The sequence below is a fragment of the Nicotiana tomentosiformis genome, chromosome 3 (assembly GCF_000390325.3).
Source record: "Nicotiana tomentosiformis chromosome 3, ASM39032v3, whole genome shotgun sequence".
NCBI lineage: Eukaryota > Viridiplantae > Streptophyta > Magnoliopsida > Solanales > Solanaceae > Nicotiana > Nicotiana tomentosiformis.
In genome coordinates, this window is record NC_090814.1 from 61519976 (window position 1) to 61592064 (window position 72089).

Consider the following 72089-nt stretch of genomic DNA (forward strand, 5'->3'; position numbering starts at 1 on the left):
GTTCGATTCCATATGGGTGATAGTCGATAGGCTCACGAAATCAGCTCACTTCCTACCGGTCAGATCTACATATACAGCAGAAGATTATGCCAAGTTATATATTAAGGAGATAGTGCGGCTACACGGAGTACCCGTTTCTATTATATCTGACCGTGGGGCTCAGTTTACAGCACATTTTTGGAGGTCATTTCAGAGAGGTCTAGGGACTCAGGTGAATCTCAGCACAGCTTTTCATCCACAGACTGATGGACAAGCCGAGCGCACAATTCAGACGCTCAAGGATATGTTACGAGTATGTGTGTTGGATTTTAAAAGAAGTTGGGATGAACATCTACGTCTTGTCGAGTTTGCATATAATAACAGTTACCACTCCAGTATTCAGCTTTGTATGGGCGTAAGTGCAGATCTCCTATAGGGTGGTTTGATGTTGGGGAATCTGGGTTATATGGGCCAGACCTGGTTCAACAGGCCATAGAGAAAGTAAAGCTTATCCGGGAGCGACTGTTGACAGCTCAGAGTCGTCAGAAGTCATATTCTGACGTGCGGCGACGAGACTTAGAGTTCAGGATTAATGACTGGGTATTCTTAAAGGTATCACCTATGAAGGGCGTGATGAGGTTTGGCAAGAAAGGCAAGCTTAGCCCACGGTATATTGGGCCTTATAGGATCATTCGGAGAGTGGGCCAAGTAGCTTATGAGTTAGAGTTGCCCTCAGAATTGGAGTCTGTCCATCCGGTTTTTCACGTATCTATGCTACGGAAGTGCATTGGCGATCCTACCCGAGTGGTGCCCACGGATGATGTACAGATTACAGAGGACTTGTCATACGAGGAAATTCCAGTTGCCATCCTAGACCGACAAATCCGCAATCTACGAAATAAGGAGGTAGCTTCCGTAAATGTTTTATGGAGGAGCAAGAATGTAGAAGAGATGACGTGGGAATCGGAGGAAGAAATGAAGTCTAAATACCCCCACCTATTTCAAACTGAAGATATGGTTCGAGATGGGATGCTACAACATAGCTCTATGTAGGCTAGCAGGTCATCAGGTAAGCTTTTATTTTTCACTTTCAATATTTATGATTTACGGTCGGTGAGGCAAATTGCTGCTATTTATAAAGATTGGCCATATGTGGCATGCATAGTATGTTTCTGGCTACGTGCAGGTTGGTTTTAACCTAGTGTACGAAGGATACTTTGGCAAAATTTTCCAAAGTCTCTAAGAGTAAACATTCGAGGACGAATGTTCCCAAGGGGGAGTGATGTTACACCCTATATTTTCGTACGTAAAAATGCGTCGTAAGCAAACTAATGTAGGACCAAAAATGAGATAATATTTAAAAGTATATAAAGTAAGTTAATCATGTTACCTCTGAGGTTACAAATATTGAAGATCATGAACAACAAGTACAAAGAGGGTTGGACAGTTCAGAAGCTAAAGCAATTAAATAAAACAATGTTTCGTCGAAAGTCGACAAGTTGGGAATGTTATAACATATACCTTTGGGGTGAGACTAGGGTGATTAACATGATAAGGAGATTATGTTATGATTTATATTAGTCGTATGACATCTGTGTGTTATGTTTTAATGTCAAGCGAGTTGTGGAACAAAAGTCGATGAAAGTCATCACAAGTTACACTCATAAGTTTTACTGAAATTTTGGGTTAAATGTAACTGCGATTTTCTCCCAATATACTTAGAGTTATGGGGTGTTCCACCCATCAAATTAAATATCTATGAGTCTATTTTCCAATGCACTAAACCGTTTGTCAATATGACATTGGAGTAGAAAGATATGGGCATTTGTGCGATACTGCGCAAGCTGCTAGGTGACAAGTAGGTGTGTCACCTACTTGCTTAAATGAAAGCCCAAAAATGGGCCATTTCGGGTCGTCCAAAGAGGCCTTTTAAGGGCCTATTTTCTTCATATATTAGACTTAAAATAGAGCATAATAACCAGACATAAGCTCTGCAAAGAATCCTCCCAAAAATTTTCCACAAACCCTAATTGATTTTCTCTCCCTTTCAAGTTCCAATTGGAGGTAAAACTTAGAGTTTGAAGAACCAAGATAAGAGCTGAGTTATCCAACAAATAAGGTGAGTTTACTTCTCTCTTTCATCCAATTTTTCTTCTGTAAATTCATGGTAAGTCGTTCTATACTTGTAAGAACTCACGGGACGGTGATCGGAAGCCGTGAGTTCGAGTTATTCACTTGTAGCGGACTGTTTTGTGGACTGTTTTGTGTTGCTGTTGGGCTGCATGTTTTACTACTATTTTGTGGAGTTTTGGAGGAGGAAGGGGTTTTATAAACACCATATAAATGTAGGGTGGTTGGCTGGTCGTTCGTCATAACATTTTCGGGTCGTTTGACACTACTACGGTGGTCGTTTTGTGTACGAAGAGATTGGGGTGTGTTGGGCTGTTTTGTAGTATTTGATGGTGTATATAGGGCTGGAAAATGATGTATATATATTGTTATTGTTCTGTTCTTGTATTGTTGGTGTTATCTTGAATTTGGAGGAAGTAAGGATTATAGGGGAGATGCTGCCCGTTTTAATACAAAATAAGTTTGTCGTTCGTTGTGCGATAGTTGTACCTTTCGTAACTTAACGATAGTATTATTATCGTTCTTGTAGATTAAGGTGCAAAGAGGTGAGTTCAACTTGGTGATTGAAAAGATTGTGATAAGGTATGTTAAGGCTAAGCCTTCCTTCATTTTGGCATGATCTCGTAGCTACATGTGTTAGTAATGAGACAAAAAGAGAAGTTCATATTCATGAATTTATTCACACTATTCTAGTCTCATAAGTTACAATATTATTCCTTATCGAGATTCTATATTCAATTTAGTATTGTCTTCTTCCAGTCAAGAGAGCAACAAGCCTATATATACAGTATTACAGTATTTTCATTACCATCGAGCTATAATCGATGGGCAGGCCCCTATTGGGCAACCTCTGATCAGATGGAAAGTTATATACCGAGCCTACTGTGGCCGAGCGCCTATGAGCGAGCCCAGCATGGTCGAGATACATAGCCTAGTATGGCCGAGCGCCTATGAGCGAGCCTACTATGGCAGAGCAGTTATATATACCGAGCCTTATAAGGCCGTACAATTATTTTACTTACTATATTGAAGGAGTTGAGTCAGTATCAGCAGGTAAGTATATCTCCAGATCATCTTTGACTCCCAGTTACTTCCAGTTATTATATTATCAGTTCAGTTTCGATTTTCAGTTATGTTATTGCCTTACATACTCGGTACATTATTTCGTACTGACGTCCCTTTTCCGGGGACGCTGCATTTCATGCATGCAGGTTCAGATAGACAGACGAGTAGATCTCCTCAGTAGGTGTTTCCCGAGTTCAGCCTGATCGGTAAGCTCCACGCCTTTCGGAGTTGCCAGGTCTAGAGTGTTGTGTACATCTTATGTATATCTGTATATATGTTATGGGTAGGTCGGGGCCCTGTTCCGATCATAGTACATCTATCAGTAGAGGCTTGTAGACATATCCTGTTGGTTAGTGCAGTATGTTGGGTTTGTAGGCCTGGTATGTATAATTTGGTGGTTTGTCAGCTGTAGTAGCTATGACGGCCTTTTCAGCCTAGCTTTATATTGATGTTTAGTTAGTGCTAGTTTCCATTCAGTTTTATATTTTGCTTCGCAAATTGTCTTGCAAGGTGGCCCCATGGCCAAAGTATGACATTATGTGTTCAGAGTCCCTTAGTCGCAATTTGGTACGCCAGGTTAGGTGAGGCACCGGGTGCTTGTCTCGCTCCTAGGTTCGGGGCGTGACACCTGGTCCACAATGGATATCGGATATATTAACATAAGAACTATGATCTCCAATCGAAATACAATCATCCCCTGTCCATCACAAGGCCAAATTAAACAAGTCAAGCCAAACACAAGGGCGACAATAATTTTAAAGAGTGCGAGCAATATAGGTTAAGAACACGTACCGGAACTTATATTAGAATTGGTAATGGTCACAGATTGAGAAGATTGAATATGAATGCCATCGGTATTTGGAGAATATCCTGGAGACTGTATGAATACATGATCGACCTTGAAATCATTGCAACCCCTAACAAGTATATGAGTTTGTGAACTATTGACAAAGTTGATGTTGCTTATGGAACTTTTATTGCATGAAATGAACTTCATGGCCTGTGGAATATAATTTACGTATTAGTGAAATTAAATAGAGTTTATCAATTCTCTTAGGGGTCGTTTGGTTGAGATCGGAAACAAGTTATCCCAGTAGTAATTATTTCGGGATTAGTTATCTGGGACTGTTATCACACCCTCTTATAGGGATAAAAATAACACTACAATCTAGGGATAACTAATTTCAGGATTAGTTATACTGCGATTTTATCCAACTAAACCTGAGATAAACTCGTATCAAATTAATCCCGAAATTAATTATCCATTATCCCTCGTACCAAACGAGCCTTTAGAGTTAATTAAAAATTTAAAATTAGAGGGTGTCAAGAGAAAACTTACAGTAGGAGCTAATTTTGTGCATCCTTGCTGAAAAACAAAAGGAGTGTAAAATTGTGAATACATAACTAATAACATTAATCATGAGGGAAGATTAGTATTATGTCTTACTTGAATTAATTTTCATACATATATACTTTTGATTTTCTAAACACGACAAATTATTTGAAATATAATTTACTTTTCACTAAAGTAAAAGATAAAAAAAGAGTCGAGAAAATACCATACCAAATTAGGATGGTGTCTACAAGATTGATCCCACCATTCTTTTCCTTGGCCATCAATGGTTCCCAAGCCATCAACATATAAACCACTAACATATTTGAAAGCCAACCATTGACTAGCATCTTGTCCACTCCATATACTAGGTGAGTTTGGTGCAATAAGTCTCCCTGATATCTATATATACGAGGAGTAATAGGAATTAAGAAAATATTAATGATTTAATACTACTCTCTTCGTTCCACTTTATGTGACATAATTCGAAATGTGAGTTAAATAGACTAATTTTCAGTATAAATTTGAGCATAAAGTTTTTAACTTTTTCTTTTGAAATAAAATTTACATATTTAGAAATTATATAAAAAATATAATAAGCCACAATAGTTAGTTATTCAATATATTTAAAAAGCATTTAAGAAAAACATGCTCAAAGTTTTTTTTTTTTTTTTTTGACTTTTCAAAGAGTAAATTTGTCGCATTAAGTAGAACATATATAGTTAATGGTAATAAAAGGAAAGAACATATAAATTAAACAAGACTTACTTTAGAATTGTCAGTAATTCCATCAGCAGTAGCTCCATAATCAAGGACATTAAAACTGTTTGCGTTGCTAATTAATCTTGCACATGATATGCTAGCATTTGTTAAGCTAAGAATGAGCAAGAGGGCCAAAGTTTTCTACAAAAAAAGGAAAAGGAAAAGAAAAAAAAAAGAACAGAATATGCATGCAGAAAGTTAGAAATTTAATGAACGTGCATGGCAAAGAAATAAACACCTCAACAAAAAAAAATATATTTAAGGCATACTATCATGTAAAATTTCAGCGGTTATTTAGTAATAAAATAAAAGAGAGAGAAAAGTAAAAGCAATAAAGAGGAAGATAATGAGTTTCAAGAAAATATTTACCATGGTGTATGAAGAATTAGAGGAACACATTTGAAACTACTGATTGTCTGCACCATGACCAAAAAAGTTAGTTCAAGGTGTTATAAAAAACAAATTAAAAAAAATATTTCTCAAAATTATCAGAATAGAAATAATATTTAACTGTATAAGAAGAAATTTAAAAAATCTAGTGAGGACTAGAACAACTTTTAAACTTTACAGAAATTAGCTTCTCTAGGAATGAACTAACATGCCAAATTGTCAATAATATGATGAGTCCTGAGTGTGTCATTAGTAACAGTCTGCTTATAAATATAAGAAAGACGAATGTATATATAAAAGCTAAATAGTAGTAAATTAAGCATATATCTCGTGTAAGAGATAGATACAAGCATATAAGTGTCCTAATAGATTCGTCGTTGAGGATGGAAAGAAGAAATTTTCCTTCTTTTAATTTCTTGCTAACTTTTTCTATTAATAATAATGTTGAACAATATCGGATTTAGGTTACCAATCAATATTGTATTAAATAAACTTGCATTTGGTTTTTTAAAAATGAATTGATTATATAAATATTTTCACACAGTCAATCTATAACTATAAACTCAAAAATTTAACAGGATATGAGCACAAAAACCTTATTATTTAAGAAACACTTCATTAACGAGACATGAGCACAGAACCTTTATCATTGCCTCGTCCATCTCATCAAACATAACTGAAAAATGAATATCTAATTTTTTTTTACGATCCTTCCGCCTCAATGTATGTGACCATTTCGCTTCTTGAGATTTAAATTATATGATCTTTAATTGATATTTTAAACTATAAATTTTTTTATCATATTTACATAAGAAAAATTATAACTTATAGTTTTTATATATAGTTTTGAGTATCTAAATTTTAATTTTAAAATATTAAACTGATCTAATTTAATGTAACTTTTTTAAAGATTAGTTAAATTGACTTACGAGAAATGAAAAATATCACATAAATAAGGACCGATGGAGTAAGACATGCATGGAAAACGACTTAATCAACATAAATCGTTAAAAGACTATTGACATGAGAGTTACTTGTTGCATAGTACGTACTCCCTTTGTTACACTTTATGCGGCTTGATTCCGAATTGGAGATTCAAAGTTCTTAATTTTGAGCATAAATGATACATTAGGGAAAGAAATTAAGGCCAACTTTTAGCAGAAATGCGGATTCTTGTACCAGCCTTCTCTTAAAACAGATTATATTTTTGCGAAGACAAGTAATTCATTCGGTCATTTTACACTTTGACAACTGAACTCAAAGTTTAAGAATATTATAAAGATATTTTTAATTTTACGATCTTAAATAAAATGTGTATAGCATATCAAAAAGATCATTTGAATCGTGTGGTAAACACGTCGTGAAATTTGAAATATCATTAAGGATAAAATGAGAATGTTAGAAACAACGTCAGAACTAAGTAGTATGAAGTGAATTCAACCGAACACCTTCGCCCAAAAAATTCAGTTATATGTGAGCTTTTTACTCCCCTTGTACATGAAAAAAAGAGAGTCAAGTTTCGTAGTAAAGTTCAAATTCGCTTTAGGTCATAGGTTCAAATTCCAACTGTGACATCTTATAATACTTTTGAATCCCCTCATATAAATTTATAGTTCATCCGATGCCAATGTTTAGAAAACATACTACTAATTAAATATAGAAAAATGATTGTTATTTTTAAATAGATTAAGTAAGACACATAAATTGAAACACAAAAATTAATAAAATGCCAGACTTATAATAATAACAATAAACTAAAATTATATTTATATATGCATTCATCTTCTCATTGACATCACCTAAGTACCAAATTTACATGATGTTAAACCAAATACTAATTAAAAAAAAAAGGAAATCTATACTATATCTTTCTAAAGGAAATATATATATATATATATTCAGATGCTAGATGTGTAGGGAACTCCAGTGGCCGGAAGCCATGAGTCTCCGGCCAAGAAGTTCCCTACAGAGAATTTTTCAGCTTCAGTAACGTTCGTTATCACGTGGTACCCTGGCCAATTTACCCTACCACCAGTTCCTGCACCAGCTCCAGTATTATTGTACTCACCATAGTACAAAGTTTGTAGGAAATCTCCACTCCAGGGTAACCAACCAGTTGCATCAATTAGGCCATCAATATTACTCTTCATAAACACTGTTGTTGAGTAATTCTTCCACGGCCTACCAAGATAACTCTTAAACAAATCTTGCACAGGTCTTAGGTCTGATGCTGCTGTTATATGAGAATTATGTATTATAATTCCAGTATTTTCATAAGGATATATTTTTCCTTGCGCTGTGATAGTGTTTGACTGACCACTCTTTGGCTTTCTTACGTAAATATTGCAATTTTGGAACACTGCAGCTGCGTCTCCAAATATGAAATCTACTGTCCCATATATGTCACAATCGCGATAAAACTGTCGTTGTTTGTGTACATATAAGGTGTCTTGGTACCCTTTGAAACTGCAACGATAATATACTGATAAATCTGAATCAGAACGAAGAGCAACTGCTTGGCCATTTTCAGGTCCTGCTGTATTTTCAAAGGTTATATCCTTAGCAATGAAGCCACCTCCAGAAACACCTAAGGCATAAATAGAAAACACAAAATAAAGGTCAAAACAATTAGTACGGTTTAGAATCTAATTAAGAAACCCTTTTATTGACTTTATGTAAATAAAACACTGTTTATTATACTTAATTTCTTGTTGGTATTTGAAATATGTATGTATGAATGTATGTATATATGTGTGTGTGTGAGTGTGTGTGTGTGTGAGATTGATCATATTATATTATTGATGAAAATTTGACAAGATGCATGCAATTGGTATACTTTGGTACGTAATACGTTTCTTTTATTGATGTACTATATATTGACCAATTAAGTGGATTTGTTTTGTATTTGGAATAAGAAAATCAATCAGCCCTTGTCTTAAATTTCTTATACATAAAGTGTTGTATTAAAGTGTACGTGCATGGAAATATAATTGATGCATGCAGGCGAGAGGAACTAATGAATATATATAGTGCAATAATTAACTCTTGTTCTTCTTTTTTATCTCTTATTTAAATAAATTTAATTGTTTAATTATAAATTCAATAACCCATTGAGAATTTCTCTAAAAACATTACAATAAACTTACCGAAAGTTGCAGAACCAAAAGTTGAATAGCCAGTACCATTACTTCTATTGCCACTGATAATTGTAGCATCAATCCCATCTCCAATGAACATCAAATTATTCATAGTATTCTCGATCTCCACATATTCTGTATAATTACCTCTTTTCACATATATCACAAATCTCCCTGTGCCATTCCTCATGCTATTTACTGCAGCTAAAGCTTCAGAAATAGTGTGATAATTCCCAGAACCATCTTGAGCCACCACGATATCGGCCTTTATTGGAGTTCCTTGCTGTAAAAGCTTCCTGTCGGGTGAAGTCAGGAATCCTAATAAGGGAATTTATAAATTATGTTAGAACTAAGAATATAACACTTGGAATTCAAACTTTCGACTTAAAGGAAATTTAGAATCACATTATTTACCAATATACTAACAGTTTCCCCCATGTTTAAGGGGATTCACATTTTCTTACCAGTATGAGATTCAGTTGAACCCGCTTCAGACCATGCAACTCCGCCCCTAAGTAAACGTCGGCCCTTAAGTTGGGGATTTGTTGATAGTGAAGCTGAAGGTATAGCCGTGGCTTTGTTTATGGCAAGAGAGTTGCAAAGGTTTTCGGAGAAATCATTTAACACAGAGGGAAATTTCTCCAAATGTGATGATAATTGAAAATCATGGAATCCATTTAAGCATATTTGATGATTACCCATAGCTGCACTTAGCCATGTTTGAACATCATTTGTCTTACCAGAGTTGTTGATGGATTTGTTAAGTTGATAAAAAGTATCTTCATAAAGCTTTAAGCAATCAGCCCAAGCCAACTTCCCTAACTCATTGAATGAACTTATATTCATAGCTAAAATCTCCTTATGAGCATTTTCAGCTTGAGATAGGGTTACGCTAAGCAGGGTGGGAGCTGCAGTTCTGCCTACGAGTTCGGCAGAACACAGTAGCTTTAACCTAAATTCCAAAAGAAAGATAGGGAGCAAAAGAAAATACACACTTAAACTAATCAGTTTAGCCATGAGAGAATGAGTGTAACAACTGTTTTGCTCGGTAGCTTTGGTATTATATGTGAAATAATATGGTTTGAGTAATGATAATGTTGGTTAAAGACGGATGGTTTATATGCATAGGCAAATTATAATGCCTTAGCTCGATTCCGATAACTATCAATGTGTTGTTTTACATGTCATAGCACGGTATATTTCCATTTTAACATAGAAATAGTTAATGCATGTTTATCGTAAAGATTACCTATAGCATACCTTATAATTGTGTAAATCTTTTTTATAATTCCTTAGCTTGATTCCGATAATTATCGAGGTATAGTTTCCATTTTTAACATAGTAATAGTTCATATTTATTAAAGAAATTTATCTATAATTACTTTATAAGTGATCGGATTGTATAATTTTTTCTTTGCCCCGTCACTGTGTTAAACTTAAATTCTATCCTATCGAATTTATATACGGTAAGTGTAATTTTACGTGTCATGATATTTATAGTTGCCATAATTACGACAATTTACTATAATTTGATTGTGTACATAATATATTTTTTTGGCATTACCTTTATCCAATTTGACGCATCATTAATATGTCCGACCATCTTTATCCCAATTGAAATTCAATAATGTTTAGTACCTTGATCCCTACTTTAACAAAACCGTAGTGCTATTTGCAAGCTGCTCCACTTAATTACTGAATATTCCTCAATTTTTCTATGTAATCAACCTATTTAGCATGTTATTTATTTAAACTTTTCCATCATATTTTAGTTTAAACTATTAAACTTTTCTTGCCGTTTTGTACTGATATTTAGACATTGGTTGTAATAGTTTTAAATACTTATACGCTCATGACTTGGTGACACCACGATGATTGGGACTCGTTTTTCCGCACTTTGTTCCAAATTTGAGTTTAAATTTGATTTTATGAAAAATTTCTGATATGGAAAGCTTTACATTACTTTTATATTTAGTTTGAAAGTATTTTTGGGAAGGTCGGCTTGCCTAGTACCACCGATAGGCGCCATCATGACACGCTATGTTTTGGGGTCGTGACAGCATTTTAAGGCAAACTTAAGGAACCAAGTGTTCCGATTTCAACCCGAACACCTCCAAATCCCGAACAAACCATCCCCGCAAGTCATAAATTAATAAAAGCACATACAGGGAGTTTTATTTAGGAGAACGAGGTACTAAAAGTCAAAATGACCGGTTGGGTCATTACAGCGGACACACTACCTTCCCGAGACCCCACTAGTGAGATTTTTTACTGGGTCATCGTTGTTGTTGTAGTGGTAAATCCCCCATCAACCTGAGTGTTGGTTTGATTAAGAAAAAATAGTTAGTACGCAGTATAAGTTGTTGTACTATGATTTATTGCCTGTGGAGAAAATATAATTATCTACTTTGTGAAAAAATTATATCTTTTCTCTCTTTATATGTATACTGTTGCGAAAAATCGTGGGTTAACTCGTATACAATTATACATAAAGCAAATAGATAAGAAAAAAAATACACAAGCATTTAAACCTAATCCTCGGGCATAAGCAGAGAGTTTTCCACGATGAATTTTATGAATGATACCCCATACTTCAAATTAACCATAATTGCACCAAAGTTCATCACAAAACGGCATGCATGCTCACAGAACAAAAACATGCATTGGTTTAGTTCTCAAATCAGTAATTTATTCCGAGATTCAAAAAGAGCAATATACTCTATACTTCTTGGAGAAAAGAAATATTAAACAAACATCTTATATTAAATAGATGCGCATAAATAATATTTTCAATTAGGAACTCAAAACAAACATTTATTGAATTTGATTTTTGATATATATTTAAAGAAAATAAAATATGAGTTATCTCAAAAAGAATAGTATTTGGGCAACTAAAAATGCCATAAAGCTAAGGGGAATGTGGCAAAGAGAGTTTGCTTTTGAAAGGACAAAATGTTTTTGTAGCGCCCAGAGTCGCCACTAAAAGCCTTACTGTCGCCCCAAAAAGTTGGTCTGGCTTGTCGCGCCTTTTAGCGGCGACCTACTATGCCGATTTTAAGTAGCACGGTTAAGGCTGTTACTGGCGACTTTGTTTGTCACAAAAATATTTTATAATTTCATTGATTCCGCCTACTTAAAATTGAATTAAGATACATAAAATTGAAACAAAGAAATAGAGAGAGTAATTAAAATACCAGACTTATAATAATCACAATAAATGAAATTACTTTATATATGCATTCATCTTGTCATTGACTCCGCCTACGTACCAACTTTACATATTAAACCAAATACTATAAAAAAACGAAAACTATATATATATATATCTTTCTAATTTTAACTAGAACTCCTACTTCATATATTTAGAGGCTAAATGTGCAGAAACGGATCCATAATTTAAGGTTTGCAGGTTCCTACAAAGACCTACGATGTAATTAAACAAGGACCATCAGGTTCAATTCCATACTGTTGGCCATGAGCATTCTTACAATATGCTGTAACTTTCCCTTTAGGAGTTGCTGATGTTAGCTGTATATGTTGCAGTGTTATATCAGTGCATGGCACTGAATTACTACAGTTCAAGTTTATTGCTATATCTGTACTTGATGTTCCTTTCATGTTTTCATAAACAACATTGCTAATGTGTACTCCTGTTGGCTGTGATTGAAAAAAAAAAAAACACTCATGAGTTCAATATTAATTCGAACTATGTATACATATGCAAAAAAAAAAAAAAAAGTTAACTTGTATTACCATTTCCTTGCAGGCTCCTCGAACATCACAATAGTTTTGGTCAATAATAATAGGGTTGTCCACAGAGTCGAATTCAAGATTCTCAAATCGGACATCTCGTACATATCCTGTGCCAACCTATTCATATATTTAATAAGAAGTCAATTTTTTTATTCTTGTTCTGATTTTTCCCAGTTAAGTTATATATATAACTCATGTGAGAGGTAGGAGAAATGTGATGCAACCAACGGGATCTGTTGCAGCTTCTTAATCATCCGTACACCCTCATGATCAAGGCATGTAGCTATCGGTTGGTAGAGGTAGAGATAGAAGCGAAGCATCTAATTCGGATGGACCACAAAACAGTATCTATGCATTGTCAGGACAACAGAACTTAGAATTACCATCGGATATGGTTACATGTATACTATTCATATTTTTCATTAATGTGTATGCTTTTATAGATCCAGTACCACCAGGGATGATTGAAGAGAAGAAAAGAATTACGAGAGATTGATTGCAATTCAACATTCGAGGACGGATGTTCCAAAGGGGGAATGATGTTACACCCTGCACCTTTTTACTCATTTATGAAACTAAAAAAAATGGAAAAAGAATAAACATATTTAGTACAACCAATCAGCCAGAGGCACCTCATGGGGACAAGGTTATGATTATGCTTCATTAGATTTGTGCCAGCTGCCCCACCGGGTGCAGTAGCCGGGTCGGGGTAACCCGTTTGGCACTTGGGGTGGTGAAATTTCTAGACTTGGTATAAAAAGGGCATGTAGCTTTCTTCTCTTACATTCTAGGTGGTATCGCCAGTTTTATCTTACTCTAGAAACACTTTCAAGCTTTCTAAGAAATTCTCTGAATGATTTACGGCAAAAATTCAAAGTGAACCTAATAAAAATTTAAGAAAAAGGGATCGTGATCATCTCTGTACTACCATCTATATTCTAGTGATACTGATTTTGAAGATTTCTTTGGAAGTAAAGATAAATCACAATAGCGGTGAAGAACTCAGAAGCGTAGGTAATTCTTCAAAAGGTATGTAAGGCAGTCTTCTTTCTTGGTATGGTTTGATATAAGCGTATCTTTCTATTTGATACTTATGGTGTAAGTTTGGGTTGGTCTAAATCCTTGAAACACTATTCATGTTCATGTATGTTCTTCACCGGTGACATTTCTTGCCCAGTTTAAGACGTCTACAGATAATGTCATAAAGTTGTGAGATGTCGTTCATTCTAAGTCTAATTGTGGTGTCCCTCATAATTGACTGAGTATTATGCTTTCATTTGTATGTATTTATTATAGTTAACTGAGTCCTCAATGGGACCGGGTACAGAAAATATGTTAAATGTTATAACTGAGTCCCCGATGGGACTGGGTATATAATGATGAGTTGGCCAACGTCACTGATCCTGAGGAGACCGAGTACAAATACTATGATATGTGGTATCACCGAGCCCCGATGATGCCGGTTATGGAACGATATGTTAACGTGAGATTACCGTATGCTCTTGAAACTAAGGATAACTGAGACCTTTTGAGGCAGGGTATAATGTGACATGATATGATCCAAAGATGTTTCATTTTCTATAAAAATTGCATGCATGTATGATTTGGGTTTACCACACTATACATCCCAGGTGGTTTGTCTTAGATTCTAAGGTTAAAATTATGTCCTCGTACCTCTTATGTTATTGTTACATTTTCGGTTTACAAGTATATTATCAGCTTTACATACTCAGTACATCTTTCGTACTGACGCCTTTTTCTTTGGACGTTGTGTTCATGCCCACATGTACTTGTAGACTTGGTGGCATTCCTCCACAGAGGGGTGCTTATTTCAGCGATTGGTTGTCGCACTCCACTTCTTTAGCGTAGTTGTATGGGAATCGATAGGTACTAAATTGTGTATTTCCTATTATTTTGGGTATGGTGGGGCCCTGTCCCGATCACATTGTATATAAAGGTACTCTTAGAGGCTTGTAGGCTAGTGTCCGGGTTATATATATATATAGACACACACACATACATTTGCAATGTTGAGATTTCTTCTACAGTCACTTATAAACCCTTATTAATTTTTCATTATCATACATGGAGGCCTGATTGGCCCAAAATCATGGTGAGAAAGGTAAGTACAGACGTCAGTTCGCACGGGCCTTCGGGCGTCGTGTGCCCGTCGTATCTCCCAAGGTTGGGGTGTGACATGATAATACTGCTGAGTTTTTATTCCAAGCATTTAATGATTATTGTTTATTAATTGGGATAAAAGTGGAATATCCTGTAGCTCACGTTCACACTCAAAATGGCATTGTAAAGTATTTGATTAAACGTCTTCAATTGATAGCAAGACAATTACTCATGAAAAAAAGGTTGTCCACTTCTGTTTGGGGTCGTGTCATTTTGCATGTAGCAATGCTAGTTCGTCTCAGGCCGATAAATTATCATAAATATTTCCGTTGCAATTAGTTTCGGCTCATAAGCCTAATATATCATGTTTAAGAATTTTTGGGTGTGCAGTATATGTGCCTGTAGCACAGCCATATCGCACCAAGATGGGCAAGTAGCACATAACATGACATAATGGTCTCAACAAGGTACTTGTCCTAAAATAGAACTCGACCCTTGTGTCGAAAGCTGCTAAGTCAAATGCACATGATGCAAATAAAGCGTAACCTACTAGGGATATTCATTGCTTGTGGCTTGTTCTTCTAAGTTTGTAAATCCTAAAGGAGATGGTATCTAGACCTGGCTTACCCGGGCAGACAACCCGAGCCGAGGAGCGTCAAGCATTACCAGTAGTAGAACAGCACTGGCTAGCTAACGGCTTTCCCGCCTAAACATGTGTGACTAAATCCTTCACCAGAAGCTGGTAGGCTAATTGGCTTTATCTCAAGACAGAAATTTTGTGATGCTGGTAGGCAAACACAACATAACTAATTATCAGAAGACTCAGAGGGATGCGAGGAAAGATACAATTTATATGTACAGTTCAACAATATCAAAACGGTAAAAACTCGACAAGTAACACATTGGGCTCAAATAAATCACAATATATACAAAAATTAATAAAGCCAAATAAAGTCAATGAACAAGCTCGAATTCTTGAAAGTTCCCCAGCAGAGTCGCCAGAGCTGTCACACCCCTTTTCTACCCCCAAAACGATAATGGTGTGTCATATGGATTGGGTTAAAGAGTTTTTCCAATATAAGTGACAAACTTGAGCAGGGATTATTTTACTTACAGAGTCGCCACTTGGAATTGAGTTTTGGGGTGTTCCAAGTCACCTTTTATTTGAATCCCTAGTCAAAGGAAGGTTTGACTCTATTATTATTGGTCTGCGAAAACAAAGTCCGGGTAAGGAATTCTGTTGACCGGGGAGAAGGTGTAAGGCATTTCCCGAGTCCCGTGGTTCCAGCACGGTCGCTTTATTGACTACAATTTGGCTTGAATTAATTTGGAATAAACTGTGATTTATTGGTTTTCATATTTTTACCTAATCGCTTTTTATTTTTTATTTTTATTAATTTTTTTTTTTTAAAAAAAAAAAACGTGTTGACATAACCACGCTACGCAGGCGTATGCATGATCGAATAACAAAATTAATTAACCTATCATAATTGCGACTCGCAAGCGAATCCGAAATTATGACAATCAATTATTTGTAATAATTTAAAGAAATTACTACATTTGAGCAAATTAATTCTTGAAAATTATTTTTATCAACTATCGCGCTACGCAAGCGAATCCGTGATTTTAGCAAAGGATTAATTAAATTAAAAATTTTTTAACTAAAACTAATGGGTATTGTATGAGATTATTGAAACTAATTTAATGTAAGTTAAACATCACGCTACACAAGCGAGTTCGTGAATAAAAAAAGAGAGGTTAAAGCACGCCTACTAGTTGCCTAGTAGCTTGAATTAATTATTAAGGTGATTAAGTTAATGAGTTATTCTAATTACAGAACAAATTTATTTTTTCTATTGGAAAGTAATTATGTGAACAACCATGGTGTTAAACTTGGGCCAACCTTTATTACTAAAAGAAAATGGGTAGCTGCTGAAATTTACTTGGCCCAACTCTCTTCTTTAATTGATCACCACCAAAACAGACTATTTGAGTCTCATGTCCCTTTATATTTTTCCTAAATTCCAGCACTTATTCAAAGGCCAATTGCTATCCCTTACTGGCCATTGATGGTTGATTGAAGACAAAAATCATATTTTTATAACTAATAATAAGTATTTAAAAGAAGTAACCTATTAATATAAAATAAACTAGCCTAAACATGCATACAGGAAGATATGAACAAATTATTTCCATGACAAGAGTTTAGGCAGTAGATTCTTACAAAAAAAAAACACTTCACAATTATCTTTAAGCTAATTATGCCTGTAGACATGAAATGTATCAACTTCCACCAAACCTTGTATACATGAACATTACGAGGAAACAATAAACCATATACGAAAATATTCAAGTAAAGTTCAATCACGGGGGATTTTTACCAAGATTTTTAATGAAGTAAAATCAATTCTTTCCTTAATAGGGACTGCTGCACCTACACTAAAAAAAAACTTGACAAGTATGAACTCAAAACTATATACGTACTTCATTGCTTCAGCCATCCATATTTACTACCATAGCTCAAATTGTTCATATATGACAAACAAGGATGAATCAAGACTGTTGAATAATTTCAAATAAAGACTCCAAAACCATGCATTCTTTATTCATATGAAACAATTCAAAAGCTACAATAGAAGAAGAAATACCTAAATGTTGAAATGCTAGAGCAACAACGACGAGAAGCCAGCAGAACAATTCAAATCAAATACCCCAGCAGCAGCGAATATCAAAAACTCCAACAACCCAGATAATGCTTGAGCCAACAGACAAAAAAAGTAGAAGCTAAACACCAAAGGAGACTCGTTTCATTTTTGGAACGTACAAAGAGAGAACTGAAAGCTATTTTAGCTACTGTTTTGTTTCTCTCTGATGTTGTGTTTTTCTTTAGAGTGTAAAGGATGATGGCTAAGTGTGTTAGAGTGTGTTTTGGAGCTGGAATTCTGCTGAGTTTTGGAAGTTGTTTTTGGGGCGGTTCTCCGCTGGTTGAAGGTGGCAGTAGGGAGATGAAGGTGAGCGGACGCTAGTTTTCAAAACGGGAGGGTCCTGTGATTTTTCCCTCTTTTCAGAAGAAAGGAATTGGGCTGTTTTAAATGGGTAGGGAGAGTGGTATGGAGTTTGTGAGTGAGGGGACAAGCATGGGGGGCAAGGAAAAGTGAAGAGGGGACCAAGTGTGGGGGACAAAGCATGGGGGACAAAGCATGGGGGACAAAATATGGGGGACAAGTATGGGAGACAAGCATGGAGGACAAAGAAAAGTAGAGTGGGGACACGCCTGGGAAGATGGGAGCGGGAAATATTCAAGCACGGTAAAAAATTAGGTGCTCACAGCGCCCAAAGTTGCCACTAAAAGCCTTACTGTCGCCCCAAAAAGTTGGTCTGGCTTGTCGCGCCTTTTAGCGGTGACCTACTATGCTGATTTTAAGTAGCACGGTTAAGGCTGTTACCGGCGACTCTGTTCGTCACTAAAACATTTTATAATTTCATTCATTCCGCTTACTTAAAATTGAAATTAAGATACATAAAATTGAAACAAAGAAATAGAGAGAGTAATTAAAATATCAGACTTATAATAATCATAATAAATAAAATTACTTTATATATGCATTCATCTTGTCATTGACTCCGCCTACGTACCAACTTTACATATTAAACCAAATACTATAAAAAATGAAATCTATATATATATCTTTTTAATTTTAACTAGAACTCCTACTTCATATATTTAGAGGCTAAATGTGCAAAAACGAATCCATAATTTAAAGTTTACAGGTTCCTATAAATACCTACAGTGTAATTAAACAAGGACCATCAGGTTCAATTCCATACTGTTGGCCATGAGCATTCTTACAATATGCTGTAACTTTCCCTTTAGGAGTTGCAGTGTTATATATCAGTGCATGGCACTGAATTACTACAGTTCAAGTTTATTGCTATATTACCATTTCCTTGCAGGTTCCTCGAACATCACAATAGTTTTGGTCAATAATAATAGGGTTGTCCACAGAGTCGTATTCAAGATTCTCAAATCGGACATCTCGTACATATCCTGTGCCAACCTATTCATATATTTAATAAGAAGTCAATTTTTTTATTCATGTTCTGATTTTTCCTAGTTGAGTTATACCATGACCTGGTCCACAATGGATATCGGATATATTAACATAAGAACTATGATCTCCAATCGAAATACAATCATCCCCTGTCCATCACAAGGCCAAATTAAACAAGTCAAGCCAAACACAAGGGCGACAATAATTTTAAAGAGTGCGAGCAATATAGGTTAAGAACACGTACCGGAACTTATATTAGAATTGGTAATGGTCACAGCTTGAGAAGATTGAATATGAATGCCATCGGTATTTGGAGAATATCCTGGAGACTGTATGAATACATGATCGACCTTGAAATCATTGCAACCCCTAACAAGTATATGAGTTTGTGAACTATTGACAAAGTTGATGTTGCTTATGGAACTTTTATTGCATGAAATGAACTTCATGGCCTGTGGAATATAATTTACGTATTAGTGAAATTAAATAGAGTTTATCAATTCTCTTAGGGGTCGTTTGGTTGAGATCAGAAACATGTTATCCCAGGAGTAATTATTTCGGGATTAGTTATCTGGGACTGTTATCACACTCTCTTATAGGGATAAAAATAACACTACAATCTAGGGATAACTAATTTCAGGATTAGTTATACTGCGATTTTATCCAACCAAACGTGAGATAAACTCGTATCAAATTAATCCCGAAATTAATTATCCATTATCCCTCGTACCAAACGAGCCTTTAGAGTTAATTAAAAATTTAAAATTAGAGGGTGTCAAGAGAAAACTTACAGTAGGAGCTAATTTTGTGCATCCTTGCTGAAAAACAAAAGGAGTGTAAAATTGTGAATACATAACTAATAACATTAATCATGAGGGAAGATTAGTATTATGTCTTACTTGAATTAATTTTCATACATATATACTTTTGATTTTCTAAACACGACAAATTATTTGAAATATAATTTACTTTTCACTAAAGTAAAAGATAAAAAAAGAGTCGAGAAAATACCATACCAAATTAGGATGGTGTCTACAAGATTGATCCCACCATTCTTTTCCTTGGCCATCAATGGTTCCCAAGCCATCAACATATAAACCACTAACATATTTGAAAGCCAACCATTGACTAGCATCTTGTCCACTCCATATACTAGGTGAGTTTGGTGCAACAAGTTTCCCTGATATCTATATATACGAGGAGTAATAGGAATTAAGAAAATATTAATGATTTAATACTACTCCCTTCGTTCCACTTTATGTGACATAATTCGAAATGTGAGTTAAATAGACTAATTTTCAGTATGAATTTGAGCATAAAGTTTTTAACTTTTTCTTTTGAAATAAAATTTACATATTTAGAAATTATATAAAAAATATAATAAGCCACAATAGTTAGTTATTCAATATATTTAAAAAGCATTTAAGAAAAACATGCTCAAAGTTTTTTTTTTTTTTTTTTGACTTTTCAAAGAGTAAATTTGTCGCATTAAGTAGAACATATATAGTTAATGGTAATAAAAGGAAAGAACATATAAATTAAACAAGACTTACTTTAGAATTGTCAGTAATTCCATCAGCAGTAGCTCCATAATCAAGGACATTAAAACTGTTTGCGTTGCTAATTAATCTTGCACATGATATGCTAGCATTTGTTAAGCTAAGAATGAGCAAGAGGGCCAAAGTTTTCTACAAAAAAAGGAAAAGGAAAAGAAAAAAAAAAGAACAGAATATGCATGCAGAAAGTTAGAAATTTAATGAACGTGCATGGCAAAGAAATAAACACCTCAACAAAAAAATATATATTTAAGGCATACTATCATGTAAAATTTCAGCGGTTATTTAGTAATAAAATAAAAGAGAGAGAAAAGTAAAAGCAATAAAGAGGAAGATAATGAGTTTCAAGAAAATATTTACCATGGTGTATGAAGAATTAGAGGAACACATTTGAAACTACTGATTGTCTGCACCATGACCAAAAAAGTTAGTTCAAGGTGTTATAAAAAACAAATTTAAAAAAATATTTCTCAAAATTATCAGAATAGAAATAATATTTAACTGTATAAGAAGAAATTTAAAAAATCTAGTGAGGACTAGAACAACTTTTAAACTTTACAGAAATTAGCTTCTCTAGGAATGAACTAACATGCCAAATTGTCAATAATAGGAACAACTTTTAAACTTTAGAAAAAACTTTACAAGAAAAATGATGGACGAAATGGCCTTAATTTTATATAATAAAGGCATGCATGTGTTTTTTAGTACTATAACAAAGCTTTTAGAACTTAAAGTAGCAATATTTGGACTCGTACCCTTGGCATTACTACGAATTAAAAAAAAAAAAAAACTAACTTCAAACGAACAATCGTACAGTAAGAAGTTGCTATATTTTGTATGCAATGAAAAATAAAGAAATTATTGTGCATGCATGAGAAACGATAGTAGCTATACCTTTTTCCAAGAGTATTATTTTTGTCAATTGTGATCTAACATCTATATATAGTGAGAAATATGTATACGAGATAAGTACATCGTTTTATATGATGAGTCCTGAGTGTGTCATTAGTAACAGTCTGCTTATAAGTATAAGAAAGACGAATGTATATATAAAAGCTAAATAGTAGTAAATTAAGCATATATCTCATGTAAGAGATAGATACAAGCATATAAGTGTCCTAATAGATTCGTCGTTGAGGATGGAAAGAAGAAATTTTCCTTCTTTTAATTTCTTGCTAACTTTTTCTATTAATAATAATGTTGAACAATATCGGATTTAGGTTACCAATCAATATTGTATTAAATAAACTTGCATTTGGTTTTTTAAAAATGAATTGATTATATAAATATTTTCACACAGTCAATCTATAACTATAAACTCAAAAATTTAACAGGATATGAGCACAAAAACCTTATTATTTAAGAAACACTTCATTAACGAGACATGAGCACAGAACCTTTATCATTGCCTCGTCCATCTCATCAAACATAACTGAAAAATGAATATCTAATTTTTTTTTACGATCCTTCCGCCTCAATGTATGTGACCATTTCGCTTCTTGAGATTTAAATTATATGATCTTTAATTGATATTTTAAACTATAAATTTTTTTATCATATTTACATAAGAAAAATTATAACTTATAGTTTTTATATATAGTTTTGAGTATCTAAATTTTAATTTTAAAATATTAAACTGATCTAATTTAATGTAACTTTTTTAAAGATTAGTTAAATTGACTTACGAGAAATGAAAAATATCACATAAATAAGGACCGATGGAGTAAGACATGCATGGAAAACGACTTAATCAACATAAATCGTTAAAAGACTATTGACATGAGAGTTACTTGTTGCATAGTACGTACTCCCTTTGTTACACTTTATGCGGCTTGATTCCGAATTGGAGATTCAAAGTTCTTAATTTTGAGCATAAATGATACATTAGGGAAAGAAATTAAGGCCAACTTTTAGCAGAAATGCGGATTCTTGTACCAGCCTTCTCTTAAAACAGATTATATTTTTGCGAAGACAAGTAATTCATTCGGTCATTTTACACTTTGACAACTGAACTCAAAGTTTAAGAATATTATAAAGATATTTTTAATTTTACGATCTTAAATAAAATGTGTATAGCATATCAAAAAGATCATTTGAATCGTGTGGTAAACACGTCGTGAAATTTGAAATATCATTAAGGATAAAATGAGAATGTTAGAAACAACGTCAGAACTAAGTAGTATGAAGTGAATTCAACCGAACACCTTCGCCCAAAAAATTCAGTTATATGTGAGCTTTTTACTCCCCTTGTACATGAAAAAAAGAGAGTCAAGTTTCGTAGTAAAGTTCAAATTCGCTTTAGGTCATAGGTTCAAATTCCAACTGTGACATCTTATAATACTTTTGAATCCCCTCATATAAATTTATAGTTCATCCGATGCCAATGTTTAGAAAACATACTACTAATTAAATATAGAAAAATGATTGTTATTTTTAAATAGATTAAGTAAGACACATAAATTGAAACACAAAAATTAATAAAATGCCAGACTTATAATAATAACAATAAACTAAAATTATATTTATATATGCATTCATCTTCTCATTGACATCACCTAAGTACCAAATTTACATGATGTTAAACCAAATACTAATTAAAAAAAAAGGAAATCTATACTATATCTTTCTAAAGGAAATATATTGTTTATATATATATATATTCAGATGCTAGATGTGTAGGGAACTCCAGTGGCCGGAAGCCATGAGTCTCCGGCCAAGAAGTTCCCTACAGAGAATTTTTCAGCTTCAGTAACGTTCGTTATCACGTGGTACCCTGGCCAATTTACCCTACCACCAGTTCCTGCACCAGCTCCAGTATTATTGTACTCACCATAGTACAAAGTTTGTAGGAAATCTCCACTCCAGGGTAACCAACCAGTTGCATCAATTAGGCCATCAATATTACTCTTCATAAACACTGTTGTTGAGTAATTCTTCCACGGCCTACCAAGATAACTCTTAAACAAATCTTGCACAGGTCTTAGGTCTGATGCTGCTGTTATATGAGAATTATGTATTATAATTCCAGTATTTTCATAAGGATATGTTTTTCCTTGCGCTGTGATAGTGTTTGACTGACCACTCTTTGGCTTTCTTACGTAAATATTGCAATTTTGGAACACTGCAGCTGCGTCTCCAAATATGAAATCTACTGTCCCATATATGTCACAATCGCGATAAAACTGTCGTTGTTTGTGTACATATAAGGTGTCTTGGTACCCTTTGAAACTGCAACGATAATATACTGATAAATCTGAATCAGAACGAAGAGCAACTGCTTGGCCATTTTCAGGTCCTGCTGTATTTTCAAAGGTTATATCCTTAGCAATGAAGCCACCTCCAGAAACACCTAAGGCATAAATAGAAAACACAAAATAAAGGTCAAAACAATTAGTACGGTTTAGAATCTAATTAAGAAACCCTTTTATTGACTTTATGTAAATAAAACACTGTTTATTATACTTAATTTCTTGTTGGTATTTGAAATATGTATGTATGAATGTATGTATATATGTGTGTGTGTGAGTGTGTGTGTGTGTGAGATTGATCATATTATATTATTGATGAAAATTTGACAAGATGCATGCAATTGGTATACTTTGGTACGTAATACGTTTCTTTTATTGATGTACTATATATTGACCAATTAAGTGGATTTGTTTTGTATTTGGAATAAGAAAATCAATCAGCCCTTGTCTTAAATTTCTTATACATAAAGTGTTGTATTAAAGTGTACGTGCATGGAAATATAATTGATGCATGCAGGCGAGAGGAACTAATGAATATATATAGTGCAATAATTAACTCTTGTTCTTCTTTTTTATCTCTTATTTAAATAAATTTAATTGTTTAATTATAAATTCAATAACCCATTGAGAATTTCTCTAAAAACATTACAATAAACTTACCGAAAGTTGCAGAACCAAAAGTTGAATAGCCAGTACCATTACTTCTATTGCCACTGATAATTGTAGCATCAATCCCATCTCCAATGAACATCAAATTATTCATAGTATTCTCGATCTCCACATATTCTGTATAATTACCTCTTTTCACATATATCACAAATCTCCCTGTGCCATTCCTCATGCTATTTACTGCAGCTAAAGCTTCAGAAATAGTGTGATAATTCCCAGAACCATCTTGAGCCACCACGATATCGGCCTTTATTGGAGTTCCTTGCTGTAAAGGTTTCTTGTCGGGTGAAGTCAGGAATCCTAATAAGGGAATTTATAAATTATGTTAGAACTAAGAATATAACACTTGGAATTCAAACTTTCGACTTAAAGAAAATTTAGAATCACATTATTTACCAATATACTAACAATTTCCCCCATGTTTAAGGGGATTCACATTTTCTTACCGGTATGAGATTCAGTTGAACCCGCTTCAGACCATGCAACTCCGCCCCTAAGTAAACGTCGGCCCTTAAGTTGGGGATTTGTTGATAGTGAAGCTGAAGGTATAGCCGTGGCTTTGTTTATGGCAAGAGAGTTGCAAAGGTTTTCGGAGAAATCATTTAACACAGAGGGAAATTTCTCCAAATGTGATGATAATTGAAAATCATGGAATCCATTTAAGCATATTTGATGATTACCCATAGCTGCACTTAGCCATGTTTGAACATCATTTGTCTTACCAGAGTTGTTGATGGATTTGTTAAGTTGATAAAAAGTATCTTCATAAAGCTTTAAGCAATCAGCCCAAGCCAACTTCCCTAACTCATTGAATGAACTTATATTCATAGCTAAAATCTCCTTATGAGCATTTTCAGCTTGAGATAGGGTTACGCTAAGCAGGGTGGGAGCTGCAGTTCTGCCTACGAGTTCGGCAGAACACAGTAGCTTTAACCTAAATTCCAAAAGAAAGATAGGGAGCAAAAGAAAATACACACTTAAACTAATCAGTTTAGCCATGAGAGAATGAGTGTAACAACTGTTTTGCTCGGTAGCTTTGGTATTATATGTGAAATAATATGGTTTGAGTAATGATAATGTTGGTTAAAGACGGATGGTTTATATGCATAGGCAAATTATAATGCCTTAGCTCGATTCCGATAACTATCAATGTGTTGTTTTACATGTCATAGCACGGTATATTTCCATTTTAACATAGAAATAGTTAATGCATGTTTATCGTAAAGATTACCTATAGCATACCTTATAATTGTGTAAATCTTTTTTATAATTCCTTAGCTTGATTCCGATAATTATCGAGGTATAGTTTCCATTTTTAACATAGTAATAGTTCATATTTATTAAAGAAATTTATCTATAATTACTTTATAAGTGATCGGATTGTGTAATTTTTTCTTTGCCCCGTTACTGTGTTAAACTTAAATTCTATCCTATCGAATTTATATACGGTAAGTGTAATTTTACGTGTCATGATATTTATAGTTGCCATAATTACGACAATTTACTATAATTTGATTGTGTACATAATATATTTTTTTGGCATTACCTTTATCCAATTTGACGCATCATTAATATGTCCGACCATCTTTATCCCAATTGAAATTCAATAACGTTTAGTACCTTGATCCCTACTTTAACAAAACCGTAGTGCTATTTGCAAGCTGCTCCACTTAATTGCAGAATATTCCTCAATTTTTCTATGTAATCAACCTATTTAGCATGTTATTTATTTAAACTTTTCCATCATATTTTAGTTTAAACTATTAAACTTTTCTTGCCGTTTTGTACTGATATTTAGACATTGGCTGTAATAGTTTTAAATACTTATACGCTCATGACTTGGTGATACCCCGATGTTTGGGACTCGTTTTTCCGCACTTTGTTCCAAATTTGAGTTTAAATTTGATTTTATAAAAAATTTCTGATATGGAAAGCTTTACATTACTTTTATATTTAGTTTGAAAGTATTTTTGGGAAGGTCGGCTTGCCTAGTACCACCGATAGGCGCCATCACGACACGCTAGGTTTTGGGGTCGTGACAGCATTTTAAGGCAAACTTAAGGAACCAAGTGTTCCGATTTCAACCCGAACACCTCCAAATCCCGAACACCTCCAAATCTCGAACCAACCATCCCCGCAAGTCATAAATTAATAAAAGCACATACAAGGAGTTTTATTTAGGAGAACGAGGTACTAAAAGTCAAAATGACCGGTTGGGTCATTACAGCGGACACACTACCTTCCCGAGACCCCACTAGTGAGATTTTTTACTGGGTCATCATTGTTGTTATAGTGGTAAATCCCCCATCAACCTGAGTGTTGGTTTGATTAAGAAAAAATAGTTAGTACGTAGTATAAGTTGTTGTACTATGATTTATTGCCTGTGGGGAAAATATAATTATCTACTTTGTGAAAAAATTATATCTTTTCTCTCTTTATATGTATACTGTTGCGAAAAATCGTGGGTTAACTCGTATACAATTATACATAAAGCAAATAGATAAGAAAAAAATACACAAGCATTTAAACCTAATCCTCGGGCATAAGCAGAGAGTTTTCCACGATGAATTTTATGAATGATACCCCATACTTCAAATTAACCATAATTGCACCAAAGTTCATCACAAAACGGCATGCATGCTCACAGAACAAAAACATGCATTGGTTTAGTTCTCAAATCAGTAATTTATTCCGAGATTCAAAAAGAGCAATATACTCTATACTTCTTGGAGAAAAGAAATATTAAACAAACATCTTATATTAAATAGATGCGCATAAATAATATTTTCAATTAGGAACTCAAAACAAACATTTATTGAATTTGATTTTTGATATATATTTAAAGAAAATAAAATATGAGTTATCTCAAAAAGAATAGTATTTGGGCAACTAAAAATGCCATAAAGCTAAGGGGAATGTGGCAAAGAGAGTTTGCTTTTGAAAGGACAAAATGTTTTTGTAGCGCCCAGAGTAGCCACTAAAAGCCTTACTGTCGCCCCAAAAAGTTGGCCTGGCTTGTCGCGCCTATTAGCGGCGACCTACTATGCCGATTTTAAGTAGCACGGTTAAGGCTGTTACTGGCGACTTTGTTCGTCACAAAAATATTTTATAATTTCATTGATTCCGCCTACTTAAAATTGAATTAAGATACATAAAATTGAAACAAAGAAATAGAGAGAGTAATTAAAATACCAGACTTATAATAATCACAATAAATGAAATTACTTTATATATGCATCCATCTTGTCATTGACTCCGCCTACGTACCAACTTTACATATTAAACCAAATACTATAAAAAAACGAAAACTATATATATATATATATCTATATCTAATTTTAACTAGAACTCCTACTTCATATATTTAGAGGCTAAATGTGCAGAAACGGATCCATAATTTAAGGTTTACAGGTTCCTACAAAGACCTACGATGTAATTAAACAAGGACCATCAGGTTCAATTCCATACTGTTGGCCATGAGCATTCTTACAATATGCTGTAACTTTCCCTTTAGGAGTTGCTGATGTTAGCTGTATATGTTGCAGTGTTATATCAGTGCATGGCACTGAATTACTACAGTTCAAGTTTATTGCTATATCTGTACTTGATGTTCCTGTCATGTTTTCATAAACAACATTGCTAATGTGTACTCCTGTTGGCTGTGATGAAAAAAAAAAAACACTCATGAGTTCAATATTAATTCGAACTATGTATACATATGCAAAAAAAAAAAAAAAGTTAACTTGTATTACCATTTCCTTGCAGGTTCCTCGAACATCACAATAGTTTTGGTCAATAATAATAGGGTTGTCCACAGAGTCGAATTCAAGATTCTCAAATCGGACATCTCGTACATATCCTGTGCCAACCTATTCATATATTTAATAAGAAGTCAATTTTTTTATTCTTGTTCTGATTTTTCCCAGTTGAGTTATACCATGACCTGGTCCACAATGGATATTGGATATATTAACATAAGAACTATATATATATATATATATATATATATATATCTACATTATATGTACCTGCCATGTCTTGATACGAGCTCCATTTGTTGTTCCAGAGAAGAAAGAATTCCTCACATTGATATTCTCTACTTGAGCAAAATTACCACTTTTTCCTAAGCTTCCAATGCTGTGATCAATATATAAGCAGTACAATTAACATTAGGACTTTTGGAATATAATCTTGACTTATTAAAAAAATACGTATTAAGTAATTAAGTACTTTAGAGAATCAGAAACAACCTTATACCATGACCTGGTCCACAATGGATATCGGATATATTAACATAAGAGCTATGATCTCCAATCGAAATACAATCATCCCCTGTCCATCACAAGGCCAAATTAAACAAGTCAAGCCCAAACACAAGGGCGACAATAATTTTGAAGAGTGCGAGCAATATAGGTTAAGAACACGTACCGGAACTTATATTAGAATTGGTAATGGTCACAGATTGAGAAGATTGAATATGAATGCCATCGGTATTTGGAGAATATCCTGGAGACTGTATAAATACATGATCGACCTTGAAATCATTGCAACCCCTAACAAGTATATGAGTTTGTGAACTATTGACAAAGTTGATGTTGCTTATGGAACTTTTATTGCATGAAATGAACTTCATGGCCTGTGGAATATAATTTACGTATTAGTGAAATTAAATGGAGTTTATCAATTCTCTTACGGGTCGTTTGGTTGGGATCAGAAACATGTTATCCCAGGAGTAATTATTTCGGGATTAGTTATCTGGGACTGTTATCACACTCTCTTATAGGGATAAAAATAACACTACAATCTAGGGATAACTAATTTCAGGATTAGTTATACTGCGATTTTATCCAACCAAACGTGAGATAAACTCGTATCAAATTAATTCCGAAATTAATTATCCATTATCCCTCGTACCAAACGAGTCTTTAGAGTTAATTAAAAATTTAAAATTAGAGGGTGTCAAGAGAAAACTTACAGTAGGAGCTAATTTTGTGCATCCTTGCTGAAAAACAAAAGGAGTGTAAAATTGTGAATACATAACTAATAACATTAATCATGAGGGAAGATTAGTATTATGTCTTACTTGAATTAATTTTCATACATATATACTTTTGATTTTCTAAACACGACAAATTATTTGAAATATAATTTACTTTTCACTAAAGTAAAAGATAAAAAAAGAGTCGAGAAAATACCATACCAAATTAGGATGGTGTCTACAAGATTGATCCCACCATTCTTTTCCTTGGCCATCAATGGTTCCCAAGCCATCAACATATAAACCACTAACATATTTGAAAGCCAACCATTGACTAGCATCTTGTCCACTCCATATACTAGGTGAGTTTGGTGCAACAAGTTTCCCTGATATCTCTATATACGAGGAGTAATAGGAATTAAGAAAATATTAATGATTTAATACTACTCCCTTCGTTCCACTTTATGTGACATAATTCGAAATGTGAGTTAAATAGACTAATTTTCAGTATGAATTTGAGCATAAAGTTTTTAACTTTTTCTTTTGAAATAAAATTTACATATTTAGAAATTATATAAAAAATATAATAAGCCACAATAGTTAGTTATTCAATATATTTAAAAAGCATTTAAGAAAAACATGCTCAAAGATTTTTTTTTTTTTTTGACTTTTCAAAGAGTAAATTTGTCGCATTAAGTAGAACATATATAGGGAGTATTTGTTACGACTCTTTTCAAAAAAAAAAAAAAAAGGAATATATTCAAGTTCTTAATATACCACAAATTTGATGTTGCCAGAATTGCAGGGGCCACTAAACATTACAGGATTAAGTAAAAATATCTTATTAGGAGGAATAATCAGTTCAGGAGATCGAGCTGATGACGAACATGCATGGTTCCATGCATTAAGGAAAGCCTGGAAATAAACGAAAATAATTCTTTAATCAATATACTAAAGCGAAAATAGAAATATATATATATATATATATATATATATATATATATATATATATATATATATATATATATATATATATATATATATATATATATTGTAGTTAATGGTAATAAAAGGAAAGAACATATAAATTAAACAAGACTTACTTTAGAATTGTCAGTAATTCCATCAGCAGTAGCTCCATAATCAAGGACATTAAAACTGTTTGCGTTGCTAATTAATCTTGCACATGATATGCTAGCATTTGTTAAGCTAAGAATGAGCAAGAGGGCCAAAGTTTTCTACAAAAAAAGGAAAAGGAAAAGAAAAAAAAAAGAACAGAATATGCATGCAGAAAGTTAGAAATTTAATGAACGTGCATGGCAAAGAAATAAACACCTCAACAAAAAAATATATATTTAAGGCATACTATCATGTAAAATTTCAGCGGTTATTTAGTAATAAAATAAAAGAGAGAGAAAAGTAAAAGCAATAAAGAGGAAGATAATGAGTTTCAAGAAAATATTTACCATGGTGTATGAAGAATTAGAGGAACACATTTGAAACTACTGATTGTCTGCACCATGACCAAAAAAGTTAGTTCAAGGTGTTATAAAAAACAAATTTAAAAAAATATTTCTCAAAATTATCAGAATAGAAATAATATTTAACTGTATAAGAAGAAATTTAAAAAATCTAGTGAGGACTAGAACAACTTTTAAACTTTACAGAAATTAGCTTCTCTAGGAATGAACTAACATGCCAAATTGTCAATAATAGGAACAACTTTTAAACTTTAGAAAAAACTTTACAAGAAAAATGATGGACGAAATGGCCTTAATTTTATATAATAAAGGCATGCATGTGTTTTTTAGTACTATAACAAAGCTTTTAGAACTTAAAGTAGCAATATTTGGACTCGTACCCTTGGCATTACTACGAATTAAAAAAAAAAAAAAACTAACTTCAAACGAACAATCGTACAGTAAGAAGTTGCTATATTTTGTATGCAATGAAAAATAAAGAAATTATTGTGCATGCATGAGAAACGATAGTAGCTATACCTTTTTCCAAGAGTATTATTTTTGTCAATTGTGATCTAACATCTATATATAGTGAGAAATATGTATACGAGATAAGTACATCGTTTTATATGATGAGTCGTGAGTGTGTCATCAGTAACAGTCTGCTTATAAGTATAAGAAAGACGAATGTATATATAAAAGCTAAATAGTAGTAAATTAAGCATATATCTCGTGTAAGAGATAGATACAAGCATATAAGTGTCCTAATAGATTCGTCGTTGAGGATGGAAAGAAGAAATTTTCCTTCTTTTAATTTCTTGCTAACTTTTTCTATTAATAATAGTGTTGAACAATATCGGATTTAGGTTACCAATCAATATTGTATTAAATAAACTTGCATTTGGTTTTTTAAAAATGAATTGATTATATAAATATTTTCACACAGTCAATCTATAACTATAAACTCAAAAATTTAACAGGATATGAGCACAAAAACCTTATTATTTAAGAAACACTTCATTAACGAGACATGAGCACAGAACCTTTATCATTGCCTCGTCCATCTCATCAAACATAACTGAAAAATGAATATCTAATTTTTTTTTACGATCCTTCCACCTCAATGTATGTGACCATTTCGCTTCTTGAGATTTAAATTATATGAACTTTAATTGATATTTTAAACTATAAATTTTTTTATCATATTTACATGAGAAAAATTATAACTTATAGTTTTTATATATAATTTTGAATATCTGAATTTTAATTTTAAAATATTAAACTCATCTAATTTAATGTAACTTTTTTAAAGATTAGTTAAATTGACTTACGAGAAATGAAAAATATCACATAAATAAGGACCGATAGAGTAAGACATGCATGGAAAACGACTTAATCAACATAAATCGTTAAAAGACTATTGACATGAGAGTTACTTGTTGCATAGTACGTACTCCCTTTGTTACACTTTATGCGGCTTGATTCCGAATTGGAGATTCAAAGTTCTTAATTTTGAGCATAAATGATACATTAGGGAAAGAAATTAAGGCCAACTTTTAGCAGGAATGCGGATTCTTGTACCAGCCTTCTCTTAAAACAGATTATATTTTTGCGAAGACAAGTAATTCATTCGGTCATTTTACACTTTGACAACTGAACTCAAAGTTTAAGAATATTATAAAGATATTTTTAATTTTACGATCTTAAATAAAATGTGTATAGCATATCAAAAAGATCATTTGAATCGTGTGGTAAACACGTCGTGAAATTTGAAATATCATTAAGGATAAAATGAGAATGTTAGAAACAACGTCAGAACTAAGTAGTATGAAGTGAATTCAACCGAACACCTTCGCCCAAAAAATTCAGTTATATGTGAGCTTTTTACTCCCCTTGTACATGAAAAAAAGAGAGTCAAGTTTCGTAGTAAAGTTCAAATTCGCTTTAGGTCATAGGTTCAAATTCCAACTGTGACATCTTATAATACTTTTGAATCCCCTCATATAAATTTATAGTTCATCCGATGCCAATGTTTAGAAAACATACTACTAATTAAATATAGAAAAATGATTGTTATTTTTAAATAGATTAAGTAAGACACATAAATTGAAACACAAAAATTAATAAAATGCCAGACTTATAATAATAACAATAAACTAAAATTATATTTATATATGCATTCATCTTCTCATTGACATCACCTAAGTACCAAATTTACATGATGTTAAACCAAATACTAATTAAAAAAAAAGGAAATCTATACTATATCTTTCTAAAGGAAATATATTGTTTATTGTTTATTAATTGGGATAAAAGTGAAATATCCTGTAGCTCACGTTCACACTCAAAATGGCGTTGTAAAGTATTTGATTAAACGTCTTCAATTGATAGCAAGACAATTACTCATGAAAAAAAGGTTGCCCACTTCTGTTTGGGGTCATGTCATTTTGCATGTAGCAATGCTAGTTCGTCTCAGACCGATAAATTATCATAAATATTTCCGTTGCAATTAGTTTCGGCTCATAAGCCTAATATATCATGTTTAAGAATTTTTGGGTGTGCAGTATATGTGCCTGTAGCACAGCCATATCGCACCAAGATGGGCAAGTAGCACATAACATGACATAATGGTCTCAACAAGGTACTTGTCCTAAAATAGAACTCGACCCTTGTGTCGATAGCTGCTAAGTCAAATGCACATGATGCAAATAAAGCGTAACCTACTAGGGATATTCATTGCTTGTGGCTTGTTCTTCTAAGTTTGTAAATCCTAAAGGAGATGGTATCTAGACCTGGCTTACCCGGGCAGACAACCCGAGCCGAGGAGCGTCAAGCATTACCAGTAGTAGAACAGCACTGGCTAGCTAACGGCTCTCCCGCCTAAACATGTGTGACCAAATCCTTCACCAGAAACTGGTAGGCTAACTGACTTTATCTCAAGACAGAAATTTTGTGATGCTGGTAGGCAAACACAACATAACTAATTATCAGAAGACTCAGAGGGATGCGAGGAAAGATACAATTTATATGTACAGTTCAACAATATCAAAACGGTAAAAACTCGACAAGTAACACATTAGGCTCAAATAAATCACAATATATACAAAAATTAATAAAGCCAAATGAAGTCAATGAACAAGCTCGAATTCTTGAAAGTTCCCCAGCAGAGTCGCCAGAGCTGTCACACCCCTTTTCTACCCCAAAACGATAATGGTGTGTCATATGAATTGGGTTAAAGAGTTTTTCCAATTAAAGTGACAAACTTGAGTAGGGATTATTTTACTTACAGAGTCACCACTTGGAATTGAGTTTTGGGGTATTCCAAGTCACCTTTTATTTGAATCCCTAGTCAAAGGAAGGTTTGACTCTATTATTATTGGTCTGCGAAAACAAAGTCCGGGTAAGGAATTCTGTTGACCGGGGAGAAGGTGTAAGGCATTCCCCGAGTCCCGTGGTTCTAGCACGGTCGCTTTATTGACTACAATTTGGCTTGAATTAATTTGGAATAAACTGTGATTTATTGGTTTTCATATTTTTACCTAATCGCTTTTTATTTTTTATTTTTATTAATTTTTTTTATAAAAAAACAAAACGTGTTGACATAACCACGCTACACAGGCGAATGCATGATCGAATAACAAAATTAATTAACCTATCATAATTGCGACTCGCAAGCGTATCCGAAATTATGACAATCAATTATTTGTAATACTTTAAAGAAATTACTACATTTGAGCAAATTAATTCTTGAAAATTATTTTTATCAACTATCGCGCTACGCAAGCAAATCCGTAATTTTAGCAAAGGATTAATTAAATTAAAAAAAATTTAACTAAAACTAATGGGTATGGTATGAGATTATTGAAACTAATTTAATGTAAGTTAAACATCACGCTACACAAGCGAGTTCGTGAATAAAAAAAAGAGGTTAAAGCACGCCTACTAGTTGCCTAGTAGCTTGAATTAATTATTAAGGTGATTAAGTTAATGAGTTATTCTAATTACAGAACAAATTTATTTTTTCTATTGGAAAGTAATTATGTGAACAACCATGGTGTTAAACTTGGGCCAACCTTTATTACTAAAAGAAAATGGGTAGCTGCTGAAATTTACTTGGCCCAACTCTCTTCTTTAATTGATCACCACCAAAACAGACTATTTGAGTCTCATGTCCCTTTATATTTTCCTAAATTCCAGCACTTATTCAAAGGCCAATTGCTATCCCTTACTGGCCATTGATGGTTGATTGAAGACAAAAATCATATTTTTATAACTAATAATAAGTATTTAAAAGAAGTAACCTATTAATATAAAATAAACTAGCCTAAACATGCATACAGGAAGATATGAACAAATTATTTCCATGACAAGAATTTAGGCAGTAGATTCTTACAAAAAAAAACACTTCACAATTATCTTTAAGCTAATTATGCCTGTAGACATAAAATGTATCAACTTCCACCAAACCTTGTATACATGAACATTACGAGGAAACAATAAACCATATACGAAAATATTCAAGTAAAGTTCAATCATGGGAGATTTTTACCAAGATTTTTAATGAAGTAAAATCAATTCTTTCCTTAATAGGGACTGCTGCACCTACACTAAAAAAAAAACTTGACAAGTATGAATTCAAAACTATATACGTACTTCATTGCTTCAGCCATCCATATTTACTACCATAGCTCAAATTATTCATATATGACAAACAAAGATGAATCAAGACTGTTGAATAATTTCAAATAAAGACTCCAAAACCATGCATTCTTTATTCATATGAAACAATTCAAAAGCTACAATAGAAGAAGAAATACCTAAATGTTGAAATGCTAGAGCAACAACGACGAGAAGCCAGCAGAAAAATTCAAATCAAATACCCCAGCAGCAGCGAATATCAAAAACTCCAACAACCCAGATAATGCTTGAGCCAACAGACAAAAAAAATAGAAGCTAAACACCAAAGGAGACTCGTTTCATTTTTGGAACGTACAAAGAGAGAACTGAAAGCTATTTTAGCTACTGTTTTATTTCTCTCTGATGTTGTATTTTTCTTTAGAGTGTAAAGGATGATGGCTAAGTGTGTTAGAGTGTGTTTTGGAGCTGGAATTCTGCTGAGTTTTGAAAGTTGTTTTTGGGGTGGTTTTCCGCTGGTTGAAGGTGGCAGTAGGGAGATGAAGGTGAGCGGACGCTAGTTTTCAAAACGGGAGGGTCCTGTGATTTTTTCCTCTTTTCAGAAGAAAGGAATTGGGCTGTTTTAAATGGGTAGGGAGAGTGGTATGGAGTTTGTGAGTGAGGAGACAAGCATGGGGGGCAAGGAAAAGTGAAGAGGGGACCAAGTGTAGGGGACAAAGCATGGAGGACAAAATATGCGGGACAAGTATGGGGGACAAGCATGGGGGACAAAGAAAAGTGGAGTGAGGACACGTCTGGGAAGATGGGAGCGGGAAATATTCAAGCACGGTAAAAAATTAGGTGCTCACAGCGCCCAAAGTCGCCACTAAAAGCCTTACTGTCGCCCCAAAAAGTTGGTCTGGCTTGTCGTGCCTTTTAGCGGTGACCTACTATGCTGATTTTAAGTAGCACGGTTAAGGCTGTTATTGGCGACTCTGTTCGTCACTAAAACATTTTATAATTTCATTCATTCCGCTTACTTAAAATTGAAATTAAGATACATAAAATTGAAATAAAGAAATAGAGAGAGTAATTAAAATACCAGACTTATAATAATCATAATAAATAGAATTACTTTATATATGCATTCATCTTGTCATTGACTCCGCCTACGTACCAACTTTACATATTAAACCAAATACTATAAAAAACGAAATCTATATATATATATCTTTCTAATTTTAACTAGAACTCCTACTTCATATATTTAGAGGCTAAATGTGCAGAAACGGATCCATAATTTAAAGTTTACAGGTTCCTACAAAGACCTACAGTGTAATTAAACAAGGACCATCAGGTTCAATTCCATACTGTTGGCCATGAGCATTCTTACAATATGCTGTAACTTTCCCTTTAGGAGTTGCAGTGTTATATATCAGTGCATGGCACTGAATTACTACAGTTCAAGTTTATTGCTATATTACCATTTCCTTGCAGGTTCCTCGAACATCACAATAGTTTTGGTCAATAATAATAGGGTTGTCCACAGAGTCGAATTCAAGATTCTCAAATCGGACATCTCGTACATATCCTGTGCCAACCTATTCATATATTTAATAAGAAGTCAATTTTTTTATTCTTGTTCTGATTTTTCCCAGTTGAGTTATACCATGACCTGGTCCACAATGGATATTGGATATATTAACATAAGAACTATGATCTCCAATCGAAATACAATCATCCCCTGTCCATCACAAGGCCAAATTAAACAAGTCAAGCCCAAACACAAGGGCGACAATAATTTTAAAGAGTGCGAGCAATATAGGTTAAGAACACGTACCGGAACTTATATTAGAATTGGTAATGGTCACAGATTGAGAAGATTGAATATGAATGTCATCGGTATTTGGAAAATATCCTGAAGACTGTATGAATACATGATCGACCTTGAAATCATTGCAACCCCTAACAAGTATATGAGTTTGTGAACTATTGACAAAGTTGATGTTGCTTATGGAACTTTTATTGCATGAAATGAACTTCATGGCCTGTGGAATATAATTTACGTATTAGTGAAATTAAATGGAGTTTATCAATTCTCTTACGGATCGTTTGGTTGGGATCAGAAACAAGTTATCCCAGGAGTAATTATTTCGGGATTAGTTATATGGGACTGTTATCACACTCTCTTATAGGGATAAAAATAACACTACAATCTAGGGATAACTAATTTCAGGATTAGTTATACTGCGATTTTATCCAACCAAACGTGAGATAGACTCGTATCAAATTAATTTCGAAATTAATTATCCATTATCCCTCGTACCAAACGAGCCTTTAGAGTTAATTAAAAATTTAAAATTAGAGGGTGTCAAGAGAAAACTTACAGTAGGAGCTAATTTTGTGCATCCTTGCTGAAAAACAAAAGGAGTGTAAAATTGTGAATACATAACTAATAACATTAATCATGAGGGAAGATTAGTATTATGTCTTACTTGAATTAATTTTCATACATATATACTTTTGATTTTCTAAACACGACAAATTATTTGAAATATAATTTACTTTTCACTAAAGTAAAAGATAAAAAAAGAGTCGAGAAAATACCATACCAAATTAGGATGGTGTCTACAAGATTGATCCCACCATTCTTTTCCTTGGCCATCAATGGTTCCCAAGCCATCAACATATAAACCACTAACATATTTGAAAGCCAACCATTGACTAGCATCTTGTCCACTCCATATACTAGGTGAGTTTGGTGCAACAAGTTTCCCTGATATCTATATATACGAGGAGTAATAGGAATTAAGAAAATATTAATGATTTAATACTACTCCCTTCGTTCCACTTTATGTGACATAATTCGAAATGTGAGTTAAATAGACTAATTTTCAGTATGAATTTGAGCATAAAGTTTTTAACTTTTTCTTTTGAAATAAAATTTACATATTTAGAAATTATATAAAAAATATAATAAGCCACAATAGTTAGTTATTCAATATATTTAAAAAGCATTTAAGAAAAACATGCTCAAAGATTTTTTTTTTTTTTTGACTTTTCAAAGAGTAAATTTGTCGCATTAAGTAGAACATATATAGGGAGTATTTGTTACGACTCTTTTCAAAAAAAAAAAAAAAGGAATATATTCAAGTTCTTAATATACCACAAATTTGATGTTGCCAGAATTGCAGGGGCCACTAAACATTACAGGATTAAGTAAAAATATCTTATTAGGAGGAATAAACGAAAATAATTCTTTAATCAATATACTAAAGCGAAAAAAGAATATATATATATATATATATATATATATATATATATATATATATATATATATATATATTGTAGTTAATGGTAATAAAAGGAAAGAACATATAAATTAAACAAGACTTACTTAAGAATTGTCAGTAATTCCATCAGCAGTAGCTCCATAATCAAGGACATTAAAACTGTTTGCGTTGCTAATTAATCTTGCACATGATATGCTAGCATTTGTTAAGCTAAGAATGAGCAAGAGGGCCAAAGTTAGAAATTTAATGAACGTGCATGGCAAAGAAATAAACACCTCAACAAAAAAAAATATATTTAAGGCATACTATCATGTAAAATTTCAGCGGTTATTTAGTAATAAAATAAAAGAGAGAGAAAAGTAAAAGCAATAAAGAGGAAGATAATGAGTTTCAAGAAAATATTTACCATGGTGTATGAAGAATTAGAGGAACACATTTGAAACTACTGATTGTCTGCACCATGACCAAAAAAGTTAGTTCAAGAAATAATATTTAAAAAAGTTAGTTCAGAATAGAAATAATATTTAAGAAACACTTCATTAACGAGACATGAGCACAGAACCTTTATCATTGCCTCGTCCATCTCATCAAACATAACTGAAAAATGAATATCTAATTTTTTTTTACGATCCTTCCGCCTCAATGTATGTGACTATTTCGCTTCTTGAGATTTAAATTATATGAACTTTAATTGATATTTTAAACTATAAATTTTTTTATCATATTTACATGAGAAAAATTATAACTTATAGTTTTTATATATAGTTTTGAGTATCTAAATTTTAATTTTAAAATATTAAACTGATCTAATTTAATGTAACTTTTTTAAAGATTAGTTAAATTGACTTACGAGAAATGAAAAATATCACATAAATAAGGACCGATGGAGTAAGACATGCATGGAAAACGACTTAATCAACATAAATCGTTAAAAGACTATTGACATGAGAGTTACTTGTTGCATAGTACGTACTCCCTTTGTTACACTTTATGCGGCTTGATTCCGAATTGGAGATTCAAAGTTCTTAATTTTGATCATAAATGATACATTAGGGAAAGGAATTAAGGCCAACTTTTAGCAGGAATGCGGATTCTTGTACCAGCCTTCTCTTAAAACAGATTATATTTTTGCGAAGACAAGTAATTCATTCGGTCATTTTACACTTTGACAACTGAACTCAAAGTTTAAGAATATTATAAAGATATTTTTAATTTTACAATCTTAAATAAAATGTGTATAGCATATCAAAAAGATCATTTGAATTGTGTGGTAAACACGTCGTGAAATTTGAAATATCATTAAGGATAAAATGAGAATGTTAGAAACAACGTCAGAACTAAGTAGTATGAAGTGAATTCAACCGAACACCTTCACCCAAAAAATTCAGTTATATGTGAGCTTTTTACTCCCCTTGTACATGAAAAAAAGAGAGTCAAGTTTCGTAGTAAAGTTCAAATTCGCTTTAGGTCATAGGTTCAAATTCCAACTGTGACATCTTATAATACTTTTGAATCCCCTCATATAAATTTATAGTTCATCCGATGCCAATGTTTAGAAAACATACTACTAATTAAATATAGAAAAATGATTGTTATTTTTAAATAGATTAAGTAAGACACATAAATTGAAACACAAAAATTAATAAAATGCCAGACTTATAATAATAACAATAAACTAAAATTATATTTATATATGCATTCATCTTCTCATTGACATCACCTAAGTACCAAATTTACATGATGTTAAACCAAATACTAATTAAAAAAAAAGGAAATCTATACTATATCTTTCTAAAGGAAATATATATATATATATATATATATATATATATATATATATATATATATATATATATATATATATATGCTAGATGTGTAGGGAACTCCAGTGGCCGGAAGCCATGAGTCTCCGGCCAAGAAGTTCCCTACAGAGAATTTTTCAGCTTCAGTAACGTTCGTTATCACGTGGTACCCTGGCCAATTTACCCTACCACCAGTTCCTGCACCAGCTCCAGTATTATTGTACTCACCATAGTACAAAGTTTGTAGGAAATCTCCACTCCAGGGTAACCAACCAGTTGCATCAATTAGGCCATCAATATTACTCTTCATAAATACTGTTGTTCAGTAATTCTTCCACGGCCTACCAAGATAACTCTTAAACAAATCTTGCACAGGTCTTAGGTCTGATGCTGCTGTTATATGAGAATTATGTATTATAATTCCAGTATTTTCATAAGGATATGTTTTTCCTTGCGCTGTGATAGTGTTTGACTGACCACTCTTTGGCTTTCTTACGTAAATATTGCAATTTTGGAACACTGCAGCTGCGTCTCCAAATATGAAATCTACTGTCCCATATATGTCACAATCGCGATAAAACTGTCGTTGTTTGTGTACATATAAGGTGTCTTGGTACCCTTTGAAACTGCAACGATAATATACTGATAAATCTGAGTCAGAACGAAGAGCAACTGCTTGGCCATTTTCAGGTCCTGCTGTATTTTCAAAGGTTATATCCTTAGCAATGAAGCCACCTCCAGAAACACCTAAGGCATAAATAGAAAACACAAAATAAAGGTCAAAACAATTAGTACGGTTTAGAATCTAATTAAGAAACCCTTTTATTGACTTTATGTAAATAAAACACTGTTTATTATACTTAATTTCTTGTTGGTATTTGAAATATGTATGTATGAATGTATGTATATATGTGTGTGTGTGAGTGTGTGTGTGTGTGAGATTGATCATATTATATTATTGATGAAAATTTGACAAGATGCATGCAATTGGTATACTTTGGTACGTAATACGTTTCTTTTATTGATGTACTATATATTGACCAATTAAGTGGATTTGTTTTGTATTTGGAATAAGAAAATCAATCAGCCCTTGTCTTAAATTTCTTATACATAAAGTGTTGTATTAAAGTGTACGTGCATGGAAATATAATTGATGCATGCAGGCGAGAGGAACTAATGAATATATATAGTGCAATAATTAACTCTTGTTCTTCTTTTTTATCTCTTATTTAAATAAATTTAATTGTTTAATTATAAATTCAATAACCCATTGAGAATTTCTCTAAAAACATTACAATAAACTTACCGAAAGTTGCAGAACCAAAAGTTGAATAGCCAGTACCATTACTTCTATTGCCACTGATAATTGTAGCATCAATCCCATCTCCAATGAACATCAAATTATTCATAGTATTCTCGATCTCCACATATTCTGTATAATTACCTCTTTTCACATATATCACAAATCTCCCTGTGCCATTCCTCATGCTATTTACTGCAGCTAAAGCTTCAGAAATAGTGTGATAATTCCCAGAACCATCTTGAGCCACCACGATATCGGCCTTTATTGGAGTTCCTTGCTGTAAAGGTTTCTTGTCGGGTGAAGTCAGGAATCCTAATAAGGGAATTTATAAATTATGTTAGAACTAAGAATATAACACTTGGAATTCAAACTTTCGACTTAAAGAAAATTTAGAATCACATTATTTACCAATATACTAACAATTTCCCCCATGTTTAAGGGGATTCACATTTTCTTACCGGTATGAGATTCAGTTGAACCCGCTTCAGACCATGCAACTCCGCCCCTAAGTAAACGTCGGCCCTTAAGTTGGGGATTTGTTGATAGTGAAGCTGAAGGTATAGCCGTGGCTTTGTTTATGGCAAGAGAGTTGCAAAGGTTTTCGGAGAAATCATTTAACACAGAGGGAAATTTCTCCAAATGTGATGATAATTGAAAATCATGGAATCCATTTAAGCATATTTGATGATTACCCATAGCTGCACTTAGCCATGTTTGAACATCATTTGTCTTACCAGAGTTGTTGATGGATTTGTTAAGTTGATAAAAAGTATCTTCATAAAGCTTTAAGCAATCAGCCCAAGCCAACTTCCCTAACTCATTGAATGAACTTATATTCATAGCTAAAATCTCCTTATGAGCATTTTCAGCTTGAGATAGGGTTACGCTAAGCAGGGTGGGAGCTGCAGTTCTGCCTACGAGTTCGGCAGAACACAGTAGCTTTAACCTAAATTCCAAAAGAAAGATAGGGAGCAAAAGAAAATACACACTTAAACTAATCAGTTTAGCCATGAGAGAATGAGTGTAACAACTGTTTTGCTCGGTAGCTTTGGTATTATATGTGAAATAATATGGTTTGAGTAATGATAATGTTGGTTAAAGACGGATGGTTTATATGCATAGGCAAATTATAATGCCTTAGCTCGATTCCGATAACTATCAATGTGTTGTTTTACATGTCATAGCACGGTATATTTCCATTTTAACATAGAAATAGTTAATGCATGTTTATCGTAAAGATTACCTATAGCATACCTTATAATTGTGTAAATCTTTTTTATAATTCCTTAGCTTGATTCCGATAATTATCGAGGTATAGTTTCCATTTTTAACATAGTAATAGTTCATATTTATTAAAGAAATTTATCTATAATTACTTTATAAGTGATCGGATTGTGTAATTTTTTCTTTGCCCCGTTACTGTGTTAAACTTAAATTCTATCCTATCGAATTTATATACGGTAAGTGTAATTTTACGTGTCATGATATTTATAGTTGCCATAATTACGACAATTTACTATAATTTGATTGTGTACATAATATATTTTTTTGGCATTACCTTTATCCAATTTGACGCATCATTAATATGTCCGACCATCTTTATCCCAATTGAAATTCAATAACGTTTAGTACCTTGATCCCTACTTTAACAAAACCGTAGTGCTATTTGCAAGCTGCTCCACTTAATTGCAGAATATTCCTCAATTTTTCTATGTAATCAACCTATTTAGCATGTTATTTATTTAAACTTTTCCATCATATTTTAGTTTAAACTATTAAACTTTTCTTGCCGTTTTGTACTGATATTTAGACATTGGCTGTAATAGTTTTAAATACTTATACGCTCATGACTTGGTGATACCCCGATGTTTGGGACTCGTTTTTCCGCACTTTGTTCCAAATTTGAGTTTAAATTTGATTTTATAAAAAATTTCTGATATGGAAAGCTTTACATTACTTTTATATTTAGTTTGAAAGTATTTTTGGGAAGGTCGGCTTGCCTAGTACCACCGATAGGCGCCATCACGACACGCTAGGTTTTGGGGTCGTGACAGCATTTTAAGGCAAACTTAAGGAACCAAGTGTTCCGATTTCAACCCGAACACCTCCAAATCCCGAACACCTCCAAATCTCGAACCAACCATCCCCGCAAGTCATAAATTAATAAAAGCACATACAAGGAGTTTTATTTAGGAGAACGAGGTACTAAAAGTCAAAATGACCGGTTGGGTCATTACAGCGGACACACTACCTTCCCGAGACCCCACTAGTGAGATTTTTTACTGGGTCATCATTGTTGTTATAGTGGTAAATCCCCCATCAACCTGAGTGTTGGTTTGATTAAGAAAAAATAGTTAGTACGTAGTATAAGTTGTTGTACTATGATTTATTGCCTGTGGGGAAAATATAATTATCTACTTTGTGAAAAAATTATATCTTTTCTCTCTTTATATGTATACTGTTGCGAAAAATCGTGGGTTAACTCGTATACAATTATACATAAAGCAAATAGATAAGAAAAAAATACACAAGCATTTAAACCTAATCCTCGGGCATAAGCAGAGAGTTTTCCACGATGAATTTTATGAATGATACCCCATACTTCAAATTAACCATAATTGCACCAAAGTTCATCACAAAACGGCATGCATGCTCACAGAACAAAAACATGCATTGGTTTAGTTCTCAAATCAGTAATTTATTCCGAGATTCAAAAAGAGCAATATACTCTATACTTCTTGGAGAAAAGAAATATTAAACAAACATCTTATATTAAATAGATGCGCATAAATAATATTTTCAATTAGGAACTCAAAACAAACATTTATTGAATTTGATTTTTGATATATATTTAAAGAAAATAAAATATGAGTTATCTCAAAAAGAATAGTATTTGGGCAACTAAAAATGCCATAAAGCTAAGGGGAATGTGGCAAAGAGAGTTTGCTTTTGAAAGGACAAAATGTTTTTGTAGCGCCCAGAGTAGCCACTAAAAGCCTTACTGTCGCCCCAAAAAGTTGGCCTGGCTTGTCGCGCCTATTAGCGGCGACCTACTATGCCGATTTTAAGTAGCACGGTTAAGGCTGTTACTGGCGACTTTGTTCGTCACAAAAATATTTTATAATTTCATTGATTCCGCCTACTTAAAATTGAATTAAGATACATAAAATTGAAACAAAGAAATAGAGAGAGTAATTAAAATACCAGACTTATAATAATCACAATAAATGAAATTACTTTATATATGCATCCATCTTGTCATTGACTCCGCCTACGTACCAACTTTACATATTAAACCAAATACTATAAAAAAACGAAAACTATATATATATATATATCTATATCTAATTTTAACTAGAACTCCTACTTCATATATTTAGAGGCTAAATGTGCAGAAACGGATCCATAATTTAAGGTTTACAGGTTCCTACAAAGACCTACGATGTAATTAAACAAGGACCATCAGGTTCAATTCCATACTGTTGGCCATGAGCATTCTTACAATATGCTGTAACTTTCCCTTTAGGAGTTGCTGATGTTAGCTGTATATGTTGCAGTGTTATATCAGTGCATGGCACTGAATTACTACAGTTCAAGTTTATTGCTATATCTATACTTGATGTTCCTGTCATGTTTTCATAAACAACATTGCTAATGTGTACTCCTGTTGGCTGTGATGAAAAAAAAAAAACACTCATGAGTTCAATATTAATTCGAACTATGTATACATATGCAAAAAAAAAAAAAAAGTTAACTTGTATTACCATTTCCTTGCAGGTTCCTCGAACATCACAATAGTTTTGGTCAATAATAATAGGGTTGTCCACAGAGTCGAATTCAAGATTCTCAAATCGGACATCTCGTACATATCCTGTGCCAACCTATTCATATATTTAATAAGAAGTCAATTTTTTTATTCTTGTTCTGATTTTTCCCAGTTGAGTTATACCATGACCTGGTCCACAATGGATATTGGATATATTAAATATATATATATCTACATTATATGTACCTGCCATGTCTTGATACGAGCTCCATTTGTTGTTCCAGAGAAGAAAGAATTCCTCACATTGATATTCTCTACTTGAGCAAAATTACCACTTTTTCCTAAGCTTCCAATGCTGTGATCAATATATAAGCAGTACAATTAACATTAGGACTTTTGGAATATAATCTTGACTTATTAAAAAAATACGTATTAAGTAATTAAGTACTTTAGAGAATCAGAAACAACCTTATACCATGACCTGGTCCACAATGGATATCGGATATATTAACATAAGAGCTATGATCTCCAATCGAAATACAATCATCCCCTGTCCATCACAAGGCCAAATTAAACAAGTCAAGCCCAAACACAAGGGCGACAATAATTTTGAAGAGTGCGAGCAATATAGGTTAAGAACACGTACCGGAACTTATATTAGAATTGGTAATGGTCACAGATTGAGAAGATTGAATATGAATGCCATCGGTATTTGGAGAATATCCTGGAGACTGTATAAATACATGATCGACCTTGAAATCATTGCAACCCCTAACAAGTATATGAGTTTGTGAACTATTGACAAAGTTGATGTTGCTTATGGAACTTTTATTGCATGAAATGAACTTCATGGCCTGTGGAATATAATTTACGTATTAGTGAAATTAAATGGAGTTTATCAATTCTCTTACGGGTCGTTTGGTTGGGATCAGAAACATGTTATCCCAGGAGTAATTATTTCGGGATTAGTTATCTGGGACTGTTATCACACTCTCTTATAGGGATAAAAATAACACTACAATCTAGGGATAACTAATTTCAGGATTAGTTATACTGCGATTTTATCCAACCAAACGTGAGATAAACTCGTATCAAATTAATTCCGAAATTAATTATCCATTATCCCTCGTACCAAACGAGTCTTTAGAGTTAATTAAAAATTTAAAATTAGAGGGTGTCAAGAGAAAACTTACAGTAGGAGCTAATTTTGTGCATCCTTGCTGAAAAACAAAAGGAGTGTAAAATTGTGAATACATAACTAATAACATTAATCATGAGGGAAGATTAGTATTATGTCTTACTTGAATTAATTTTCATACATATATACTTTTGATTTTCTAAACACGACAAATTATTTGAAATATAATTTACTTTTCACTAAAGTAAAAGATAAAAAAAGAGTCGAGAAAATACCATACCAAATTAGGATGGTGTCTACAAGATTGATCCCACCATTCTTTTCCTTGGCCATCAATGGTTCCCAAGCCATCAACATATAAACCACTAACATATTTGAAAGCCAACCATTGACTAGCATCTTGTCCACTCCATATACTAGGTGAGTTTGGTGCAACAAGTTTCCCTGATATCTCTATATACGAGGAGTAATAGGAATTAAGAAAATATTAATGATTTAATACTACTCCCTTCGTTCCACTTTATGTGACATAATTCGAAATGTGAGTTAAATAGACTAATTTTCAGTATGAATTTGAGCATAAAGTTTTTAACTTTTTCTTTTGAAATAAAATTTACATATTTAGAAATTATATAAAAAATATAATAAGCCACAATAGTTAGTTATTCAATATATTTAAAAAGCATTTAAGAAAAACATGCTCAAAGATTTTTTTTTTTTTTTGACTTTTCAAAGAGTAAATTTGTCGCATTAAGTAGAACATATATAGGGAGTATTTGTTACGACTCTTTTCAAAAAAAAAAAAAAAGGAATATATTCAAGTTCTTAATATACCACAAATTTGATGTTGCCAGAATTGCAGGGGCCACTAAACATTACAGGATTAAGTAAAAATATCTTATTAGGAGGAATAATCAGTTCAGGAGATCGAGCTGATGACGAACATGCATGGTTCCATGCATTAAGGAAAGCCTGGAAATAAACGAAAATAATTCTTTAATCAATATACTAAAGCGAAAATAGAATATATATATATATATATATATATATATATATATATATATATATATATATATATATATATATATATATATATTGTAGTTAATGGTAATAAAAGGAAAGAACATATAAATTAAACAAGACTTACTTTAGAATTGTCAGTAATTCCATCAGCAGTAGCTCCATAATCAAGGACATTAAAACTGTTTGCGTTGCTAATTAATCTTGCACATGATATGCTAGCATTTGTTAAGCTAAGAATGAGCAAGAGGGCCAAAGTTTTCTACAAAAAAAGGAAAAGGAAAAGAAAAAAAAAAGAACAGAATATGCATGCAGAAAGTTAGAAATTTAATGAACGTGCATGGCAAAGAAATAAACACCTCAACAAAAAAATATATATTTAAGGCATACTATCATGTAAAATTTCAGCGGTTATTTAGTAATAAAATAAAAGAGAGAGAAAAGTAAAAGCAATAAAGAGGAAGATAATGAGTTTCAAGAAAATATTTACCATGGTGTATGAAGAATTAGAGGAACACATTTGAAACTACTGATTGTCTGCACCATGACCAAAAAAGTTAGTTCAAGGTGTTATAAAAAACAAATTTAAAAAAATATTTCTCAAAATTATCAGAATAGAAATAATATTTAACTGTATAAGAAGAAATTTAAAAAATCTAGTGAGGACTAGAACAACTTTTAAACTTTACAGAAATTAGCTTCTCTAGGAATGAACTAACATGCCAAATTGTCAATAATAGGAACAACTTTTAAACTTTAGAAAAAACTTTACAAGAAAAATGATGGACGAAATGGCCTTAATTTTATATAATAAAGGCATGCATGTGTTTTTTAGTACTATAACAAAGCTTTTAGAACTTAAAGTAGCAATATTTGGACTCGTACCCTTGGCATTACTACGAATTAAAAAAAAAAAAAAAACTAACTTCAAACGAACAATCGTACAGTAAGAAGTTGCTATATTTTGTATGCAATGAAAAATAAAGAAATTATTGTGCATGCATGAGAAACGATAGTAGCTATACCTTTTTCCAAGAGTATTATTTTTGTCAATTGTGATCTAACATCTATATATAGTGAGAAATATGTATACGAGATAAGTACATCGTTTTATATGATGAGTCGTGAGTGTGTCATCAGTAACAGTCTGCTTATAAGTATAAGAAAGACGAATGTATATATAAAAGCTAAATAGTAGTAAATTAAGCATATATCTCGTGTAAGAGATAGATACAAGCATATAAGTGTCCTAATAGATTCGTCGTTGAGGATGGAAAGAAGAAATTTTCCTTCTTTTAATTTCTTGCTAACTTTTTCTATTAATAATAGTGTTGAACAATATCGGATTTAGGTTACCAATCAATATTGTATTAAATAAACTTGCATTTGGTTTTTTAAAAATGAATTGATTATATAAATATTTTCACACAGTCAATCTATAACTATAAACTCAAAAATTTAACAGGATATGAGCACAAAAACCTTATTATTTAAGAAACACTTCATTAACGAGACATGAGCACAGAACCTTTATCATTGCCTCGTCCATCTCATCAAACATAACTGAAAAATGAATATCTAATTTTTTTTTACGATCCTTCCACCTCAATGTATGTGACCATTTCGCTTCTTGAGATTTAAATTATATGAACTTTAATTGATATTTTAAACTATAAATTTTTTTATCATATTTACATGAGAAAAATTATAACTTATAGTTTTTATATATAATTTTGAATATCTGAATTTTAATTTTAAAATATTAAACTCATCTAATTTAATGTAACTTTTTTAAAGATTAGTTAAATTGACTTACGAGAAATGAAAAATATCACATAAATAAGGACCGATAGAGTAAGACATGCATGGAAAACGACTTAATCAACATAAATCGTTAAAAGACTATTGACATGAGAGTTACTTGTTGCATAGTACGTACTCCCTTTGTTACACTTTATGCGGCTTGATTCCGAATTGGAGATTCAAAGTTCTTAATTTTGAGCATAAATGATACATTAGGGAAAGAAATTAAGGCCAACTTTTAGCAGGAATGCGGATTCTTGTACCAGCCTTCTCTTAAAACAGATTATATTTTTGCGAAGACAAGTAATTCATTCGGTCATTTTACACTTTGACAACTGAACTCAAAGTTTAAGAATATTATAAAGATATTTTTAATTTTACGATCTTAAATAAAATGTGTATAGCATATCAAAAAGATCATTTGAATCGTGTGGTAAACACGTCGTGAAATTTGAAATATCATTAAGGATAAAATGAGAATGTTAGAAACAACGTCAGAACTAAGTAGTATGAAGTGAATTCAACCGAACACCTTCGCCCAAAAAATTCAGTTATATGTGAGCTTTTTACTCCCCTTGTACATGAAAAAAAGAGAGTCAAGTTTCGTAGTAAAGTTCAAATTCGCTTTAGGTCATAGGTTCAAATTCCAACTGTGACATCTTATAATACTTTTGAATCCCCTCATATAAATTTATAGTTCATCCGATGCCAATGTTTAGAAAACATACTACTAATTAAATATAGAAAAATGATTGTTATTTTTAAATAGATTAAGTAAGACACATAAATTGAAACACAAAAATTAATAAAATGCCAGACTTATAATAATAACAATAAACTAAAATTATATTTATATATGCATTCATCTTCTCATTGACATCACCTAAGTACCAAATTTACATGATGTTAAACCAAATACTAATTAAAAAAAAAGGAAATCTATACTATATCTTTCTAAAGGAAATATATTGTTTATTGTTTATTAATTGGGATAAAAGTGAAACATCCTGTAGCTCACGTTCACACTCAAAATGGCGTTGTAAAATATTTGATTAAACGTCTTCAATTGATAGCAAGACAATTACTCATGAAAAAAAGGTTGCCCACTTCTGTTTGGGGTCATGTCATTTTGCATGTAGCAATGCTAGTTCGTCTCAGACCGATAAATTATCATAAATATTTCCGTTGCAATTAGTTTCGGCTCATAAGCCTAATATATCATGTTTAAGAATTTTTGGGTGTGCAGTATATGTGCCTGTAGCACAGCCATATCGCACCAAGATGGGCAAGTAGCACATAACATGACATAATGGTCTCAACAAGGTACTTGTCCTAAAATAGAACTCGACCCTTGTGTCGATAGCTGCTAAGTCAAATGCACATGATGCAAATAAAGCGTAACCTACTAGGGATATTCATTGCTTGTGGCTTGTTCTTCTAAGTTTGTAAATCCTAAAGGAGATGGTATCTAGACCTGGCTTACCCGGGCAGACAACCCGAGCCGAGGAGCGTCAAGCATTACCAGTAGTAGAACAGCACTGGCTAGCTAACGGCTCTCCCGCCTAAACATGTGTGACCAAATCCTTCACCAGAAACTGGTAGGCTAACTGACTTTATCTCAAGACAGAAATTTTGTGATGCTGGTAGGCAAACACAACATAACTAATTATCAGAAGACTCAGAGGGATGCGAGGAAAGATACAATTTATATGTACAGTTCAACAATATCAAAACGGTAAAAACTCGACAAGTAACACATTAGGCTCAAATAAATCACAATATATACAAAAATTAATAAAGCCAAATGAAGTCAATGAACAAGCTCGAATTCTTGAAAGTTCCCCAGCAGAGTCGCCAGAGCTGTCACACCCCTTTTCTACCCCAAAACGATAATGGTGTGTCATATGAATTGGGTTAAAGAGTTTTTTCAATTAAAGTGACAAACTTGAGTAGGGATTATTTTACTTACAGAGTCACCACTTGGAATTGAGTTTTGGGGTATTCCAAGTCACCTTTTATTTGAATCCCTAGTCAAAGGAAGGTTTGACTCTATTATTATTGGTCTGCGAAAACAAAGTCCGGGTAAGGAATTCTGTTGACCGGGGAGAAGGTGTAAGGCATTCCCCGAGTCCCGTGGTTCTAGCACGGTCGCTTTATTGACTACAATTTGGCTTGAATTAATTTGGAATAAACTGTGATTTATTGGTTTTCATATTTTTACCTAATCGCTTTTTATTTTTTATTTTTATTAATTTTTTTTTAAAAAAACAAAACGTGTTGACATAACCACGCTACACAGGCGAATGCATGATCGAATAACAAAATTAATTAACCTATCATAATTGCGACTCGCAAGCGTATCCGAAATTATGACAATCAATTATTTGTAATACTTTAAAGAAATTACTACATTTGAGCAAATTAATTCTTGAAAATTATTTTTATCAACTATCGCGCTACGCAAGCAAATCCGTAATTTTAGCAAAGGATTAATTAAATTAAAAAAAATTTAACTAAAACTAATGGGTATGGTATGAGATTATTGAAACTAATTTAATGTAAGTTAAACATCACGCTACACAAGCGAGTTCGTGAATAAAAAAAAGAGGTTAAAACACGCCTACTAGTTGCCTAGTAGCTTGAATTAATTATTAAGGTGATTAAGTTAATGAGTTATTCTAATTACAGAACAAATTTATTTTTTCTATTGGAAAGTAATTATGTGAACAACCATGGTGTTAAACTTGGGCCAACCTTTATTACTAAAAGAAAATGGGTAGCTGCTGAAATTTACTTGGCCCAACTCTCTTCTTTAATTGATCACCACCAAAACAGACTATTTGAGTCTCATGTCCCTTTATATTTTCCTAAATTCCAGCACTTATTCAAAGGCCAATTGCTATCCCTTACTGGCCATTGATGGTTGATTGAAGACAAAAATCATATTTTTATAACTAATAATAAGTATTTAAAAGAAGTAACCTATTAATATAAAATAAACTAGCCTAAACATGCATACAGGAAGATATGAACAAATTATTTCCATGACAAGAATTTAGGCAGTAGATTCTTACAAAAAAAAACACTTCACAATTATCTTTAAGCTAATTATGCCTGTAGACATAAAATGTATCAACTTCCACCAAACCTTGTATACATGAACATTACGAGGAAACAATAAACCATATACGAAAATATTCAAGTAAAGTTCAATCATGGGAGATTTTTACCAAGATTTTTAATGAAGTAAAATCAATTCTTTCCTTAATAGGGACTGCTGCACCTACACTAAAAAAAAAACTTGACAAGTATGAATTCAAAACTATATACGTACTTCATTGCTTCAGCCATCCATATTTACTACCATAGCTCAAATTATTCATATATGACAAACAAAGATGAATCAAGACTGTTGAATAATTTCAAATAAAGACTCCAAAACCATGCATTCTTTATTCATATGAAACAATTCAAAAGCTACAATAGAAGAAGAAATACCTAAATGTTGAAATGCTAGAGCAACAACGACGAGAAGCCAGCAGAAAAATTCAAATCAAATACCCCAGCAGCAGCGAATATCAAAAACTCCAACAACCCAGATAATGCTTGAGCCAACAGACAAAAAAAATAGAAGCTAAACACCAAAGGAGACTCGTTTCATTTTTGGAACGTACAAAGAGAGAACTGAAAGCTATTTTAGCTACTGTTTTATTTCTCTCTGATGTTGTATTTTTCTTTAGAGTGTAAAGGATGATGGCTAAGTGTGTTAGAGTGTGTTTTGGAGCTGGAATTCTGCTGAGTTTTGAAAGTTGTTTTTGGGGTGGTTTTCCGCTGGTTGAAGGTGGCAGTAGGGAGATGAAGGTGAGCGGACGCTAGTTTTCAAAACGGGAGGGTCCTGTGATTTTTTCCTCTTTTCAGAAGAAAGGAATTGGGCTGTTTTAAATGGGTAGGGAGAGTGGTATGGAGTTTGTGAGTGAGGAGACAAGCATGGGGGGCAAGGAAAAGTGAAGAGGGGACCAAGTGTAGGGGACAAAGCATGGGGGACAAAATATGCGGGACAAGTATGGGGGACAAGCATGGGGGACAAAGAAAAGTGGAGTGAGGACACGTCTGGGAAGATGGGAGCGGGAAATATTCAAGCACGGTAAAAAATTAGGTGCTCACAGCGCCCAAAGTCGCCACTAAAAGCCTTACTGTCGCCCCAAAAAGTTGGTCTGGCTTGTCGTGCCTTTTAGCGGTGACCTACTATGCTGATTTTAAGTAGCACGGTTAAGGCTGTTATTGGCGACTCTGTTCGTCACTAAAGCATTTTATAATTTCATTCATTCCGCTTACTTAAAATTGAAATTAAGATACATAAAATTGAAATAAAGAAATAGAGAGAGTAATTAAAATACCAGACTTATAATAATCATAATAAATAGAATTACTTTATATATGCATTCATCTTGTCATTGACTCCGCCTACGTACCAACTTTACATATTAAACCAAATACTATAAAAAACGAAATCTATATATATATCTTTCTAATTTTAACTAGAACTCCTACTTCATATATTTAGAGGCTAAATGTGCAGAAACGGATCCATAATTTAAAGTTTACAGGTTCCTACAAAGACCTACAGTGTAATTAAACAAGGACCATCAGGTTCAATTCCATACTGTTGGCCATGAGCATTCTTACAATATGCTGTAACTTTCCCTTTAGGAGTTGCAGTGTTATATATCAGTGCATGGCACTGAATTACTACAGTTCAAGTTTATTGCTATATTACCATTTCCTTGCAGGTTCCTCGAACATCACAATAGTTTTGGTCAATAATAATAGGGTTGTCCACAGAGTCGAATTCAAGATTCTCAAATCGGACATCTCGTACATATCCTGTGCCAACCTATTCATATATTTAATAAGAAGTCAATTTTTTTATTCTTGTTCTGATTTTTCCCAGTTGAGTTATACCATGACCTGGTCCACAATGGATATTGGATATATTAACATAAGAACTATGATCTCCAATCGAAATACAATCATCCCCTGTCCATCACAAGGCCAAATTAAACAAGTCAAGCCCAAACACAAGGGCGACAATAATTTTAAAGAGTGCGAGCAATATAGGTTAAGAACACGTACCGGAACTTATATTAGAATTGGTAATGGTCACAGATTGAGAAGATTGAATATGAATGTCATCGGTATTTGGAAAATATCCTGAAGACTGTATGAATACATGATCGACCTTGAAATCATTGCAACCCCTAACAAGTATATGAGTTTGTGAACTATTGACAAAGTTGATGTTGCTTATGGAACTTTTATTTCATGAAATGAACTTCATGGCCTGTGGAATATAATTTACGTATTAGTGAAATTAAATGGAATTTATCAATTCTCTTACGGATCGTTTGGTTGGGATCAGAAACAAGTTATCCCAGGAGTAATTATTTCGGGATTAGTTATATGGGACTGTTATCACACTCTCTTATAGGGATAAAAATAACACTACAATCTAGGGATAACTAATTTCAGGATTAGTTATACTGCGATTTTATCCAACCAAACGTGAGATAGACTCGTATCAAATTAATTTCGAAATTAATTATCCATTATCCCTCGTACCAAACGAGCCTTTAGAGTTAATTAAAAATTTAAAATTAGAGGGTGTCAAGAGAAAACTTACAGTAGGAGCTAATTTTGTGCATCCTTGCTGAAAAACAAAAGGAGTGTAAAATTGTGAATACATAACTAATAACATTAATCATGAGGGAAGATTAGTATTATGTCTTACTTGAATTAATTTTCATACATATATACTTTTGATTTTCTAAACACGACAAATTATTTGAAATATAATTTACTTTTCACTAAAGTAAAAGATAAAAAAAGAGTCGAGAAAATACCATACCAAATTAGGATGGTGTCTACAAGATTGATCCCACCATTCTTTTCCTTGGCCATCAATGGTTCCCAAGCCATCAACATATAAACCACTAACATATTTGAAAGCCAACCATTGACTAGCATCTTGTCCACTCCATATACTAGGTGAGTTTGGTGCAACAAGTCTCCCTGATATCTATATATACGAGGAGTAATAGGAATTAAGAAAATATTAATGATTTAATACTACTCCCTTCGTTCCACTTTATGTGACATAATTCGAAATGTGAGTTAAATAGACTAATTTTCAGTATGAATTTGAGCATAAAGTTTTTAACTTTTTCTTTTGAAATAAAATTTACATATTTAGAAATTATATAAAAAATATAATAAGCCACAATAGTTAGTTATTCAATATATTTAAAAAGCATTTAAGAAAAACATGCTCAAAGATTTTTTTTTTTTTTTGACTTTTCAAAGAGTAAATTTGTCGCATTAAGTAGAACATATATAGGGAGTATTTGTTACGACTCTTTTCAAAAAAAAAAAAAAAGGAATATATTCAAGTTCTTAATATACCACAAATTTGATGTTGCCAGAATTGCAGGGGCCACTAAACATTACAGGATTAAGTAAAAATATCTTATTAGGAGGAATAAACGAAAATAATTCTTTAATCAATATACTAAAGCGAAAAAAGAATATATATATATATATATATATATATATATATATATATATATATATATATATATATATTGTAGTTAATGGTAATAAAAGGAAAGAACATATAAATTAAACAAGACTTACTTAAGAATTGTCAGTAATTCCATCAGCAGTAGCTCCATAATCAAGGACATTAAAACTGTTTGCGTTGCTAATTAATCTTGCACATGATATGCTAGCATTTGTTAAGCTAAGAATGAGCAAGAGGGCCAAAGTTAGAAATTTAATGAACGTGCATGGCAAAGAAATAAACACCTCAACAAAAAAAAATATATTTAAGGCATACTATCATGTAAAATTTCAGCGGTTATTTAGTAATAAAATAAAAGAGAGAGAAAAGTAAAAGCAATAAAGAGGAAGATAATGAGTTTCAAGAAAATATTTACCATGGTGTATGAAGAATTAGAGGAACACATTTGAAACTACTGATTGTCTGCACCATGACCAAAAAAGTTAGTTCAAGAAATAATATTTAAAAAAGTTAGTTCAGAATAGAAATAATATTTAAGAAACACTTCATTAACGAGACATGAGCACAGAACCTTTATCATTGCCTCGTCCATCTCATCAAACATAACTGAAAAATGAATATCTAATTTTTTTTTACGATCCTTCCGCCTCAATGTATGTGACTATTTCGCTTCTTGAGATTTAAATTATATGAACTTTAATTGATATTTTAAACTATAAATTTTTTTATCATATTTACATGAGAAAAATTATAACTTATAGTTTTTATATATAGTTTTGAGTATCTAAATTTTAATTTTAAAATATTAAACTGATCTAATTTAATGTAACTTTTTTAAAGATTAGTTAAATTGACTTACGAGAAATGAAAAATATCACATAAATAAGGACCGATGGAGTAAGACATGCATGGAAAACGACTTAATCAACATAAATCGTTAAAAGACTATTGACATGAGAGTTACTTGTTGCATAGTACGTACTCCCTTTGTTACACTTTATGCGGCTTGATTCCGAATTGGAGATTCAAAGTTCTTAATTTTGATCATAAATGATACATTAGGGAAAGGAATTAAGGCCAACTTTTAGCAGGAATGCGGATTTTTGTACCAGCCTTCTCTTAAAACAGATTATATTTTTGCGAAGACAAGTAATTCATTCGGTCATTTTACACTTTGACAACTGAACTCAAAGTTTAAGAATATTATAAAGATATTTTTAATTTTACAATCTTAAATAAAATGTGTATAGCATATCAAAAAGATCATTTGAATTGTGTGGTAAACACGTCGTGAAATTTGAAATATCATTAAGGATAAAATGAGAATGTTAGAAACAACGTCAGAACTAAGTAGTATGAAGTGAATTCAACCGAACACCTTCACCCAAAAAATTCAGTTATATGTGAGCTTTTTACTCCCCTTGTACATGAAAAAAAGAGAGTCAAGTTTCGTAGTAAAGTTCAAATTCGCTTTAGGTCATAGGTTCAAATTCCAACTGTGACATCTTATAATACTTTTGAATCCCCTCATATAAATTTATAGTTCATCCGATGCCAATGTTTAGAAAACATACTACTAATTAAATATAGAAAAATGATTGTTATTTTTAAATAGATTAAGTAAGACACATAAATTGAAACACAAAAATTAATAAAATGCCAGACTTATAATAATAACAATAAACTAAAATTATATTTATATATGCATTCATCTTCTCATTGACATCACCTAAGTACCAAATTTACATGATGTTAAACCAAATACTAATTAAAAAAAAAGGAAATCTATACTATATCTTTCTAAAGGAAATATATTGTTTATTATATATATATATGCTAGATGTGTAGGGAACTCCAGTGGCCGGAAGCCATGAGTCTCCGGCCAAGAAGTTCCCTACAGAGAATTTTTCAGCTTCAGTAACGTTCGTTATCACGTGGTACCCTGGCCAATTTACCCTACCACCAGTTCCTGCACCAGCTCCAGTATTATTGTACTCACCATAGTACAAAGTTTGTAGGAAATCTCCACTCCAGGGTAACCAACCAGTTGCATCAATTAGGCCATCAATATTACTCTTCATAAATACTGTTGTTCAGTAATTCTTCCACGGCCTACCAAGATAACTCTTAAACAAATCTTGCACAGGTCTTAGGTCTGATGCTGCTGTTATATGAGAATTATGTATTATAATTCCAGTATTTTCATAAGGATATGTTTTTCCTTGCGCTGTGATAGTGTTTGACTGACCACTCTTTGGCTTTCTTACGTAAATATTGCAATTTTGGAACACTGCAGCTGCGTCTCCAAATATGAAATCTACTGTCCCATATATGTCACAATCGCGATAAAACTGTCGTTGTTTGTGTACATATAAGGTGTCTTGGTACCCTTTGAAACTGCAACGATAATATACTGATAAATCTGAGTCAGAACGAAGAGCAACTGCTTGGCCATTTTCAGGTCCTGCTGTATTTTCAAAGGTTATATCCTTAGCAATGAAGCCACCTCCAGAAACACCTAAGGCATAAATAGAAAACACAAAATAAAGGTCAAAACAATTAGTACGGTTTAGAATCTAATTAAGAAACCCTTTTATTGACTTTATGTAAATAAAACACTGTTTATTATACTTAATTTCTTGTTGGTATTTGAAATATGTATGTATGAATGTATGTATATATGTGTGTGTGTGAGTGTGTGTGTGTGTGAGATTGATCATATTATATTATTGATGAAAATTTGACAAGATGCATGCAATTGGTATACTTTGGTACGTAATACGTTTCTTTTATTGATGTACTATATATTGACCAATTAAGTGGATTTGTTTTGTATTTGGAATAAGAAAATCAATCAGCCCTTGTCTTAAATTTCTTATACATAAAGTGTTGTATTAAAGTGTACGTGCATGGAAATATAATTGATGCATGCAGGCGAGAGGAACTAATGAATATATATAGTGCAATAATTAACTCTTGTTCTTCTTTTTTATCTCTTATTTAAATAAATTTAATTGTTTAATTATAAATTCAATAACCCATTGAGAATTTCTCTAAAAACATTACAATAAACTTACCGAAAGTTGCAGAACCAAAAGTTGAATAGCCAGTACCATTACTTCTATTGCCACTGATAATTGTAGCATCAATCCCATCTCCAATGAACATCAAATTATTCATAGTATTCTCGATCTCCACATATTCTGTATAATTACCTCTTTTCACATATATCACAAATCTCCCTGTGCCATTCCTCATGCTATTTACTGCAGCTAAAGCTTCAGAAATAGTGTGATAATTCCCAGAACCATCTTGAGCCACCACGATATCGGCCTTTATTGGAGTTCCTTGCTGTAAAGGTTTCTTGTCGGGTGAAGTCAGGAATCCTAATAAGGGAATTTATAAATTATGTTAGAACTAAGAATATAACACTTGGAATTCAAACTTTCGACTTAAAGAAAATTTAGAATCACATTATTTACCAATATACTAACAATTTCCCCCATGTTTAAGGGGATTCACATTTTCTTACCGGTATGAGATTCAGTTGAACCCGCTTCAGACCATGCAACTCCGCCCCTAAGTAAACGTCGGCCCTTAAGTTGGGGATTTGTTGATAGTGAAGCTGAAGGTATAGCCGTGGCTTTGTTTATGGCAAGAGAGTTGCAAAGGTTTTCGGAGAAATCATTTAACACAGAGGGAAATTTCTCCAAATGTGATGATAATTGAAAATCATGGAATCCATTTAAGCATATTTGATGATTACCCATAGCTGCACTTAGCCATGTTTGAACATCATTTGTCTTACCAGAGTTGTTGATGGATTTGTTAAGTTGATAAAAAGTATCTTCATAAAGCTTTAAGCAATCAGCCCAAGCCAACTTCCCTAACTCATTGAATGAACTTATATTCATAGCTAAAATCTCCTTATGAGCATTTTCAGCTTGAGATAGGGTTACGCTAAGCAGGGTGGGAGCTGCAGTTCTGCCTACGAGTTCGGCAGAACACAGTAGCTTTAACCTAAATTCCAAAAGAAAGATAGGGAGCAAAAGAAAATACACACTTAAACTAATCAGTTTAGCCATGAGAGAATGAGTGTAACAACTGTTTTGCTCGGTAGCTTTGGTATTATATGTGAAATAATATGGTTTGAGTAATGATAATGTTGGTTAAAGACGGATGGTTTATATGCATAGGCAAATTATAATGCCTTAGCTCGATTCCGATAACTATCAATGTGTTGTTTTACATGTCATAGCACGGTATATTTCCATTTTAACATAGAAATAGTTAATGCATGTTTATCGTAAAGATTACCTATAGCATACCTTATAATTGTGTAAATCTTTTTTATAACTCCTTAGCTTGATTCCGATAATTATCGAGGTATAGTTTCCATTTTTAACATAGTAATAGTTCATATTTATTAAAGAAATTTATCTATAATTACTTTATAAGTGATCGGATTGTGTAATTTTTTCTTTGCCCCGTTACTGTGTTAAACTTAAATTCTATCCTATCGAATTTATATACGGTAAGTGTAATTTTACGTGTCATGATATTTATAGTTGCCATAATTACGACAATTTACTATAATTTGATTGTGTACATAATATATTTTTTTGGCATTACCTTTATCCAATTTGACGCATCATTAATATGTCCGACCATCTTTATCCCAATTGAAATTCAATAACGTTTAGTACCTTGATCCCTACTTTAACAAAACCGTAGTGCTATTTGCAAGCTGCTCCACTTAATTGCAGAATATTCCTCAATTTTTCTATGTAATCAACCTATTTAGCATGTTATTTATTTAAACTTTTCCATCATATTTTAGTTTAAACTATTAAACTTTTCTTGCCGTTTTGTACTGATATTTAGACATTGGCTGTAATAGTTTTAAATACTTATACGCTCATGACTTGGTGATACCCCGATGTTTGGGACTCGTTTTTCCGCACTTTGTTCCAAATTTGAGTTTAAATTTGATTTTATAAAAAATTTCTGATATGGAAAGCTTTACATTACTTTTATATTTAGTTTGAAAGTATTTTTGGGAAGGTCGGCTTGCCTAGTACCACCGATAGGCGCCATCACGACACGCTAGGTTTTGGGGTCGTGACAGCATTTTAAGGCAAACTTAAGGAACCAAGTGTTCCGATTTCAACCCGAACACCTCCAAATCCCGAACACCTCCAAATCTCGAACCAACCATCCCCGCAAGTCATAAATTAATAAAAGCACATACAAGGAGTTTTATTTAGGAGAACGAGGTACTAAAAGTCAAAATGACCGGTTGGGTCATTACAGCGGACACACTACCTTCCCGAGACCCCACTAGTGAGATTTTTTACTGGGTCATCATTGTTGTTATAGTGGTAAATCCCCCATCAACCTGAGTGTTGGTTTGATTAAGAAAAAATAGTTAGTACGTAGTATAAGTTGTTGTACTATGATTTATTGCCTGTGGGGAAAATATAATTATCTACTTTGTGAAAAAATTATATCTTTTCTCTCTTTATATGTATACTGTTGCGAAAAATCGTGGGTTAACTCGTATACAATTATACATAAAGCAAATAGATAAGAAAAAAATACACAAGCATTTAAACCTAATCCTCGGGCATAAGCAGAGAGTTTTCCACGATGAATTTTATGAATGATACCCCATACTTCAAATTAACCATAATTGCACCAAAGTTCATCACAAAACGGCATGCATGCTCACAGAACAAAAACATGCATTGGTTTAGTTCTCAAATCAGTAATTTATTCCGAGATTCAAAAAGAGCAATATACTCTATACTTCTTGGAGAAAAGAAATATTAAACAAACATCTTATATTAAATAGATGCGCATAAATAATATTTTCAATTAGGAACTCAAAACAAACATTTATTGAATTTGATTTTTGATATATATTTAAAGAAAATAAAATATGAGTTATCTCAAAAAGAATAGTATTTGGGCAACTAAAAATGCCATAAAGCTAAGGGGAATGTGGCAAAGAGAGTTTGCTTTTGAAAGGACAAAATGTTTTTGTAGCGCCCAGAGTAGCCACTAAAAGCCTTACTGTCGCCCCAAAAAGTTGGCCTGGCTTGTCGCGCCTATTAGCGGCGACCTACTATGCCGATTTTAAGTAGCACGGTTAAGGCTGTTACTGGCGACTTTGTTCGTCACAAAAATATTTTATAATTTCATTGATTCCGCCTACTTAAAATTGAATTAAGATACATAAAATTGAAACAAAGAAATAGAGAGAGTAATTAAAATACCAGACTTATAATAATCACAATAAATGAAATTACTTTATATATGCATCCATCTTGTCATTGACTCCGCCTACGTACCAACTTTACATATTAAACCAAATACTATAAAAAAACGAAAACTATATATATATATATATCTATATCTAATTTTAACTAGAACTCCTACTTCATATATTTAGAGGCTAAATGTGCAGAAACGGATCCATAATTTAAGGTTTACAGGTTCCTACAAAGACCTACGATGTAATTAAACAAGGACCATCAGGTTCAATTCCATACTGTTGGCCATGAGCATTCTTACAATATGCTGTAACTTTCCCTTTAGGAGTTGCTGATGTTAGCTGTATATGTTGCAGTGTTATATCAGTGCATGGCACTGAATTACTACAGTTCAAGTTTATTGCTATATCTGTACTTGATGTTCCTGTCATGTTTTCATAAACAACATTGCTAATGTGTACTCCTGTTGGCTGTGATGAAAAAAAAAAAACACTCATGAGTTCAATATTAATTCGAACTATGTATACATATGCAAAAAAAAAAAAAAAGTTAACTTGTATTACCATTTCCTTGCAGGTTCCTCGAACATCACAATAGTTTTGGTCAATAATAATAGGGTTGTCCACAGAGTCGAATTCAAGATTCTCAAATCGGATATCTCGTACATATCCTGTGCCAACCTATTCATATATTTAATAAGAAGTCAATTTTTTTATTCTTGTTCTGATTTTTCCCAGTTGAGTTATATATATATATATATATATATATATATATATATATATATATATATATATATATATATATATATATATATATATATATATATATATCTACATTATATGTACCTGCCATGTCTTGATACGAGCTCCATTTGTTGTTCCAGAGAAGAAAGAATTCCTCACATTGATATTCTCTACTTGAGCAAAATTACCACTTTTTCCTAAGCTTCCAATGCTGTGATCAATATATAAGCAGTACAATTAACATTAGGACTTTTGGAATATAATCTTGACTTATTAAAAAAATACGTATTAAGTAATTAAGTACTTTAGAGAATCAGAAACAACCTTATACCATGACCTGGTCCACAATGGATATCGGATATATTAACATAAGAGCTATGATCTCCAATCGAAATACAATCATCCCCTGTCCATCACAAGGCCAAATTAAACAAGTCAAGCCCAAACACAAGGGCGACAATAATTTTGAAGAGTGCGAGCAATATAGGTTAAGAACACGTACCGGAACTTATATTAGAATTGGTAATGGTCACAGATTGAGAAGATTGAATATGAATGCCATCGGTATTTGGAGAATATCCTGGAGACTGTATAAATACATGATCGACCTTGAAATCATTGCAACCCCTAACAAGTATATGAGTTTGTGAACTATTGACAAAGTTGATGTTGCTTATGGAACTTTTATTGCATGAAATGAACTTCATGGCCTGTGGAATATAATTTACGTATTAGTGAAATTAAATGGAGTTTATCAATTCTCTTACGGGTCGTTTGGTTGGGATCAGAAACATGTTATCCCAGGAGTAATTATTTCGGGATTAGTTATCTGGGACTGTTATCACACTCTCTTATAGGGATAAAAATAACACTACAATCTAGGGATAACTAATTTCAGGATTAGTTATACTGCGATTTTATCCAACCAAACGTGAGATAAACTCGTATCAAATTAATTCCGAAATTAATTATCCATTATCCCTCGTACCAAACGAGTCTTTAGAGTTAATTAAAAATTTAAAATTAGAGGGTGTCAAGAGAAAACTTACAGTAGGAGCTAATTTTGTGCATCCTTGCTGAAAAACAAAAGGAGTGTAAAATTGTGAATACATAACTAATAACATTAATCATGAGGGAAGATTAGTATTATGTCTTACTTGAATTAATTTTCATACATATATACTTTTGATTTTCTAAACACGACAAATTATTTGAAATATAATTTACTTTTCACTAAAGTAAAAGATAAAAAAAGAGTCGAGAAAATACCATACCAAATTAGGATGGTGTCTACAAGATTGATCCCACCATTCTTTTCCTTGGCCATCAATGGTTCCCAAGCCATCAACATATAAACCACTAACATATTTGAAAGCCAACCATTGACTAGCATCTTGTCCACTCCATATACTAGGTGAGTTTGGTGCAACAAGTTTCCCTGATATCTCTATATACGAGGAGTAATAGGAATTAAGAAAATATTAATGATTTAATACTACTCCCTTCGTTCCACTTTATGTGACATAATTCGAAATGTGAGTTAAATAGACTAATTTTCAGTATGAATTTGAGCATAAAGTTTTTAACTTTTTCTTTTGAAATAAAATTTACATATTTAGAAATTATATAAAAAATATAATAAGCCACAATAGTTAGTTATTCAATATATTTAAAAAGCATTTAAGAAAAACATGCTCAAAGATTTTTTTTTTTTTTTGACTTTTCAAAGAGTAAATTTGTCGCATTAAGTAGAACATATATAGGGAGTATTTGTTACGACTCTTTTCAAAAAAAAAAAAAAAGGAATATATTCAAGTTCTTAATATACCACAAATTTGATGTTGCCAGAATTGCAGGGGCCACTAAACATTACAGGATTAAGTAAAAATATCTTATTAGGAGGAATAATCAGTTCAGGAGATCGAGCTGATGACGAACATGCATGGTTCCATGCATTAAGGAAAGCCTGGAAATAAACGAAAATAATTCTTTAATCAATATACTAAAGCGAAAATAGAATATATATATATATATATATATATATATATATATATATATATATATATATATATATTGTAGTTATATATATATATATATATATATATATATATATATATATATTGTAGTTAATGGTAATAAAAGGAAAGAACATATAAATTAAACAAGACTTACTTTAGAATTGTCAGTAATTCCATCAGCAGTAGCTCCATAATCAAGGACATTAAAACTGTTTGCGTTGCTAATTAATCTTGCACATGATATGCTAGCATTTGTTAAGCTAAGAATGAGCAAGAGGGCCAAAGTTTTCTACAAAAAAAGGAAAAGGAAAAGAAAAAAAAAAGAACAGAATATGCATGCAGAAAGTTAGAAATTTAATGAACGTGCATGGCAAAGAAATAAACACCTCAACAAAAAAATATATATTTAAGGCATACTATCATGTAAAATTTCAGCGGTTATTTAGTAATAAAATAAAAGAGAGAGAAAAGTAAAAGCAATAAAGAGGAAGATAATGAGTTTCAAGAAAATACTTACCATGGTGTATGAAGAATTAGAGGAACACATTTGAAACTACTGATTGTCTGCACCATGACCAAAAAAGTTAGTTCAAGGTGTTATAAAAAACAAATTTAAAAAAATATTTCTCAAAATTATCAGAATAGAAATAATATTTAACTGTATAAGAAGAAATTTAAAAAATCTAGTGAGGACTAGAACAACTTTTAAACTTTACAGAAATTAGCTTCTCTAGGAATGAACTAACATGCCAAATTGTCAATAATAGGAACAACTTTTAAACTTTAGAAAAAACTTTACAAGAAAAATGATGGACGAAATGGCCTTAATTTTATATAATAAAGGCATGCATGTGTTTTTTAGTACTATAACAAAGCTTTTAGAACTTAAAGTAGCAATATTTGGACTCGTACCCTTGGCATTACTACGAATTAAAAAAAAAAAAAAAACTAACTTCAAACGAACAATCGTACAGTAAGAAGTTGCTATATTTTGTATGCAATGAAAAATAAAGAAATTATTGTGCATGCATGAGAAACGATAGTAGCTATACCTTTTTCCAAGAGTATTATTTTTGTCAATTGTGATCTAACATCTATATATAGTGAGAAATATGTATACGAGATAAGTACATCGTTTTATATGATGAGTCGTGAGTGTGTTATCAGTAACAGTCTGCTTATAAGTATAAGAAAGACGAATGTATATATAAAAGCTAAATAGTAGTAAATTAAGCATATATCTCGTGTAAGAGATAGATACAAGCATATAAGTGTCCTAATAGATTCGTCGTTGAGGATGGAAAGAAGAAATTTTCCTTCTTTTAATTTCTTGCTAACTTTTTCTATTAATAATAGTGTTGAACAATATCGGATTTAGGTTACCAATCAATATTGTATTAAATAAACTTGCATTTGGTTTTTTAAAAATGAATTGATTATATAAATATTTTCACACAGTCAATCTATAACTATAAACTCAAAAATTTAACAGGATATGAGCACAAAAACCTTATTATTTAAGAAACACTTCATTAACGAGACATGAGCACAGAACCTTTATCATTGCCTCGTCCATCTCATCAAACATAACTGAAAAATGAATATCTAATTTTTTTTTACGATCCTTCCACCTCAATGTATGTGACCATTTCGCTTCTTGAGATTTAAATTATATGAACTTTAATTGATATTTTAAACTATAAATTTTTTTATCATATTTACATGAGAAAAATTATAACTTATAGTTTTTATATATAATTTTGAATATCTGAATTTTAATTTTAAAATATTAAACTCATCTAATTTAATGTAACTTTTTTAAAGATTAGTTAAATTGACTTACGAGAAATGAAAAATATCACATAAATAAGGACCGATAGAGTAAGACATGCATGGAAAACGACTTAATCAACATAAATCGTTAAAAGACTATTGACATGAGAGTTACTTGTTGCATAGTACGTACTCCCTTTGTTACACTTTATGCGGCTTGATTCCGAATTAGAGATTCAAAGTTCTTAATTTTGAGCATAAATGATACATTAGGGAAAGAAATTAAGGCCAACTTTTAGCAGGAATGCGGATTCTTGTACCAGCCTTCTCTTAAAACAGATTATATTTTTGCGAAGACAAGTAATTCATTCGGTCATTTTACACTTTGACAACTGAACTCAAAGTTTAAGAATATTATAAAGATATTTTTAATTTTACGATCTTAAATAAAATGTGTATAGCATATCAAAAAGATCATTTGAATCGTGTGGTAAACACGTCGTGAAATTTGAAATATCATTAAGGATAAAATGAGAATGTTAGAAACAACGTCAGAACTAAGTAAGTATGAAGTGAATTCAACCGAACACCTTCGCCCAAAAAATTCAGTTATATGTGAGCTTTTTACTCCCCTTGTACATGAAAAAAAGAGAGTCAAGTTTCGTAGTAAAGTTCAAATTCGCTTTAGGTCATAGGTTCAAATTCCAACTGTGACATCTTATAATACTTTTGAATCCCCTCATATAAATTTATAGTTCATCCGATGCCAATGTTTAGAAAACATACTACTAATTAAATATAGAAAAATGATTGTTATTTTTAAATAGATTAAGTAAGACACATAAATTGAAACACAAAAATTAATAAAATGCCAGACTTATAATAATAACAATAAACTAAAATTATATTTATATATGCATTCATCTTCTCATTGACATCACCTAAGTACCAAATTTACATGATGTTAAACCAAATACTAATTAAAAAAAAAGGAAATCTATACTATATCTTTCTAAAGGAAATATATTGTTTATTGTTTATTAATTGGGATAAAAGTGAAATATCCTGTAGCTCACGTTCACACTCAAAATGGCGTTGTAAAGTATTTGATTAAACGTCTTCAATTGATAGCAAGACAATTACTCATGAAAAAAAGGTTGCCCACTTCTGTTTGGGGTCATGTCATTTTGCATGTAGCAATGCTAGTTCGTCTCAGACCGATAAATTATCATAAATATTTCCGTTGCAATTAGTTTCGGCTCATAAGCCTAATATATCATGTTTAAGAATTTTTGGGTGTGCAGTATATGTGCCTGTAGCACAGCCATATCGCACCAAGATGGGCAAGTAGCACATAACATGACATAATGGTCTCAACAAGGTACTTGTCCTAAAATAGAACTCGACCCTTGTGTCGATAGCTGCTAAGTCAAATGCACATGATGCAAATAAAGCGTAACCTACTAGGGATATTCATTGCTTGTGGCTTGTTCTTCTAAGTTTGTAAATCCTAAAGGAGATGGTATCTAGACCTGGCTTACCCGGGCAGACAACCCGAGCCGAGGAGCGTCAAGCATTACCAGTAGTAGAACAGCACTGGCTAGCTAACGGCTCTCCCGCCTAAACATGTGTGACCAAATCCTTCACCAGAAACTGGTAGGCTAACTGACTTTATCTCAAGACAGAAATTTTGTGATGCTGGTAGGCAAACACAACATAACTAATTATCAGAAGACTCAGAGGGATGCGAGGAAAGATACAATTTATATGTACAGTTCAACAATATCAAAACGGTAAAAACTCGACAAGTAACACATTAGGCTCAAATAAATCACAATATATACAAAAATTAATAAAGCCAAATGAAGTCAATGAACAAGCTCGAATTCTTGAAAGTTCCCCAGCAGAGTCGCCAGAGCTGTCACACCCCTTTTCTACCCCAAAACGATAATGGTGTGTCATATGAATTGGGTTAAAGAGTTTTTCCAATTAAAGTGACAAACTTGAGTAGGGATTATTTTACTTACAGAGTCGCCACTTGGAATTGAGTTTTGGGGTATTCCAAGTCACCTTTTATTTGAATCCCTAGTCAAAGGAAGGTTTGACTCTATTATTATTGGTCTGCGAAAACAAAGTCCGGGTAAGGAATTCTGTTGACCGGGGAGAAGGTGTAAGGCATTCCCCGAGTCCCGTGGTTCTAGCACGGTCGCTTTATTGACTACAATTTGGCTTGAATTAATTTGGAATAAACTGTGATTTATTGGTTTTCATATTTTTACCTAATCGCTTTTTATTTTTTATTTTTATTAATTTTTTTTAAAAAAAAAAACAAAACGTGTTGACATAACCACGCTACACAGGCGAATGCATGATCGAATAACAAAATTAATTAACCTATCATAATTGCGACTCGCAAGCGTATCCGAAATTATGACAATCAATTATTTGTAATACTTTAAAGAAATTACTACATTTGAGCAAATTAATTCTTGAAAATTATTTTTATCAACTATCGCGCTACGCAAGCAAATCCGTAATTTTAGCAAAGGATTAATTAAATTAAAAAAAATTTAACTAAAACTAATGGGTATGGTATGAGATTATTGAAACTAATTTAATGTAAGTTAAACATCACGCTACACTAGCGAGTTCGTGAATAAAAAAAAAGAGGTTAAAGCACGCCTACTAGTTGCCTAGTAGCTTGAATTAATTATTAAGGTGATTAAGTTAATGAGTTATTCTAATTACAGAACAAATTTATTTTTTCTATTGGAAAGTAATTATGTGAACAACCATGGTGTTAAACTTGGGCCAACCTTTATTACTAAAAGAAAATGGGTAGCTGCTGAAATTTACTTGGCCCAACTCTCTTCTTTAATTGATCACCACCAAAACAGACTATTTGAGTCTCATGTCCCTTTATATTTTCCTAAATTCCAGCACTTATTCAAAGGCCAATTGCTATCCCTTACTGGCCATTGATGGTTGATTGAAGACAAAAATCATATTTTTATAACTAATAATAAGTATTTAAAAGAAGTAACCTATTAATATAAAATAAACTAGCCTAAACATGCATACAGGAAGATATGAACAAATTATTTCCATGACAAGAATTTAGGCAGTAGATTCTTACAAAAAAAAAATACTTCACAATTATCTTTAAGCTAATTATGCCTGTAGACATAAAATGTATCAACTTCCACCAAACCTTGTATACATGAACATTACGAGGAAACAATAAACCATATATGAAAATATTCAAGTAAAGTTCAATCATGGGAGATTTTTACCAAGATTTTTAATGAAGTAAAATCAATTCTTTCCTTAATAGGGACTGCTGCACCTACACTAAAAAAAAAACTTGACAAGTATGAATTCAAAACTATATACGTACTTCATTGCTTCAGCCATCCATATTTACTACCATAGCTCAAATTATTCATATATGACAAACAAAGATGAATCAAGACTGTTGAATAATTTCAAATAAAGACTCCAAAACCATGCATTCTTTATTCATATGAAACAATTCAAAAGCTACAATAGAAGAAGAAATACCTAAATGTTGAAATGCTAGAGCAACAACGACGAGAAGCCAGCAGAAAAATTCAAATCAAATACCCCAGCAGCAGCGAATATCAAAAACTCCAACAACCCAGATAATGCTTGAGCCAACAGACAAAAAAAATAGAAGCTAAACACCAAAGGAGACTCGTTTCATTTTTGGAACGTACAAAGAGAGAACTGAAAGCTATTTTAGCTACTGTTTTATTTCTCTCTGATGTTGTATTTTTCTTTAGAGTGTAAAGGATGATGGCTAAGTGTGTTAGAGTGTGTTTTGGAGCTGGAATTCTGCTGAGTTTTGAAAGTTGTTTTTGGGGTGGTTTTCCGCTGGTTGAAGGTGGCAGTAGGGAGATGAAGGTGAGCGGACGCTAGTTTTCAAAACGGGAGGGTCCTGTGATTTTTTCCTCTTTTCAGAAGAAAGGAATTGGGCTGTTTTAAATGGGTAGGGAGAGTGGTATGGAGTTTGTGAGTGAGGAGACAAGCATGGGGGGCAAGGAAAAGTGAAGAGGGGACCAAGTGTAGGGGACAAAGCATGGAGGACAAAATATGCGGGACAAGTATGGGGGACAAGCATGGGGGACAAAGAAAAGTGGAGTGAGGACACGTCTGGGAAGATGGGAGCGGGAAATATTCAAGCACGGTAAAAAATTAGGTGCTCACAGCGCCCAAAGTCGCCACTAAAAGCCTTACTGTCGCCCCAAAAAGTTGGTCTGGCTTGTCGTGCCTTTTAGCGGTGACCTACTATGCTGATTTTAAGTAGCACGGTTAAGGCTGTTATTGGCGACTCTGTTCGTCACTAAAACATTTTATAATTTCATTCATTCCGCTTACTTAAAATTGAAATTAAGATACATTAAATTGAAATAAAGAAATAGAGAGAGTAATTAAAATACCAGACTTATAATAATCATAATAAATAGAATTACTTTATATATGCATTCATCTTGTCATTGACTCCGCCTACGTACCAACTTTACATATTAAACCAAATACTATAAAAAACGAAATCTATATATATATATCTTTCTAATTTTAACTAGAACTCCTACTTCATATATTTAGAGGCTAAATGTGCAGAAACGGATCCATAATTTAAAGTTTACAGGTTCCTACAAAGACCTACAGTGTAATTAAACAAGGACCATCAGGTTCAATTCCATACTGTTGGCCATGAGCATTCTTACAATATGCTGTAACTTTCCCTTTAGGAGTTGCAGTGTTATATATCAGTGCATGGCACTGAATTACTACAGTTCAAGTTTATTGCTATATTACCATTTCCTTGCAGGTTCCTCGAACATCACAATAGTTTTGGTCAATAATAATAGGGTTGTCCACAGAGTCGAATTCAAGATTCTCAAATCGGACATCTCGTACATATCCTGTGCCAACCTATTCATATATTTAATAAGAAGTCAATTTTTTTATTCTTGTTCTGATTTTTCCCAGTTGAGTTATACCATGACCTGGTCCACAATGGATATTGGATATATTAACATAAGAACTATGATCTCCAATCGAAATACAATCATCCCCTGTCCATCACAAGGCCAAATTAAACAAGTCAAGCCCAAACACAAGGGCGACAATAATTTTAAAGAGTGCGAGCAATATAGGTTAAGAACACGTACCGGAACTTATATTAGAATTGGTAATGGTCACAGATTGAGAAGATTGAATATGAATGTCATCGGTATTTGGAAAATATCCTGAAGACTGTATGAATACATGATCGACCTTGAAATCATTGCAACCCCTAACAAG

General features: G+C 32.5%; 7 protein-coding genes and 2 pseudogenes across 7 annotated transcripts in view; all 9 read right to left on the minus strand.

The window, feature by feature from the left end:
- Positions 1–7557: 7557 nt before the first annotated feature.
- Positions 7558–21042, minus strand: LOC117274392 (pectinesterase 2-like). Its single transcript, XM_070198508.1, has 10 exons — positions 21034–21042; positions 20276–20410; positions 19739–19909; positions 19514–19540; positions 18612–18728; positions 12550–12666; positions 12224–12453; positions 9282–9748; positions 8806–9114; positions 7558–8246 (listed from the first exon to the last, which is right to left on the minus strand). The coding sequence occupies exons 1-10, from the start codon at positions 21040–21042 to the stop codon at positions 7558–7560; spliced, it is 2271 nt and encodes a 756-aa protein (XP_070054609.1).
- Positions 21043–22938: 1896 nt separating this feature from the next.
- Positions 22939–25194, minus strand: LOC104116232 (pectinesterase-like). Its single transcript, XM_070198509.1, has 3 exons — positions 24663–25194; positions 24187–24495; positions 22939–23627 (listed from the first exon to the last, which is right to left on the minus strand). Exons 1-3 carry the CDS (start codon positions 25192–25194, stop codon positions 22939–22941), a joined length of 1530 nt encoding a protein of 509 aa, XP_070054610.1.
- Positions 25195–27620: 2426 nt separating this feature from the next.
- On the minus strand, positions 27621–31043 carry LOC138907887 (probable polygalacturonase At1g80170). The gene is made up of 10 exons (XM_070198510.1): positions 31035–31043; positions 30277–30411; positions 29968–30088; positions 29396–29568; positions 29171–29197; positions 28624–28831; positions 28446–28527; positions 28224–28332; positions 27948–28064; positions 27621–27854 (listed from the first exon to the last, which is right to left on the minus strand). Exons 1-10 carry the CDS (start codon positions 31041–31043, stop codon positions 27621–27623), a joined length of 1215 nt encoding a protein of 404 aa, XP_070054611.1.
- A 5505-nt stretch (positions 31044–36548) lies between these two features.
- On the minus strand, positions 36549–38455 carry LOC138907888 (probable polygalacturonase At1g80170). The gene is given in 6 exon segments (XM_070198511.1): positions 36549–36575; positions 36732–36991; positions 37088–37295; positions 37635–37661; positions 37860–38030; positions 38414–38455. Coding segments are annotated over 6 exon segments (735 nt in total).
- A 189-nt stretch (positions 38456–38644) lies between these two features.
- LOC138907889 (pectinesterase-like) lies at positions 38645–42656 on the minus strand (annotated as a pseudogene).
- Positions 42657–45082: 2426 nt separating this feature from the next.
- On the minus strand, positions 45083–55873 carry LOC138907890 (probable polygalacturonase At1g80170). The gene is made up of 14 exons (XM_070198512.1): positions 55832–55873; positions 55278–55448; positions 55053–55079; positions 54335–54409; positions 54150–54266; positions 47697–47831; positions 47401–47521; positions 46830–47002; positions 46605–46631; positions 46058–46265; positions 45880–45961; positions 45658–45766; positions 45410–45526; positions 45083–45316 (listed from the first exon to the last, which is right to left on the minus strand). Exons 1-14 carry the CDS (start codon positions 55871–55873, stop codon positions 45083–45085), a joined length of 1638 nt encoding a protein of 545 aa, XP_070054613.1.
- Positions 55874–57739: 1866 nt separating this feature from the next.
- Positions 57740–60034, minus strand: LOC138907891 (pectinesterase-like; annotated as a pseudogene).
- A 2426-nt stretch (positions 60035–62460) lies between these two features.
- LOC138907892 (probable polygalacturonase At1g80170) lies at positions 62461–65532 on the minus strand. Its single transcript, XM_070198513.1, has 10 exons — positions 65503–65532; positions 65140–65274; positions 64813–64933; positions 64242–64414; positions 64017–64043; positions 63470–63677; positions 63292–63373; positions 63070–63178; positions 62788–62904; positions 62461–62694 (listed from the first exon to the last, which is right to left on the minus strand). The coding sequence occupies exons 1-10, from the start codon at positions 65530–65532 to the stop codon at positions 62461–62463; spliced, it is 1236 nt and encodes a 411-aa protein (XP_070054614.1).
- A 5885-nt stretch (positions 65533–71417) lies between these two features.
- LOC138907893 (probable polygalacturonase At1g80170) overlaps positions 71418–72089 on the minus strand; it is a 2575-nt gene continuing 1903 nt past the window's right edge. Inside the window, 3 exon segments of the mRNA XM_070198514.1 lie at positions 71418–71444; positions 71601–71860; positions 71957–72089. The exon segment at positions 71957–72089 is cut by the window's right edge and continues 75 nt beyond it. Of these exon segments, the coding sequence (XP_070054615.1) occupies positions 71418–71444; positions 71601–71860; positions 71957–72089 (420 nt within the window).

Excerpts from the sequence above, each read along its gene's own strand:
- LOC138907892 (XM_070198513.1), bottom strand. The coding sequence starts at position 65,532 with ATGTGTTCCTCTAATTCTTCATACACCATG. Across the intron at positions 64,934-65,139 it reads GAATTACTGACAATTCTAAA|GCTTTCCTTAATGCATGGAA; the intron begins GTAAGTCTTGTT and ends GTTTATTTCCAG. Across the intron at positions 64,044-64,241 it reads GTAGACACCATCCTAATTTG|CAAGGATGCACAAAATTAGC; the intron begins GTATGGTATTTT and ends TTTGTTTTTCAG.
- LOC138907890 (XM_070198512.1), bottom strand. The coding sequence starts at position 55,873 with ATGTTTAGTGGCCCCTGCAATTCTGGCAACATCAAATTTGTG. Across the intron at positions 46,632-46,829 it reads GTAGACACCATCCTAATTTG|CAAGGATGCACAAAATTAGC; the intron begins GTATGGTATTTT and ends TTTGTTTTTCAG. Across the intron at positions 45,527-45,657 it reads CTCGTATCAAGACATGGCAG|GTTGGCACAGGATATGTACG; the intron begins GTACATATAATG and ends ATATATGAATAG.
- LOC117274392 (XM_070198508.1), bottom strand. Across the intron at positions 12,454-12,549 it reads GAGGAGCCTGCAAGGAAATG|CCAACAGGAGTACACATTAG; the intron begins GTAATACAAGTT and ends TTTCAATCACAG. Across the intron at positions 9,749-12,223 it reads GGTCCTTGTTTAATTACATC|GTTAAAGCTACTGTGTTCTG; the intron begins GTAGGTCTTTGT and ends TTTGGAATTTAG.
- LOC138907887 (XM_070198510.1), bottom strand. Across the intron at positions 29,198-29,395 it reads GTAGACACCATCCTAATTTG|CAAGGATGCACAAAATTAGC; the intron begins GTATGGTATTTT and ends TTTGTTTTTCAG. Across the intron at positions 28,065-28,223 it reads CTCGTATCAAGACATGGCAG|GTTGGCACAGGATATGTACG; the intron begins GTACATATAATG and ends ATATATGAATAG.
- LOC104116232 (XM_070198509.1), bottom strand. The coding sequence starts at position 25,194 with ATGGCTAAACTGATTAGTTTAAGTGTGTATTTTCTTTTGCTCCCTATC. Across the intron at positions 24,496-24,662 it reads AGTTGCATGGTCTGAAGCGG|GATTCCTGACTTCACCCGAC; the intron begins GTTCAACTGAAT and ends TTCCCTTATTAG. Across the intron at positions 23,628-24,186 it reads TTTTGGTTCTGCAACTTTCG|GTGTTTCTGGAGGTGGCTTC; the intron begins GTAAGTTTATTG and ends TTTATGCCTTAG.